This window comes from Nothoprocta perdicaria, unplaced genomic scaffold, assembly GCF_003342845.1.
Source record: "Nothoprocta perdicaria isolate Ctin4 unplaced genomic scaffold, notPer1 scaffold_145, whole genome shotgun sequence".
In the NCBI taxonomy this organism is placed as follows: Eukaryota; Metazoa; Chordata; class Aves; order Tinamiformes; family Tinamidae; genus Nothoprocta; species Nothoprocta perdicaria.
In genome coordinates, this window is record NW_020454594.1 from 1 (window position 1) to 72,089 (window position 72,089).

General features: G+C 39.1%; 1 protein-coding gene across 1 annotated transcript; it reads left to right on the top strand.

Moving 5' to 3' along the window:
* Positions 1-4,599: 4,599 nt before the first annotated feature.
* On the top strand, positions 4,600-48,083 carry LOC112943358 (ecto-NOX disulfide-thiol exchanger 1-like; the record flags this gene model as incomplete). The annotated part of the gene is made up of 6 exons (XM_026034501.1): positions 4,600-4,784; positions 19,759-19,866; positions 24,599-24,655; positions 41,835-41,937; positions 43,878-43,963; positions 47,216-48,083. Coding segments are annotated over 6 exons (671 nt in total), but the record flags the coding sequence as incomplete, so codon positions are not given.
* Between the last annotated feature and the right edge of the window lie 24,006 nt (positions 48,084-72,089).

Below are 72,089 nucleotides of genomic sequence, written 5' to 3' on the forward strand. Positions count from 1 at the left end.
TTTTTTTTTTTTTTTTTTGACATTGGAAATGTTCTGCATTGGAAATAGTGCAGACAAAAATTACCATAATAAGAGCCATCATTTTGTCAGGTATTGTTGCTTTTCTTTTTGTTATCAAAAGGACATTTTACCATTTTAACGTATTTTCTAGTTAGAAAATTAAGATAATGGCATTAATAGAACTCCAGTTGCAGTGCGGTTAGGGAATATATTCGTGTCTTTTGATCCACCTCCTTGTTTCAATACACTCAAAACAAAGTTCCCCAGCCTTGAGAAAGCTAAATAGCTTAGACCAAAAATCACAAGATAAGCAGATAAACACAGACTATTGCAGTTACATGATTTACTTAAATACCAAGTTTTTCCGTGTCTCAAAAAAAACACCAAATAAACAAACAAACAAACAAAAAAAAGACTCTGCTAGTAAGACAAAAGACAAAATAATTTACATTAGGAATTTATACTGTTGTTGCTACTGCTTGCTTACTTTTTCTTTTCAGATAGCATTTCCAGATATCTGCAGACTGGATTTGTATTTCAACCAGAAATGTTGCTGATATGCAAAGTATTAATTTGTCATTAGTGTTAACTGTAGTGTTATTTGAATATCACCTAAGAAATGTACAGCCCAAGTGTATAATGACAGAACTGGCTGAAATTTTTGAATTTCCTCTGAATTCTGTAATAAATAGTTATATTCTGTAATTTGTTATTTCCAGGCCACTATCACATGAGTCACAAATGTTACAGTTATGCTGTATTGCCTGCTAAGACTTACTGCACATCAGCACCAGGGGGAATTATTATAGATTAAGTTAAATTTAATCACCAGCTCAAAATAACAGGCATAAATCAGCAGCGCTCATTAGTAAAGCGCATGTCTAACCTTATCTGAGAGAGATGCCCTAGAAAGGCAAAGTCATCGTTTGTTTCCTCTGAGTCAATAACTACGCCCGTATATTTTAGTGGATTTCTAATCAGCGTCTCACTGCTTGGGTCTAACCTTGCTCCTGACATGGATCCACCAGATGGAGTTGGTGTTTGTCACCGAGTTTCTCCCCAAATTGTGTCTGCCTTGACACAAGCGAATCCCACTGACCTTTTAGGTGTCCTTCAACCCAGTGAGCCAGTTTCCCCTGTTCACATATGTCTAATTTTCCTCCACCTGTTTCTCTTCAGATAGACCATGAAGGTATCTCTTTGCATCCCTCTGTGCAAGTGCTGCACACCGCATCTTGGGCAAGTTGCCAGCTGTGCTTGTTTGGGTACAAATATTCTCTTCCATTTGCAGCACAGGCAGCTATTTAGGATTCCGGTCAGAGGTTTCTTTTGATTTAGTTTCCTTCAATAGAGCTATTCTGTAAATGCTTTCAACTTTCATTGTCTTTACCCTAAGAAGCTTTTTAGCGTGTTTCACAGAGGGATTCTGTAGATGAGTATCTGAACTACTGATTTTAAAATGGCATAAAAACCTGGATTGAGAGGAACTGAATAAAGTTACAAGGCTGAAACATTTTTTTAACAGAAAAAATACACTAAACAGTTTTATCAATGAATAAAAAAATGCTGTAAATTTTGATTTTTTTTAATGTGGTTTTCATTTTCTTGAAAAATCTCTTTTTCAGTGAGATATTCAATGAGTACTATTCAAGAATTTTATATGGATAAAATTTAAATAAACTTTCATTAGGAATCAAAGAAAACATGACTTTAAATGCAAGATGATATAAATTTTAATTTACTGAAATATGATATCTTAAAATCATGGTCTTTTAGGTCAACACAAAGACTATTTTGATTTTGTTTAAAGCAGATTGTCAGATCTAGAAGAAATGGAACCTACCATTAACCAGATATATTTATTTGTCTTATTCTCCACTTCACAACTTCTTTGTCACCTTGACTTCAGATGGTAGGGACCCCCTATTTGAAGCTTTCAGTTATATAGTAAAAGAACTATGTGCATGATCTCCATATAGTTTTTGGACTCTTTTCTATAATTTGTTCATATGAAAGGCTGTGATATTTTAGTATACTGATGTTGTGTGCATTGCATTCTCCTTATCTAAGGGCGTATTTCTGCAGACAGATTCTGTCTTTAGTTTCTAACCATGAATGGCGAGACAGATTTTCAGAAGATATAACAATGCTGATATGCATTTTGGATATCTCTGAGTATACTAATAAATGTCTCAAGCTTAACTCTGCTCTACTCTCACTCCCCTATTTCACATTGTCTGGGATATTTTATCATCTGTTGTTTGCTTGTTCTTATTGAAGTAGCCCTTTCTATTTCAACCAATTTGCTGCCTCTGTAGTAGACTCTGCAGTCTGTCCCTAGTCCCACTCCCAGCTAATCCCACTAGCCTGGATTACCCAGGAGGAAAAGAGGAAAATGAATTGGACCGTGGTTTGACTGATAAAATATTCCATGGCAGCTTTTATCAGATAAAGCAGCCTAAACTTCAGCTGAATATAGTTCCTAATTTCCTCCTATCCTCCTTTCAGTTGAGGCAGTGATTAGGATGTAAGATTCTGAACTTTTTTCAGATCTAGCTTAAGTGATACCAGGCAGATGAGTTATTGCTTCCAAGACACTGTTAAAACATGAATAGCTCCATGTTTATCATCTTTGATGCCATCAGAGAGTAGAAGGATACACAGTTTCTGGATAGAATTGCATATTGCATAATATATATTTTTTTTAAATTTGGAAAGAGTCTGATTGGCTGGAGGAAAAGGATGGAAGTGAATGGGTTATTTTGTACAGTTTTTTACCTGTAGATACTCCAAAGAGGACGCACAGTGTAAAGATTAGATTTTTGGTTCAAATCTATATTTGAATGCAAAACACAATTTTTTTAACTTGCTAGACTGAGATTTTTATTTGCTTGGACTTTTTTTTTTTTTTAAGTCTAGTTTGTCAGCTCTTACAAAAAAAAAAAAAAAGGAAAAAAAGACTTCATTTTCTGTTTGCCCATTGGACTCATCACTGCAAAATCTTGAGGGCAAATTTTGTCATGGAAGGGTGATTACATGCTTTTCAGAACAATTTAATTTGATATAACAATACAGTAACAGTTGCTAAATCTTCCAGGGAGATACTGTAAAATAGCCAAATTAGATGCAATGACCAATCAAAGTGTGTATTCGAATAGTAGCTAACCGTACCTTATTTCAGAAAATGCATTTTTTATTACCAAAATAGTAAAATTTATCCAAAAAAAAAAGACTAATTTATCCTCCCAGAGTTAATATATTTTTATTGGTAATGAAATGCTGTGACATTCTATCTAAATGATGATATAATTTCATAAACATTGAATCATGTTATCACAGGAAACAAGGGGCTCTTTATCTATGGAAGGTCTAGTCAAGAGAGGCCTAACATTAATATACGATTTTGTGTAATTTGGAGTTTAACCGTATTGTTATAGTAGGTAGGCAAGAAAGAATTCTGTAATATTCCTGAATTCATTTAATCAGGAAGGCAAATCAGTTATGTGGTTCAGTTACCAAATGCTGATAGAATTGGTTATGGTAGATGATTGTTTCTTAATTACAGCTGCTCTGTAATGGTATTGTGTTATCAGGTTCCAAGAGGAAAACAGTAGAGTATCATAGTTTGCTATGCCAAATGACCACTGATACTGCCAAGTATAAGTACCACCGAGAGTGGGTTCTTCTATAAGATGATAACAACATCCCTAAAATAATGAATGCCACACTTCCCTATAGGTATTTATGTTCAGATATTTTATTTAAATAATGTTCCTCATGCATACTTTATAGCCTTCTGCCTTTTCCTGCACAAATTTCGGCTTATATTGCAGAGTGTGCAAGTCATTTGGCAAATGTAATTTCCATCCCTGCATACTAATCGATTTCTTCACAAACACCTGCTATCAGTTATGATAATAAAAATGCCATTCTAAATTGAAAAGGGGCCAAATGGAGCTTCCTAAGGAAATGACTTAAGTGTCTTTCAATGTCTTTAATGTAGTAATGTTCTTGTAGTGCCAACACTTTTTTTTGAGCATTTGCATTTTATATAATTTTACTCATTACATCATTTTTCTGTCTAAATGGTTCCTCATAACTATTGCTATGAAGTAGCTCATGAAGAGACTGGAGAGGAATTTCTGTGCTTTCCCTCTCATGGGATTGAATCCAGAAAACTCTGCGTAGTAAAAATTCCTTAGTGCAGATCTGATTGGAACATCTGGCTGCTACAGCTGTATATATATTAAACAACTGCATCAGATCCTACAATGTCACTGGGAAAAGTTCTAAGTTGATGAGTACTTTTCCTTGGACTGCATGGCAGTTTCTTCCAAAAATATGTCTGAATTTAGCAGCTGGATTACAAGTAACGTTTGAATTACCCGGCATTGCTTTATGGCTCCCTCCACCCCAGAAAATAACTTCCCAGTGACAGTCTTTGCCAGAACCTGATCATTTTCAGTTCTGCTAGATCTCCCCTCTGCTCTGAAATGTCCTACAGTCCTATTTTGTTTTTTCCCTTGACAATGTCCTCTGCATTATTTGTAAGAAAACAATCCTTTTTACTGATTTCTTTGCATTTTCATTTTCTCCTAGCTCTAGCTGCCCAAGCTTATGCACTTAAGGAAGAGAATGATAGCCTTCGGTGGCAGCTGGATGCTTATAGGAATGAAGTGGAGCTTCTGAAACAAGAGAAAGGACAGCTCTTTCGAACAGAAGAAAGCCTTACGAAGGACCAGCAGCTGCAGTTCCTACAGCAGACGATGCAAGGCATGCAGCAGGTACTGCTGTGCAAGAGTAGCAAGGGTTTTCTTTTCCTAGGAGAGTGTTCCCTGAATCAATGCTGTGCACAAGACTATTTATGACTCTTGAACGCCCAATCCCAACTTCTTTGCAGAGTCAAAGTCTTACGGATTTTAGATGGGGGAATGGGGATGAGGAAGAGTCATTTTAGTAATCCATATACTATAAACCCATCATTCCTTCAAGGAAACTGTTTATGCTTGCTCTGCTTGGGAATGAACCATTTCGCCTATTTTACTTACTGAGCCCAGCTCGCAGTAAATCTGACCAAAAGTTCACAGAAGTTTTTCCAAGATAGCATAACATTAATCTGCATCATTAGATACATCTCCACTTCTCTGCACTGTCTTTTATTCTGCTTACTGTTGTTTGAGGATGATTTGGACAATTTCAGCTTATCCAATCTGCCTGCCTGCTTACTTAAAAGAAGATAGCAACCTCAGTATTATCTTCCAAACTTTTATTATTTATCCTGATCCGTGGATGTCGTGATTACATTCAGGCAATGCTTTAAGTGATGCAGTGCAGAAACACTTTTTCTTTAATTCCAGTCAGCCAGAAGCTGCAGTGTGTCCTTACACTGGGTGCTCATATAAGTTGTCCTATGTATGTTTGCTTGTTTGCTAGTATGCTCCTGATGTTGTACAAGGCAAGTCTTAGCAAGCACATCCAGACCGTTGCCTCTACTTTGTCTGTACTATCCATTAACACGTATGCACATTTCATTCAACACACACTTGTATTAACTTCTGTCCTGTGCCAGCACATATATTCACCTACAACACAACAGATCATGAGCAGTGTGCCAGCATACTGCTGGTTTTTTTTTTTTTTTTTTTTTTTTCTCTAGACTTGAGTTTCTCATGTATATCACTGCAAAAATTAAGTTTGCCTCCTCCATGTATGTCCTAAAGGCACACGTATGCTTCTGTGTCCTTCCTGATTGGCTAGATTCTAGAGGGGGACGTGTTGTACTCCATTATACTAAATTCTTTTAATGACTCAAAACTCCATTGCTAGGAAGCAGTCATTTCTGTACAAAATGCATGACCAGATTAGTGATTGTATTCCCATCAGAGAACTGGTCAAATCCAATAAGTCTGAAAATCCTGCTTAACACCTAATAACAGAGCTGAAGGCACTCCTAGTCAGTTCCATGCGTGTCTTTATGAACATCTAGGTCCAACCTAAGCTCACAGTCTTTTAACAAACTAGGATGGTTTATGGTACAGTAGAGTCGTTCTCAACACTCTTTGAAAGAGAAAATAAACTATTGATCATTCATTTGGTAAAATTGTGAACTAAAGAATAAAGTCTTAATCAGAATTTCTTAAGGTTTCAGTGTACTTTGAGAGATATACTTGAGTACTATTGTTAGTCTTGTCTTTATATAAATGATTTTAAAAATGAAATATCATCAGCTTCATTAAATCTACTCACATATATAATAAATACTGTGCTAAATTTCAGCCTGATGCTAGTTCTCCTTTAAAAACAGTAAAAACTGGGCAAAAACATTACTAAATTAAAATGCTGGAGCACTCATTTTGCATTATTAGTTTTCTACTTAAAGTCTGGATTAAGAATAATCAAGTCTGTAGAATGTAAAAAGATTGCTGTTATAACTTCAAGCAATGATAATATTGTAAGTCAATAACCAAGAATGAATTATTTACTTATATTTCCATTTAAATGAACCATCAACACTTCAGTCTCTATTCTTCTGAGATTTTTTATGTGCATGGTCACTTTGCTGTGGGTACTGAATTTTTCTAGTTTCCATCTTAGGGTCAAACCGATATCCCAAAGGGATATAATTAGAGATGGCCCAAGGAGCTGAAGAAGACATTGCAGATAATCCAGTCTGACAATATGCTGAGGAGGGCAGTAGCATAGAAGCACCGGAGGTGGAGTTCAGAATATTTGGTGGGGCATTATCAGTGAAGTAAGCAGCTTCATGATTACTGTCAGGGCTTTGGATTTCAATTATTAGCCATATTCATGACGTCTCATGACCTTTTTGCTTTTCATGCAATTCAGCCATGAATATTTAGAAGTAAACCTTTGATTTAGGTGGACTATTTTATCACAGCTTGATTTTGTAAACGCTAAGAGCTGACAACCTCAGCTGAAATCCATCAGTAGAGCAGGTGCTCAGCATCTATGGAAATCAGTCTATGAAATATTAAACAAATATGCAGAACTTGAGTGGTAATAATTTAACAAGAAAATCTGTATTCCCTTTTATCCTTTTGTATATATTAAAATTAATTTCAGACAAGGTAAACTGAATACCACTGAATTCTTGAAGCCTGTATGTATGTCAGCATTAAAGGCTGTATTCTCCTTTCTTCCTCTCTATTCTTCCCTGCTCTTTATAAACCTCCCCTTCTTCTAGCTTTAAAAACTAAAGAACAATTGATTTGAGCTGTAGTCTGAAGAGCAGATTTATCTGAGAAAAATAGATCCACTTTTCGAATCAAAAGAATTTTTGTAAACATATTTGGTGCCAAACAGTAACAAATAACACAACATCAATGTATTTTTAATGTACTTCCACCATCTGGTCATTTTTCAGGATTCTTTACCACATTTGGAGGATTGATGAAATGATTGTTTATTTTCTCTTCCATTGCTCCTACTGCTCCAAAGTATCATCAGCAAAATCACGTAGATATTTACTTATGAAGGGTACCTTCCAGATGGCAGTAGCAATATGTTATTTATTGTGTCTAAAAATGAAAATCCTTTGGACTAATGACATTGAACTTACGGGGTTTTGAGTCAACTTCCTCCATAAAACTGTGTCACAGTTCAATTTCATACCCACTGTGAGATCTCAAACAAATGGAAATAATGTCTTGTATCCATGGTAACAAATGAGATACACTTTACCTGAATTTGAGTTGGAAATTGAATTAACTTGTCACTGCTGCATAGGTGGTATTGCCTTCAATTTATTTCTATATGAGAACACACGTACCAAGCAGATCACTTTTTGAACGGCTCTGGTTTTTAGCAGTGTTTGGTATTCTGTCAGAAAGTCTGTGATCATAAGGAAAGATGTTTTAGTTGTAACTATTTTTATAATACTGCACAACACAGCTGTGTGAAATTTTGAAATCTAGTCTCCCTTTCTATAGACTGTTTTACTAGATGAATTACTACAGGTAATGCAGAAAATATCATCTAATAGTGTAGCTTAATGCTTGCAAAACATTTTTCAGTGGATATATAACCTCTCCAAATTGTAAATACTTGCATTAACATAAACCATGTGGAGTAAAAATTCTCAATAAAACATTTCAGCTTGTTCAAGAACAAAACAAGAGATCTACTTTTTATATTTTTATTGTCCAGTAAATAAAATTCTTGAGGAATCACATTTGTCACATTTATGCTTTGAAAAACAGACTCAGAAATTGATATTCAGTTAGTATTGACTCAATGATGAGGTTTCTACATCCTTTCAAAGATCTGCCTTAAATCGGCAAAACTTTGAAAAATCTCACCTACTTAGAAGATGGAACTCATTAGCACTAGTCTTTGCAAGTTTTACATTTTTACCGAGTATACAGATTTATTCATGAACCATATCCATAACACAACCACCAGTGCAATATTGTAAAGCTCAAGTAGGTCCTAACTCCACAGAGCATCGCTCAGGTCCTGCAAATGTTCTAGCTCCTTTAATGTTGACCTCTACTAGAACTAATTAGCTCCACTTTTTCATCAGGCTTACTCAGACAAGGTGTGATACCATGCTTGCACATCTGTACTGGTTCCTGACAAGCTTGTTTGCCAATAGTTTGGAAATTCTACACAGTGCTTCATGGCATGGTATAAATATTCCATGAGCATGTTCTCACAAGTCCCTGAGCATGATTCAGTATGGGTTGAAATTAAGCTCTGGCCTTCCAGAATGATCCAGAAATTCCTGTATAACTCATGCTTCTGGCTATATTTTCTCCAGAAAAACACATACAAGTGTTTACCATTCTGCTGTTGCATGTGCCAGGGTATATTTTGGATGTTTAAGAGGCAACTCAGTGCCCAGTTCTCCAAAGGTCCCAGTTCATTAGCTGGACTCATTCAGCAGCAGCTCTTGCTCCCCTTCATTGGCAGTGGCACATAAGAGCCTAACCGTGTGGCCACTAGACAGGGAGAGGACACATGTGGACACCTGATGTGAAATTAGTGCTTGGAGGGAAATGCAAAAACAGTAGAAGAGCCCTTGGTGGAAGGCACAGAGCTGACATAAGTCATTGCTGCTAGTAACTGCACTAGCTCTGGAAGTCTCAGCAGGAGATTCACCAGATTCTGACCATATTAATGACCCACGTGGGTGTCACTTTGATGCAGTCTGGCAAAAGCTCTGCTTTATCTTAGCTTTTTTTTCCCTTTTCCCCAAATGGTGTAAATTTCACTCAAACAAAGATGAAGACTGCAAACCTTAGCACTCAGAAACTAGGAAATGCCAGAAGTCCTGCCTGTATGTTTTGCTTCATATAACTCAGAAACACTGACTCTATATGTCAGTGCTCTAGACAGAGCACACAAGAAATCACCACCTATTCAATATTTTCCTAATTTCATTGCTCTGTGTGCAACACAGGATCTTACTGCAAAGGCCACATTTCTCCTGACATTTCTTATCTAGTGAATTCCAATTTTATAATTTACTTAGCATTTAGCAAGTGCAATAACTAGCATATGCATCTGAGAATTATACGCCTCATTTGAAAGGTCTTTGGTAAATGCCGGGTGACTTTAGCAATTGTTTCAGGCTTTCAAAGTGCACGCTCATCCAGGGAGGGATGTCTTGTTCTGTGGCATGCTTCATGGTTATGATCTAGAGAGTGGGCAAACCTGCTGGAATACATTCTAGATCCCTCATAGCTGCTGCTCCCTGGAAGGAAGATGGCCAGTGTATATATTTGGTGATAAAGACTATGGTATGCACATCACCTCCTCAGTAAAGACAGTCACAGAGCACCAGATTAGGCCCCTCTTGTACAAATGTATTGACACAAGGCTGTGTCTCTGTATTCTAAGCAAGACAAAATACATCTGATGTAGAGTTAGGAAATTTTTGAGTAGGAAAGTAACTAGTGTTGACCTCATTGTGCTGCCTTTAAAGTGAGCTGGATTTCTGCCTTTCCTTTTCTTTCCACCAGAGCAGAGCTAGTGCCAGGCCAGGTTCACATCTCCTTGCAGAGTTAACAAATTTCTTTCCAAGAAAGATGACATGCTTAAGTCTTTCCTGTCTTATCTTTCCTGAAACAGTTATCACAGAATCACAGAATCAGAGTCACAGAACGGTTGAGATTGGAAGGGACCTCTGGAGATCATCTAGTCCAACCTCCCTGCTCAAGCAGGGACACCCAGAGCATGGGGCACAGGGTCCAATCCACCATCTATTAAATTCCAGCATACCTTAGTTGACATTTAGCTCTGCAGCTCTCAGATACTTCACTGTTGTTCAATTGTAAAATGCTGCATTCATTCATTTCTTTCACATGCAACCCTTCCTAAATGTCAAAAGTCACATTTGTAGATGGCTGAAAAGTGACGAATTCAATGCTACGGGGGGGGGCTATGACCAATAGCAACCATTTACCTGTAAGTACACAAGAGCTAACTGCAGCTTAATGATGAGGTTAACATCACTGTCAGGTAGATGGAACATGTTATAGTTATATTTATTAATATATTCTGAATGCAAAGTGGCTTTGTAATCTTTTCTATCCACCTACCTAGAGCTCACTAAACATCAGCACACAACCTACCAAATATACTTAGGCACAACTATAAACTGATTCTTCTCCAAATGCGGCATTAAAGAAGAGAGTAAATAAAAGAGATAAAAAACATTACTCTTTATATTTGCTTTCTACCTGCTGAATAAATAGGCCAGAATAATTAAGTTGGAAATGTATTTATTACTCTCACCATAGGAATTCTGATTAGGAATTTTCCCATAAAAGTAGCACGGATAATGGCAATATTGTCATATATATATGTTTTTTTGCGGGAGACAGATAAGAGATAAGTGCAATGAACTGTACTCAATACCTGGAATTTTTCTTCCAGGTCTATCTCTTATCTTCTTCTGTTCATACGGTTGATATTCAGAATCTGGTAAGAAATATGTCTTTCAAGACAGGGAGAAATGTTCCCCTAAATATTCCCTTTGTGCTTTTCCCTAAATATTCCTCTGTGCTTTTCAGCACTCTATACAGAACTGAACACATTTTAACTTTCAGAAAATACTTAGCCTTTCTGATTATATTAAAAAAAAAAGAGCAGCTGGCAATTAAGTGCTAATTATTTACCAGTTCTCAGACAAGCCAAATGGGTTCTCCTCTGCATTTAACAAGATTTTCTTATTGAAAGTAGTATTTAATTTTCTACTTCTGCTACCACCACTTCAGCAGTGTTCGAGGAAGAGTAAATAAGGACCTGCAGATGCTTTTTAAGCACCATGTTCTCTATAGTTGCTCTGAAAGTGGTGAAATGGGAGAGAATTGAACTATTGTAGCATCTTGCCTGATATCACTGGTAGAGCTAAACAGAGAGTGACAGCACAAATAAGCACATCGGAGAGAAATAATCTTGTGCACACATTTCATTTCAAATACAAAACAAATCAAGTGGTATCTGCATTGACGTGATAATGTAGTCTCATGTTGGTGAAGTACACTTCTCATAAGTTTTACAGTCTAGCAGTTGTACACAAATTCTTTAAAAGATTCCTAAATACTAGTGATGTCTTGCTGATTACACAGTTTCCAGAAGCATTTGATGTTTTCATTGCTAGTATCTCTGCTTTCATTACTTGGAGTTCTGTTTCAATGAGAATAACATAGGGCAAAATGACTCTTCCCTGATGTCATTTGTTCTCCTAACCAAAATGTGTCAGATGTTTGGGGGATTTTTTTGGGTGTGTGTTTTTATTCTCCTTTAAAAATAATTAATTATTTCTTCTTGAATATGAAAATCAAAAAAAAAAAAAAAAAAGATTTGTTTTGCTAAGAAGGAGAGTGCTTTATCATGCGCTTTTGCAGTCTAAGAAAGAATACAGGTACTCATACAGTTCAAATGCTGTTGCCTGGTCAGGTGGTTATTGGCAATGGATGGGTGCAGGTGGAACACTAGAGAAGAGAACATGGCTATGAACAGATGATCGTGTGTCCTTTTGATTGTGGATCATACCTGATGCCTCATACCTGATGCCTCCTGGTTGGCTTGTTGAACAGAAGCAAGGGCAAAAGCCCTCTTCCTTTGATCAGAATCAGAGCAAATTGCAAGTCCATCTGTTCACTCACCTGTTGCTAGTAAAAGTCAAGGACTATCTAATATGGCAGTCACCTCATTTAACAAAGGTAGATGAGAACCTCACTGAGGAGGTGTATTGAGATTGGTTGTTGGCCAGACTTCTCTCTTCTGCTAGGCACCATCAAAATCAAAGACCTCATGTAATCTGCTGTGAGAATCAGATCTCAGAGGATGATCTCTGATATTAGGATTAAGTAGACCCTTAGATATTAATAGATATTATCAAGATGGAAGGTTTACACTTGTGAGAGGAGGGACTGATACTTTAAGGTCTCTAAAGTCTTAGGTTCTTTTCCTCATTTTCTGGAATGGCCTATAACTGTCCAAAGAAAATTTGACTTTCTTGACTAGAGCAAAAGAGATGCCCAGAGTTACATGATAAATAAAAACTGTAGCTTAATTTCTAAAACAGCCATGTTCTCTGTAAATATGCTGTCCAGCCCAAATACAACCTCTTGCACTTAGCATGAGTGAATTACTATACCTCATAGAAACAAAATAAATGAAATCTGATTATCTGTTAACTATTAAATTTTCATTAGAATCACAGGATATGGTAAATTAGAAGGACCTTTGGAGGTCACATATGCCAATCCCCTGCTCAAAGCAGAGTCAGTATTGGATTTTTTTCAAATCTCAAGGTCTTGTGCAGCTGAGTTCATTTCCAAGGATGTAGAGCTCTTGTTCCAATATTTGGCTATCCTCACTATAAAATGGTTTTCTTGTATGTAGTAGAATTTTTCCTGTTTCAGTCTGTGTCTATTCTCTATCAGCCTTTCACTGGAGGGTGAATAGTATGGGTAAGGTAAGGGTACATCAGGTATGTCCAGTGCCCTGCCCCCTTCTTAGGGCTTTCACCTGCTAACATGGAGTGAACATGTTTAGCATGAATTTTTCCTCTGATTAGAGCATCAGCAAATCTCACTTTACAGGTGGATGTCTGAGAAGCAGGAACTGGATTGTTGATTTCCTCATCTCAAGTCCAGATTTTGGGGATCAGGTCTTGGACTGAAATATGGTAGCAAGCCGCAAGATCCATCCTAATGATGCCATCCCTATAATTCATGTGATTGGCAGTGGATCCTGAGAGATGGGAGGACTGAGAAACATTGCACTGTTACATAATCTTTCATTTTACTTCCTCAAAAAAACCTGCAATCACATTCTGTGTTTTAATCAGGCCTTGTCATACATTAGTATAGCAAATATGTTACCGTTAGTGTGGTGACATGGCTAACGTCCTTGAGGGCTCATTTCTAAAGCTTCTTGGACTTGTCTTTCACATTCTTCTGTTTCCTTGGTGATTTGTCTGGCCTCATCAGTGTCTTGTTACTAATGCATATTTGCTCAGCTGGGAAGTCAATTTCTCTTTATTCAAGCCTGCCATGTGCTGGCCATTTGTGATATAAAATCTTGCTTAAAAGCAGAGAAAAACAACCTTAGAGCTAGTCCACGGAAGTATTGACAGAGGTATCTGTAATTTTATTTTGCAATATGTTATGTACCTAAGGTGTCACTTGACTCATTATTTCTCTTCCTTCTACCTAATGAGGATTCTGTCAAGAAAAATTCACCATGCCTCCCCCGTTTATTTGTTGATAGTTTCATAGACTTTTGAAACACTTTTTTCCCTTTGCTAATGTTTGCCCTTTTCCACTTGGCAAACTATAAACTCTTTTTCTTTCTATAAAATAAAAACGGAATTGACACAGTGAGGTTTGCTTTGAGAGGGATAGAGGATAAAAGGACAGAAGAGTAAAACTCCAGAAATTGCTAGCCTAAAAGTGGGCTGTCATAATCTTTACATGGTTTCTGAGGTCCTTTCAATGACTATAATTTCATACTTTTCAGATCTCTTAATTCCAGTGTAATTTAGGAGAAATGGTAGCCCCTGTTACACAAGTAAGAACTTTTTGCCAAAGTTAGTGTTTATTATTCAAGCCTTAGTTTCTTCAGGACTGAAAATGATAACCTTGGGTGGGATCTAGCCTGCCTATTTCAGGCACATCATTTTAGGCATCTAGTGAATCAGATTGACCCATTTTTCCTGTATAGGGAGGTACAAATATTTCCTATAGGTAGATAATGGAGAATAATATGTTGCCCACCAAGTATTACTTGGATAGGAAGATTCATTTTGCTTAAGTTCACCGGGTATCTAATACGTCCATGCAACCAGTTGACTTTGTTAGGCTGAGTATCCCTCCCTGACTGATGTTTTCATTTTTGAAGTTTTGCCACAGATCTTTTCTGGATACCCTGTAGTTACTCCAGAAACTGGAGGAAGAGACTGTGCCCCCTTCCTGTGACTGAACTGGGCAGGTTTGCTGCAACTGGTACCTATGATCAAAGTCAGCACTCCCACCTCAGAGATGCTCTTTTGTCTGATCTTCTTTACTTCTCTTTCTTTTAAGATCTTTGCAACCTTTTCGTGTTTCTTTTCAAGCAGTGGTAGAGAAAGCCATCTCGAAAATAGCAGGGGCAGGACCATTCAGCTGTATAACTGTTAAACTTGTGGCAAATGCTGGTTTTCTTTTTTTATTATTCTGTCAGCCTTACAATATCTTAAGTACAGCCTCAGGCTTTGTGGTCTCTTCTGATCTGGCCCGATTTCATAGAATACTAAGTCGATGGTTTCATGCTGGAAACCATGCTTTCCTTCTGAGAGGTTTCTCTTTCTTGCTAGGCAGTGTGTGTGCCTGCACTTGTGTGCACGTCCATAATTTATATTTAAAAGTATACATGTAACACTGCCTTTTGGGGAGAAATTAAAGGCTGCAGGCAGGGAGGAGAAGAGGAAAGAGAAGGAGTATTTCAGGACTGCACAGTGATAGGAAACAGCAAGCTATTACTTTCCCCTTAGGGATTCTCATGTATTTTGAGTCATTGTGTGTTGTTCGGCTGTTAGCATTCTTGGCCACCCTGGCACCACATTCGACATAGTCTGAGTAATTCAGCTGCCTTTCATAATGCCATCTATATTTAATGCTTCAGACGCTGTGCAGATTGGTTTAAGATGATAATTTTCTGTCTGCACATTCGATATCTACGAAATATGGGCGGTACTGAACTGCTACTGATAGAGAATCAGCATTGGTGGTAGGAATGTGGTAAAAATTAGAACAAAACATACATACATACACTGTACACTCCCTTATAAAGAAATTAGCTACCCATTTAAGTGCAGGCAAGAATTTGGTTCTCATGAATGAAACAAGCTTAGCACTGGAGAGTGATGTTTTCTATTTCTCTACAGAGCAGCTCCAGGGCTGATGCTGGAAACAAGCAAGCTGTCTTGGGTTGTTTGCCTAAAATACATGGATTTAGCTCTGGATATATCACCTGTGGGTGAATTCTGTCTCCTTTCCTCTCTTCTCTCTCTGGAAATGCCAATAATGAGCTACCAGTGATGTCTACCAGTCTGACATGAGTCTATCCCAGGATCTCATCTCTTAGGAACCACCTGGCAGCCACCGTGACAAATGGCTGTGGTTGCCTCTAGGCCACGTGAGTTTGCCAGTTGAGACTGGTACCAGTGAAGGTTGTGTGGATGCCTTGCTGCAGGATGCTCAGGGTTGTTCCTGTGAAATACCTCTTTGGCATTGCACGACATTCTCCAGACCCCTTTCATGTACCACTCAGCCCTGGACACACTTCCCCGATGATTTCAGATGCTGACTTCTTCCCTTCCTCTTGTCTATCCTGGAGAACTCTTTCAGAGTGTAACGCTTAGCATTCTCTGACTTTTCTGAAAAGTCCTGTCCTCACAACTACACTCAGTAAATCAGGTTTTCTTCAGGTCAAGTTTTATATGGATTATGTACTTTCGCAGAAGGCTACAGCCAACCTCTCCATTTCCCACCATGGGCACATGCTACAGCAAAGATAATGGTCTACAGCACTGCATCTCCACCAGGAGATGCTGCTTTGCCTCCTGTCACTGGGATTTTGGCTCAGGGAATAAAATATTGCATAACTTGTAGCAGACCCCCAGAGACCCAAGAATCACACAAAACTGCAAAAACACTGATCTGTAAGACAAGAGAAAAATGTTGTAACCAAGTGTGTAACTAAGAAGCCTTTCCTTTTTCTGAGAGAACTCAGGAACTGCTGGTGACAGAGAATTCCAGATCTTTGCCAAAAAGTTTGGGGACACCAGTACTTTAGAAAATGGCCAGAAACATGAGGTGAGATTGAAGGACGGAATATTTTGATAGCAAAGGAATATTTTCTGCTGGCAAAAGCTCCAAGACAAGCCAGCAGGACAAAACAGGTGGGAAACAGGGTGTGTATGGGTGGGTAGGGGGAAATTCTGGCAGAAAAGCTAGATGACGTTGTGAAGAAAGAGAAGCAGGATCAGACAGCACAAGCAGTAAACTCAAATCAGATTCATTTTTAATTTTAATTGATTGTAATATACATTTGCAAGTAATCTGAAAGGCAGAGGGAAAATCTATAGGATCAATTTTTAATAAACACATTTATGTGAAAAGCAAAATAATTCTGAATAATTAAATATAAGCATCCTGACATCATTCCTTACAATGTTTATGGAGTGGTTGTCTGTTTGCAAATGAGCATGACAACAGTCCCTATTATGAAACCTGATTCATTCTTCTCAGTATAAGAACCATGTTTGATTTACTTTTGATTTTGCCCAACTTTGTGGTTTTGTGATGAATTTTTTCATGCCAGTCATCTGTCTCAGACTGATATTTTTCAGTCAAAGCTATGTTGTCATTTCCCAAAATAAGACTAAAAGCAAAAGATAAGTTACTTGGCAGATATAAGTTTCTGTTATAACTTCTTCATAGTGGTATCAACCACTCAGGAAAAAGAGATCTCAGCACCTGATCCATGCAAAATGAGTAGATTCTGCAGCTTTTAGAGAGGAAAGGAAAAGAAATGAAGGTCAAAGGTCCACGGAACGGCAGCCAGCAGTTGCAATTCTGGCATCTTAAGGGGTTCAATGGGAAGGTCCCAGTGCTGTGACACCTTACATGTGACTGGTAATGTGGTACTGTAGTTACAGATACTGCCTCTTCTATCCCCATGAAAAAGAAGACCTTTCAACATAGCCTGTGCATATACAGTAAGCCTGAAATAGTTAAAAATTTAACCATTAAAACTTCGAAGTTTTGTCTCATATCCAGTGTTTTCCAGCTCATACTATGACCAGAAGGTTTGCAGTCTTCTACTATGGGGAAACTCCGCACATTGGATGCTTTCCTGCTGCTCCTGCCTAATCTAGAGCCAAGTACAAGGATGCAGAGCAGTGAGAAACTCTCCTTGTGCTTTCAGTGACTGTCTTCCACTTTCTGTTGAGCTCAGGCAATTTTGGAAGTTGTCTCCTCAAACACAAAGCAGATAAAGTCAGGATTCAAGGAAGAAAGATATAATTGGACTAAATCATGGCGGGAGATATGAGATTTAAGCAGTGGCAGTTTGATTTTCTGTACATAGGAATTGTCTATGGGAGAACAGTGGTAGGGTGGGATAGGGAAGGAGGTTTCAGTCTTAGTGACAGATGTGTAACAAATTCAGCCTGGAAGTGAGATTTGATCTCCCATTTACGACAGGCATTAAATAATGAAAAGACTTTCCAGTAGCAGAGGGCTTAAAACTCACTTGAGGTCTCCTAGATGAGATTTGATATTGTTCAGATGGATGGACTCTAACATGTCTCCCAGGAACTGGAGTAAAATATCTGAAGAAAAGGCGATGGTAGGGAAAGTGGTGATGTTCTCCTCAGTTCTGAATATCCGTTCACTCTTTTCAGAAGTCGTGGGGCAAACAGGTCCTGCACACTCCTCCCTGTACTCCCTAATCCTAGCAGCACTGATATAGTGATGATTAAATCTCATGCCTCAAGATTTTCTGTTTTTTTCTGGAGAAGCAATGAAGAACTTCCCCCAGCACATAGGGGGCTAGATGCATTCACAGCAAAGCATTTCTTCACTGTGAGGGTGATTGAACTGGAACACGTTGCTGAAAGAGGCAGTGGAGTCTCCACCAGCTGGACTCCAGCGATAGGACATGGGGAAATGGCCATAAGCTGAAACACAGGCAGTTCCATCTGCATGTGAGGAGGAACTTCTTTCCTGTGAGGGTGCCAGAGCCCTGGAACAGGCTGCCCAGGGAGGCTGTGGAGTCTCCTTCTCTGGAGATCTCCCAAATCCGCCTGGATGCCGCCCTGTGCCCCGTGCTCTGGGTGTCCCTGCTGGAGCAGGAGGGTTGGACTAGATGATCTCTAGAGGTCCCTTCCAACCTTGAATATTCTGTGATTCTATGATTCTGTGACTGTATAGAAGATACAGTCAGACATACACCCACATGGATTTTTACTTCAGTAGCTGAATGACTTGACTCCAACCATTGAATGGGTGTTCACTTACAGCTGGAGTACACTACGAATCCCTCTGCCAAAAGCCATGAAGTGACAAATGTTTCCAAGCTACTCTTAAAACAACCTTGGTGCTTCAACAGAGACTGAGTCCTTTGATGCCTGGGCCTTCCAGCGTGCTGGGACAGGGTTTATGTCTGTTTCTTGGTTATTGGTCTATGACTGACCAAATGATAAACGCCTGCAACATCAGCTTGAGCCAGAGTAATGGAGTGTCAAACAATGCATAAAGTAAGCTTTGGATGCTTACAAAGTGAAAGATCACTAAACCAAGTTGTTAAAGCAAGTGTTCATTCTAGTCATCCTTAAAAAAGAGTGTAATCAGAGCAATATGTTGCCCCAGCAATTTAGGCTTTCCATTTTTGATTATGAAAGCACAATATACTCCCTCTTTAATCTCTCGGTTGTCTTCTCTTGTTCTTAGCAGGGTCTAACATACATCACATCAATACAGAAATATATAATTATTTTGGAATTAATTAAATCTACTGACCTGTTCTTGACAGTCACAATAAATCTGCACAGAACACAGAGCTATTCAAGATGAGAGGCTGTGGACTTCTAAATATGCCCTTATATTCCAGAAATTATCTTAATAAAAATAGTCCTTGGTCATAGCTTTTTGTTTGGATGATGCAGATCAGCAGACTTCATGGCTGATATACTGATTGTAGGGTGTCAGCAATACTGATCTAATAAAATAAAACAGCACAAGGCAAAAAAGGAAAGCTTTCTTCTTGGCAACTCAGGGTGAAAGCTTTCCAGAATATTGCTTTGCATAGAATGAAAATGGCTTTGGGCCAGTGACTAATTATATTAAAGGGCTGTGCTTTTAAATTATTTATGTACTGTAGTGTTTACCCTAGTATTATTAAAACCACCACGTATACTTCTACAAATAAGATTTTGGCTCAGATGAATGTGACAGTCCCTCTGTGGGTGATATACTGTACCAAGAGTTTGTGCTTTAATGTAACAAATAGCTTAATGCACATTAACAGATGCATTACTCGTGGAGCACTGCTGCAGAAGGAGGTGCAGATGAAAATAATTTACCTCTAGTCCATTTAGGCAGAGCAGATTATGTAAAAATAATAAATGTAGGAGCATCCTGCAAAGCATTGTTTGAAATTAGGATTTTATCAAACTGTGGATTTAAATCTTCTTTGGATCCAGACTGTGCTAACCACAAACTTCTTCTATTTGTGCAGCAATTGCTGAGCATACAGGAGGAATTAAATAACAAAAAATCCGAACTGGAGCAAGCCAAGGAAGAGCAAACGCACACACAAGCAATGCTTAAAGTCCTGCAGGAACAGGTGAGTGGTTTTGGTCAGAGAAAAAGGCTGGCTTAAATGTACTGAGAAGGACTCAAGGATTCATCTCCAAAATCCATAGGAATCTGACCATTGACTATACTGATCATTATGAGCAAGACATAACCGTGTGAGACCTGAGTAACGTTTGTGAATGCAGCTTAGGGTAACATAGAGCTTAAGAAAATAGAGTGAAAATGGATCCTTATTTTACACTATGCAATATTGAATTTCACGCGTTGAATATTGTCTTCCTCCACATGCATATCAATGAAGTGTGTTTTCTCTTTGGAGACAAATAAATGTAAGGAGAGTTAAATAAAACAGAAAAGTAAAAATATTTCAAACAAATCACGTATTTCCTTTAAGGCTATTATTGAATAAAAAGAGCCTGAAGTGACCTGTGTTATTTACACAGATGCAAATATACAAAAAAAACCTTTATTATGATATTAGAAAAAATATGTAATCAGTGAGGAACAAGTCTCTACAAATCAGATTATTTTATTTTAGATTTCTCTGACACTGAGATACTCTGTGACATTGTGCAGCATATATAGTAGTGTTGTCTTAAAAGCAGAATAAAATGGGTAATTTCACACCTAAAAGGAAATCTGTAAATCTGTAAAAGAAATATCATAGTGTATGTAATCACTATGTGTACAAATCAATATTGTGTTTGAAACACATTGTGTTGACATACTAGAATCACAAAGTCAAACGTGCTGCGTAAGCACAGTCTCTGCTTTGAGACCTTATTTTGATTTTTTTTTTGCAAACTTTGAGCTAAAACATTTAGTGCCTTGGATAAATATCTGCAGTTTGCAGACTGGATCATATGAATAACCTGAGTGGTAAAGATCCAAAGCATTGGTTGTTCTTATGTTAAAGATTTGTCAAAATTAATTTCTGAATATGTCTGAAAATAGGTGTATGCATTTAGCACCCATATTGGGAAAAACAAGTACAAGTATTTCTTTTTTTTTCTTTTAATACTCGTTATAAAAGCTATGTCATCATTCCATTCCTAAAACTGGTCATTTAGTATATCTAATGACAAATACATTCTAGAATAGTTTAGATTTTGGGAAAAAAAGAAGAGGTTTTTATTTTCAAATCCATATTCTTAGCATTTATGCTTACAAAGGTGAAATTCTAAATGAACTGGTGCAACAGTGTCTTATTATACAAAGTGCCATGAGGAACAGTGGATTTGGCGACAACAGAATGCTTCTAAACATATAATCTGTTAGAATCTGTTAATAATAATAATAATATAACATATCATTAATATGTTATATAATAATAATACCTTATATAATAATAGTAAACATATATCAATATATTATATTAATATATTAACATGTATATTAATGTTATTATATTAAATGATAATAATATAATCTCTTTCTTCAGTCAATGTCACCTCATTCAACTTTTTCAAGGTATACTATTACAACACACTAAAAAAACAACAAAAAAATTCTATTATGTCATAATAGAAATTAATATGCTACAAAAGCATATAAGGAGCTCTTGCGAAAACAGCCCCCACAGGGACCACCAAGGCAGACTTCTGAATCTCTGCAGACTCCTACAAATTGCAAATCAAATGTGCACTCATGCTAGGCAGACAGAGAAAGCAGTAGCTGGAAGAACAGCACGATGGATCTGCATTTCTCTCGAGAATTAACTTTGAAACATGCCTAAGGCCGTGGCTGCAAGTGGCCAAAATTCCTAACCAGCGCAGCCCAGCTAGTGTGCCTCTCCAGCACTGGAGACCTGAACCATTTCCAAAACTTTTCCAGAACAGCAAAAGCCCTCGCAGTAATGACCCCCGCTTGCCAACGCTCACAGCTTTCCTTCACGAGCACCACAGCTCATCTGTAGGTTTTATCCATGCTGGATATTGAAAATCATATGGCGGAGTCAAGTAAATATGAGCATTTCTTTTGAAAATAAATAGTGGGCTCCCGCCTCGATGGAATTACTCCCATTTGTAATACATTTGCTGAAATGTGCCTTTTATGTCAAGCCGATCAAGGCGTGTTTACATGGGAAGGTGCAGCTGTGTTTGAGCATGGGGGCCCCCCATGCTGCGAGCTAGCCCACCAGTAGCTTGCTCTGATTCTTCTGGAGTCATCCAGGCACAGGGGTCCTGCCGGGGAGGTCCTGTTTCCTCGTGCCCCATGGTGCACTACCATTGCCAAGAGGTTTCTAGATCGGATTTGGGCTATGGCCTCTGGCTTTAGTTAATGAGGAGCTTGTTCATGATGGCATGAGCCATCCTCCAAAGATATGGAGCTCCTTAATGCAGGATTTTGGTCTGATGGCTGTGTGTTTTCTTTAATCTCTTGTGTCCTCAAAGAACATGTCCCAGTAAATTGATGCACCAGGGGCTTCTATTTCCTTAAAACTTGTCCTTTCCTTTCAGGTAGGCCCTTGGTTGTTACAGTCACTAGTTCAGTGTTTTGGCTTAGCATGCTCTCTACTGGTAATATCACACTCACTGTGAATCTGCAGTAGAACCTGCCAAGTCCTGCTTTTTCCAATATTGTATGGTTTTTTGAGGTTTCTATGTCTACATTGCATTATTTAGGATGTGACAGAAGAGTGTACTTCCTACTTAAATTAAATGAAATAGTATTGGAAAAAGAAGGACTATTACCTCGTTAATTTGGGGAATGCAGCTGTGGACACTATCACCTTCTTCAGTACCATCCCATTTATGTTATAACTAGGTTATTGCTGCTTGTACCAGTTGTACCAGGGCAATGATCCTGGGAAAAGGTAGTGGGGTGAAAGTCCAGCAGACCAATATAGGCTAGAGGCTGAGTCCAGGCTCCATCCCAACAAGTGTGAGACTGACAAGGCAGTGGTCACCAGCAGAACACACGTGATGCATTGCCCAAGAAGCCAGCAGACACCAAAGGGTGACTGTATTTTATGAATCTTAAAAAGGAAAGGCAAAAGGTAAGCAATGAGCAGAACTCTCTGAACATGGTGTTAACCTACAGAACGGTTTTAGATGCACAAGCCTGCTTTCCTAACCACTTATCCAGATGAGTAACCCAACTAGATTCAGCTCAACAGGACTACTCCTGTGAGGTGAATTTGGATAATGAAGAACTGGCAGAATTAGGAAACAGCTCTCTCAGTGATGCTGCTATGCAGGAATACCCAACTTTGGTGCTTGGCTTTAATTAGCCTTCTCAGCTTGTTCCTAATGGCCATGCTTACAGTATGGCAGTTTTTAAAGCAAGATTATTTTTCAAAGCAGAAAAAAACACATAACATTCATTGGAAATGCATCATACTGCTTTAAATTGTAGTCTTTTCTAGGATATTGAAAGATGAGCATCAGTGAATTGAACTGGGACAGCTGATGAGTTTGCAGTGCCCAGCTATCGTTGGCACTGCTTTCTCAGAGACTGTCCCCCCATTTCCCTCGCCATAAGGACCAATTTAACTGGTGGTGCAGCAGTTTCTGAATTGGTATGGCTTACAGCCCTGTATATTAAGGTATACAGAAATCATGCCCTGCATACCTTAAAGCTCAGCATGGAAACGGTGAAAATTTGATGATTCACAAGCAGTTTATCTGTTGCTGTCACACGGCAGAAGGATGATGGAGGTAAGCTAGCCAGCCCTCCCAGAGTAATCAGCCAGTGCTTCTGACTCAGACACCTAAGCAAAACAGAATAGCGCTCATATTCTCCTGGATTTTAGGATTGTTGTCATTCAGGATTACAGCAGTGTCATCAACAGTTAAATCGATCCTAGCTTCTTTGGCAAAAACAGATGGAAGCCAAGGAATACAGAAGGAAGTTCCATTAATGGTTTCCCATCACCTCCACCTCAAATATTTTCTCTGAATTAAGACGGCATAAACTCTTCAGAAATGCACCTAAAGGGTAAATGGCTTCGTATGCTTCATTTAAGCATGGAAACCTCCATGGTGTACCAGCTTGTGACAGCTGCAGCATCTCCTCCCAGCCGTGTTTGCTCAATCACAAGACGAACGACTGCATGTTTCCATGTGGCTGAGCTAGGACCTTTCTTGAGCCTCTTGCTAGTGATCTCTTACATTTCCCCAAGAAGTAATTCCAAATTTCCTCATAAAAGCCAATTTGGAGGGAAAAAAGACTTTGCTTCAGCTCAGAATCTGAAATTAACTGGATTCTCAGTTCTTTCTACCAGTTAAACAAAAAAGATGTTCTTCTCTTCACCCCCTTCTCCATCATATCCAGCAGCCCTGACAGTTATTTAGATTCTTCCACAGTAAGGAAACATACAGTATCACTCTGGCATCGTAAACAGCTCAAAATATATCATTCAAAAGTAATCATTAGCAAAACACTATTTAGCTAGTGGCAACTTGCGAATATTCCAAAGTTTGAATTAATAGCAGCAAGAATGGGAAATGAAATCATTTATTATTCTTGAGAGCCAATTCTGCACACTTTTTATGCCTTGAAACTACTTTCTAATCTTATTATTTCAAAAATAATGACCCAGTCTTATTATTTCTTTTTTTTTTCTTTGCTAACCTATCAAGCCTTAAGTATGTTGGTTTCAAAATGGTTTGAACAAAAACTCATTAGAATTATATGCTCCATCTGTTTTTCTCACTGGAAGCTTTATAAAATGTTCCTTCAAATAAATCAAAGATAACTATGTGAAATGCTCGAATAATGTACTTGTTTTGTTTTGTTTTGTTGCTTACTCTTTGCAGTTAAAAAGTGCCAAGGAATTAGCAGAAATCAATGGGCATGATGAATCTCAGGCAAATGTAGGTACATCTATATACATACAGATTTAGAGATATATGTGCATGCTTATGTTCTTGAATTTAATATTTATGTCTTAGTGTTAAAGCTGATAGAATGGCTGAATGACTTGCACATCAGGTTTGAAATGCCTATTTTTTTCCTGAAGTCACAGGTTCAGATCCCAGCAAACTTCATTTCAAGGTAGATAAATTGAGTTCCATGCAATTTACTTTGTGGGATTTATTTGGATGAGACTTTAACAACCAATGTCCTATTTGCTGTATGTGGGTGTTAAAGATACCATGGAAACAACTGCAAGAGAAATGCTTTGCTTTAGTGTCCTGTCCAGGATTACTCAACCTACAAAGTTTGTCTCTATGGCTGCCACCTTGCAGCTGAGCAAGTTTGGCTATAATTCAGTTCTGTGTGAAGTGATTCATACATGTGTATAATTTGAAAACATCTCATTTGCACCAAAGGGCTAAATTAATTCTTTGAATTATTGCTTGGTCCAAAATTTTTGAAAGGACTTGTTAAAGTCATGTTTTGTAAAACTTACTGCCAGTAAAAATGCTTCTATTATTCCTTTAATGATTGCAGTCAAAATAGCAAATTAAATGAGGTGAGAGAAGAAAAGGGAAAACTGTCCTGCTATGCTTATAATCCAAACTGTGCAGCTTTATGCTTTGTCATAGGCATATGAAAAATTAAAATTGATTATACACAATGTTTTTGCCCTAGTTGAGAGAACTGGTAGTAACCTGAACACTAATATGTTTTAACATCTTTTCTAATCATTTTGAAGAGTTGTCTAATGGCGCAGACAGAAAAATAGTTTTATTCTAAACCTGAGAGGGACTCTCAAATTTAGAAAACTGCTTTACAGTGAGGAAAAGTTTCACTCTTCTTTTTTAATCCTTTCTTGAGCCTCATTCATTTTGTTCTAATTCCGCAGTGAAGTCGATAGAGCCTCCATAGCTCTCAGCGTTCAGACAGGAGACATTCAATATTGTCTGAGAGCCCTAACAATCCTGCAGCTGCAGCCTGTCAGCACAGCATCTTGTTGGCCTTCTGAAAGATTTTGCAGACCAAAACAAAGAGATTCTTCCAATGATCTTGAAATGATCACATTTGTTGTCTAAAAAGCTCTTTGTAGAACAGTTGATTGCAAGTTTTCTTAGGCAACTTAGAAACTTAAGCCTTTCTCACCTTTCTCAGGGAACATGGAAAATTTGCTTCCTCTCAAAAATGTGTTGAAACAGTGTTTTTCAGGAAAGAAATATTTTAAATGAGAACTATGTAAAAGCTTCACCTTTATCATTCTGACTCTTCACAATAAAACAGGAGGATCTAAAAGTTTCACTTTTATATAAAATAAAGATCAAAACAGTATTATATACAACATATAAACTATATTCAGAGAGGGCATTTCAGAAGGTCATTGTCACGTGTAAAAATATTTCAGAATTATCCGTTAATTGTAAACTTTTCAATATGTAATGTTTTGTCTCAGTTTGCACTTGTAGTAAATGTTAAAATGCCCAAGATTTTCATAAGATTTAAATTCTGTTTTCTGCCTGTGAAGATTTGATGTCAAATTAAACTCCTAAGAACAGAAGTCAATATTTGAATTAATGGAGAAGGAAGCTAGACAGATACAATTATCATGTCACAGCTGCAGTCAGGTATTTAAGAATTATGCCACGAGGAAATCAGAGGAGTTACAGCAGCACAAATGGAAACAGAGAACTAGTGGACGAGAATGGCTGTAGTGAACTTTGTAAAATGGAAGTTAAGGCACCTTTTAAACAATTGTCATTTATATTGAATATGTAAGTGAGACACCTTGCAGATTGCCTCCACTCATCTATTCTCAGCAGACTTCGTGGTTCTTGCCCTTGGCCAGTGTGTAAATCTGGAATGATCAAAGAGGAAAAGGCTTGGTGGTTCCTACGTGGTTGCTAGTGAACTGTGATGCATATAATGGGATTAGGACATATTTGTTACAGTCGACAGGTTAAATTCAGCAAATGAAATACCTTTACATGCCGAGCAATAGTAGGAGGTGTTGGTAAGGAGAAATGACAATGTATGTCTCTACACTGAACTCAATCTAATCTTCACACTATGGTATATTTAGATTACTTGCTATGCAGAAATTCAGGATCCTAAAAAGGATGGTATGAAAGTTTAGACACATTGCATATGCATTAAAAAGTCCAGACTATAATCTTAAAATGATTATTTGCAGCAGTTATCAGAGAATGTGATGACACTGGTCTCTATCATCTTTTACATTAAAAAAAAATTCTTAACATAAAACTTGGAAATATTTTTCACAGCAAAAACATATACAGATTAAAAATATATACTTGGCCCTATCTTAATGTGTCTTTTACTTTTCTGTTATACCATCCTGAAAGATAACATAGGAGCTGAGATACCTTTGGAAACAAAGAAAAATCCCTCCTGAAATGTGCCAATCTGTAAAACAAGCAGATCTTGAGAGTTTTTCTCTCTCTTTTTTTTTTTTCTTTTTTTTTCAAGAGAATTGAGCACATTTAATTACCACACTCCCTAACATGACAGTACAGACTTAAAGTTGTAGGAAAAAAATAGAAAATTTGGTGTATTGCAGACACATCAGTTATTTCCAGTAGGCAAAACCATCTCACGAGGCTTCGTAAAATGTCATAAGAGTGTTTCATGAGTGACTTGTCAGGTAAATGGTACAATATTTGTTGCAGTTATTGACATTTCCCAGGTCCTCTGTGGCACGAAAGCCTAGATATCAGGTTCATGAGCCCAAACTCCTGGCCTGGCATTAAGAGAGACTTCAGCACCCAGCACTGCCAGAGGAGCTGTCACTTCCTGCTCATTTTCTTCAGCACTGGTCTTAGGAAAAGACATCATCTTGTTCCTAATGTGTGCCCCTTTTAATTTCCTCTTTGTTACTAAATATAATGCTATTTAATCCACATATCTATCTTAAATGAGAGAAAAACAATGACCAATATGCAATTCTAATTTCAGATATAATCCTCTTCCAGCGTATGCCCAGTGTCTTGGGACTTGATTAGTCCCACCTTGAAAAAAAAAGTCTTCCTTGGGAGGCGTGTTTGGGTACAAAATATTTGCAGAGTGAAAAAGTTAAACACAGGCTTTGCGATTTATTATATAAATGCAGCTTATTCCTCTGGGTTTTTTTTTTTTTTTAATAAATTCAGTGTCTTTCTGTGGAGGCTCTTGTGTAAATGGTAATTCTGTGTTTTATCAAAGTGTTTTGCTCATTGCTAAATGCAGCAAATTTAGGACACTGCCTGCAACTATTACCATATATGCATGACCATCATTTTGGTGAATATTTAGGGGGTGAGAAAGTCAGTCTACCATGGCATATCTCTGTTGTTAATGGAAAAGGAGAGATTTTGAACCCAAGGCCTCAATTTAAAAGTTCTCAGTGATTTTCCAGGAGTTTATCTCACTGCACTGACAGCTGCCTTTCTCCTATAAATAGAAGAGGGCAAATAATCTCTGCCTTCAATATAAGCACCATGAAATGGTGCTTATCCATTCAGTCCAGATTCAGGTGAAAGAAAGACATAGGACATGGTCACCAAAGCTTTTTGAATGGCCAGAGCATATTTGTAAGGTAAAATCCTCTGTTGAAGTCAATAAATTCCCATCAACTCTAATAAGTCAGGAGTTCACCAAGGTATTTGAATGGTTACAAAAAGCACTTATATCTCAGAGGGAAAAATGTGTTTTAGTGTTTTTTTTTTCCTTGGGCTTTTTACCATGTTTCTTTTCTGCTTGAATTTCATTGTTTGAACAAAGTAATGAATTTGACTTCATTTGGCTGTCTCCCTCCAGTTAGCATCTCCAGCAGCCTGGACACAATATTTTGTGGTTTTTTTTTTGTTTGTTTTTTTCTCCGGACATAGAATCAATAATATTAAGTAGAGATGTATTTTTCCATGTGGATGCTTGAAGCTATTATCAGAGCATTTCTCAAGTTCAGCCAAGCATCTTAGACTTGATGTTGATTCTTCTTTAATTTTTCCCCTCTGCCTCTGCTTTTCAAGCAATTACTAAAGGATCCTTGGCTCTGAGAAGGAGTATACCCAGAGTGAAATATTTGAACCATTTCACTTAATTGCTCACTTTATGCAATGCTGAAAGCAATCTTATTTCTTACCTTGCTCTAGTCTTCTTTTTTTTTTTCACATATTATCAGTTCAACACTGATGATCGTTACCAAAAACAAGTAAAGACAGCTCCTAAATAAGGCTCATATTTGAGATCAGCCAGCCAAGGACTTAAACAATGAAGCCCTTCTCTTTGTTAGAGAATTCTCTAATTTCGCCAGGTTCCCCAGGACTCAATTCTTGTTCTTAACTGCACAAATGCCACTATATATGTTGGTTCATACCTGCCAAAGAATGGGGCTGCCTCATGCTATTTATGTGACTGCCTCACACTTAGCCAAATGAGATAAAAAGAATTTGAACACATGCAGAAAAGTGGAAGGTGGTAGAGATCATTCCTACTTGAATTGTCCAAATGTTTCAGGACTCTGAGACAAAAATTGGCCATCTTTAATGATAGAGAATTCCAGGAAAGTGATAAAGTGTTTGCTGGCATTTTTGCTTTCTTTCTTTTTTTTTTTTTTTTAAGGTTTACTCTTCAAAGAACAGCACAGGCTCCAGATACAAATGCCTGTAAAGGACTTTGGGAGAATTTAGGTCTAACAGTTACAAGCCAGAAAAAAAAAAAAACTATTCAGAACCTACTTACATTGGGAAATTGTTTCAATTGCTTTTATATTTGAGTTTCCCAGCTGCCTTGCCTGGTTTTATGCAGTGAATCTTAGCCTCAGCAGGCTAGAGCAAGTCTTAGCTGAGATCCTTGATCCATGCAGGAGGCATTTCTGGAGCATGTCGGGGTGAGTGGGTGCTGCAAAAACTGAAGTGATGACAGCTGGGTGCATTTAAAGAGAATGATGAGAGGATGCTGGCAGCCTTCCTGTGCCCAAGAGCATGGGGGTTACAGCCCTGAAAGAGAGCACAAGGTCTGCTTTGTTTCTGTCTTCCTCCCGAGAACGTTCAGAGACATTTTCCTTGTTCCCAAGAGAGTGGACTACACCGTCTTTTCCACCCTTCTCTTATAACCACTCCACTTTCAAAAACTGTATTTAATCCACTAATTTAGTTAACCGGTACAGACAATTGTCTCAAAAGAACAAACAAAAATGAATACAGACGAGTGGTCAAGCCTCTTGCCCCTCCTCATTGCCCTTTCTCCATTCTGGACCTTTATTTTCCGTCCTCCCACAACTTATTTCTTCCTGTGTTTCCAATTTAGGGCATGGGGAGTAGGATAAATTAAAGCAACTATGAGTGCTTGCAGATCAGCAGCTTTCCTATTTACTACTGCAGGAATGAGGAATGACCACCTCCTGAATTCAATACTGTGACAAATAACAAGAGCTTAAGTGGCTGTTTAAGACCATGTTATCAAAGAGCGTGATCAACCTTCTTACATACTGATAGATCAAGTCCCCTCTAGGTTTCTCCTTCATGGGCTCCTTAATTCAGTATGTTGGAGGATAGCCGTACAGGGTCATTAGCACAGTGTAGACTTCTCTCCTGGCACAATCATGGTTTCTACCGTTTCAGCTACAATCTAAACCCTATGAGGCAGAAAGTAACACAGACAACTGAGGTATATTCTGTCATGGCCTGTGTTACCTGAAGTCCATTTTGGCTTTAGCAAAAAAAAACCTTTGTGTGGAGCAAGAAATCACACTGCCTACCAGCATGAAATCGCACGGCTTGCCTTGTCCCTAGTTAAAAACTGTCAGAATGGCGCAGTAACTTGTATTTTTATTGAAGTGAATTCCTTTGTACTCAGGAGGAGAAAAGAGAACATGGAGACACAATGATAAACCCTTTCAACCACCTACTCATGACAAATTACAAAAGTTTTTTGACTTTAGATTTCAAGAGCTCTGCAGGAAGACAGTTCTGCAATGCCCAGAGCTATCTGACATCTTAATAATATCTGATAATTATATTCAACTATTCATTCCAAAGTATTTTCCTAAGCATATGTATATTGAGAATATGTGTGTATATATATATATACATATATATTCATGAAACTACAGGCCATTTAGCCTCATCTCTGTCCCTGGAAAGGTGATGGAGCAGCTCATCCTAGAGAGCATCTCTAGGCATGTGAATGAATAGTTGGATAAGAAAGTGAGCAGGAGTAGTCAGCATGGATTCACCAAGGGGAAGTCATGTCTGACGAACCTAATAGCCTTCTATGATGAGATGACTGGCAAGCTGGACGAGGGGAGAGTCCTGGATGTTATCGACCTTGACTTCAGCAAGGCTTTCGACACTGTCTCCCATAATATCCTCATAGGAAAGTTCTGGAGGTGTGATTGGACAGGTGGACAGTAGGTTGTATTGAGAACTGGCTGGATGGCAGAGCTCAGAGGGTGGTGGTAAATGGGGCCAAGTCCAGTTGGAGGCCTGTGGCCAGTTGTGTCCCCCAGGGGTCAGTACTCCAGACTGTACGTTCCCCACTGCACTGCACACTGTACTCCCCCTAGGGGTCAGTACTCTCCAGAGAGCTGTGCTGCCATTCAGAGGGACCTGGACAGGCTGGAGAGTTGGGCAGAGAGGAACCTCATGAGGTTCAACAAGGACAAGTGCAGGGTCCTGCACCTGGGGAGGAATAACCCCAGGCACCAGTACAGATTAGAGGTTGACCTGCTGGAAAGCACCTCCACGGAGAGGGACCTGGGAGTCCTGGTTGACACCAAGTTAACCATGAGTGAGCAGTGTGCCCTCGTGGCCAAGAAGGCCAATGGGATCCTGGCTGCATCAGGAGGATGTTGCCAGCAGGTCAAGGGAGGTGATCCTGCCCCTCTGCTCAGCTCTGGTGAGGCCGCACCTGGGAGTATTGTGGGAAGGTCTGGGCTCCCCATTCCAAAAGAGATGTGGAGCTTTCAGAGAGGGTCCAGCGTAGAGCAACCAAGATGATTAAGGGACTGGAGCATCTCCCATATGAGGAGAAACTGAGTGAGTTGGGCCTGATTTCCGTGGAGAATAGAAGGTTGAGAGGGGATCTTACCAACATGTAGAAATACCTGAAGGGGGAATGTAGGGAGGAAGGGCTCAAGCTCTTCTCAGTGGTGGCCAGTCCCATAGGACAAGGGGAAACGGATGCAAGCTGAAACACAGGCAGTTCCATCTCCATATGAGGAGGAACTTCTTTCCTGTAAGGGTGACAGAGCCCTGGCACAGGCTGCCCAGGGAGGCTGTGGAGTCTCCTTCTCTGGAGGTCTTCCAAACCCACCTGGATGCCACCCTGTGCCCTGTGCTCTGGGTGTCCCTGCTGGAGCAGGGGGAGTGGAATAAATGATCTCTAGAGGTCCCTTCCAACCTCAACCATTCTGTGATAATGTGATTCTGTGAGATATATATATATATATATATGTATATAGGAGTCATCCCATCATCTCTAGGAATAACATTTGGTTTTATACTTACACACCCGTGTGCTTAACCCATACTGTGCACAAAGCCTGTTATCAAAGGGCTCCTTAGTACTGCACAGACTCCTTAGCAGCTGCCCAAGGGATGGAGGGATGTGTTCATTTCAGCTACAAGCCTATTACTGCAGTAACAGTGTGTGGTGCACACATCACATTCACACACCTTCCAATATACTGAAGCCCTTCATGGAATATGAGACAAAAAGTGACTGATGTAAGAAAGGAATGTTGGTTTCCCTGGGAGAAACTGAGCTTTGAAGAGTTTATCACTCTAATCTGGATCTTGGAGATCCAGGGGAATGATAGCTCCAAAATGTTTGCTTCAAGTACTTCTCATAAGTATGTACACAGAGATCCCTGTGAATATGGAGGCTATCTAGAGTTTTCAGATACCTAGAGTTGATATATTTCAAGGTCCAAATCCTTGTTAAAAACCTAAAAATTCATTCATCATCATAAAACAGTATTTTATTTTGCTTTGATTTCATGACAAAATTTTTAAAACAATTCTACGTCCCACATGTCCTAAATTTCCTTTTTTTCTTCTTCTTGTTAACTTTTAGTTTACAAGTCCATTGCTGAAGAGGAGATAGCTGGAGTAATTTGTGCTAAAGAGCTTTCAAAACAGCTTTAATGAGTCCTTGCTGTAAAAGTATAACTTATTCTCCTCCATAAGGTTTTTCAGTAGGGTTGGAAGGCAGGCAATGAGGATTCTTACTCAGCCAACCACTGGTTTTTGCAGAGTGTGCAAATTGACAATTACCTTTTCCTCTGAAAAACAACCACCTTCCCATCACATGAAACATCTGTGTTAAGTCATCAGGAACCTGTACATAAATCCAACTTTAGAAAATGAAGCAACCTAACCGCAGTTTTAAAAATAAGCATGAAGTAACATTCATATTAGTCATCCCTATTTTGCATATGCACATTCTCATAAAATAGATGTGCTCAAATACAATGAGAACAATATAAAAAGATGCTTTCAATGAGAAAAGCATTTTCCCATTATTGCTAGTTGCCTAAACTCAGCAGGTGAAAGTTATAATAGTAAAAGCTTTGTAATGAAAAAGCATCTCTCTAGCAAATGGATTGGAAAAATAGGATGTCAAGAACACCATAATACAATTAATCTTCACTCCTGAAAACATTTCTATCATGTGGGATAAATCAGACAAACTAATCTTAGATGCATAGGGGTGTATTTTGAAGTGTTTCATTTACAAGGTCTTGTATTCATTCTTCTATTTTTTCTTCATTGTTGCTCTTATAATTTTAATGCGAGCTAATTTTTCAAGCCAGTTGACAACTGTTTATTAGTTAATACCAGTGCACTCTTAAATTTTCTATACTAGTGTATCTTAAAAGTATTTACAGTATACTGTGGCTGACAAATTCAACCAGGGTTTTTTGCACAGCACAAAATAAGTTATCAAACAAGTTTAAGCATGATCTGAGTGAAAGGGTGACACCTAATCTATAAGCTTCTAATGATAAACCAGTCACTATCAAAAACTGTTATGATACTCACCAGTAGCATAATATATTGCAAACATATACTTCTCTATCACTAGTTAGATAGAAGAGAGAGAGGAATTCCCTGAGATCTTGAGGAAAAAATTATGAAAACCAAGCTTGTTTGTTTTATGATGATTTATATATCCTACTTCTTGCCACTGCTTGCATTATGGACTGCCACATGTTAGAGCTCTGGTTCTGAGCTGTTTGGATATTTTATATGAATTTAACTAATTCCTTGTATACTTTATGCAAAGGTATAATTTGTTAAACAGAGTTATCCCAGTGCCATAGAGTCCAGTAACCTTCTCTACATGTAGACAGTGTGTCAGCTGGCCCTCCTGCTCCAAATACATGGCAAGATCACCTGGCTTGGCTAAAGTGGCTAAAATGTTAGCCACTTTATTGAAATCAGTTCTTAGAGTGTGATGAACCAGGATTATGTACAGTACAAGAATTCTAGGAAATAGTTATTTTTATGATGTAGGGCCAAATTGATTGCTAGGCTTTACTGCAGCAGCAAAAACATTATATTTATCAAAGCTTATGAGTAATTTTCTAGCAATTAAAATTTTATCAGTGGAGTAGCCAATAGAGGGGCTAAAACAGTTATTGTATGCCTTGTTGAACAAAAAGATAGCAGACATGATGTTCTTGGGGAAATTCGAGTTACTTTCAGAGGTCACCCTTCCATATTGCCACACACCACATAACATTATAGTGCCATAATAGCTAGTGAATGAGAACAAGCTCCCTTAGAGGATGACTCAGAGTCATTTGGGCCAGAGCCAAGTATTAGCGCTATCAAGAGCTGCTGAACCTGGCAGCCGGATCATAGAGGTGAGGTGCTGCAGCTCCAAGCCACCAAGTCCAACCCTTAGAAAGGCTAAACATGTGCTCCCTGTAGCTACACATATAAACACACACATACAACACATACATATGGATATACAGGGCTGGCTAAACGAAACCACACAAATACACAATGCTCCTGTATCCATATAGCACCAATGGCCTTTTCTGGCTCCCTCTCCGGCTGATCAGGATTAAGTTCCATTAGCAAAATAGGGTAAAAATGGGTTTATGAGCAGGTTTCCCAACTTGGTGAAGAAAGCTTAAAGATAAGTATGTGTTAGGGAGGATTGTAACAGCTTGCAGATAAGTTGGGGAGCAGAGGTCAGGTTGGTGAGAATATGTATCAGGATGGTGAGAGCAAGAGACTCCTCAGGAAGGAAAGAACAGGTCACACAGGGACCCACCTCAGGCACCCACACACAAATGCAACAAATGTTGAGAAAAAAACAGGAGAGTATGGAGACCCACGTGATGATGCAGAGTCACAATACTGTAAGGATAACTGGAACCTGTAGAAAAGTGCCTGTGGATGGAGTTCTGCAATACATTGGTCCAAACTTTTTAGAAAAGTCAAGAGAAAAAGGAGAAAGCTTCTATCTGGCTCTTAAATAAAAAGAGAAGTTGGAGCTCTTCTGTGGAATAAGCAACAGGCTGACCGAGCATTAAAGGTCAGGATCAGAGGACAGCCTTACTTTCCCTTGGAAAATGATAGAGAAAGACTGTTAGGGAGCTTTTATTGGGCACATGAAGGACAAAGTGAAATGGGAGTAACCTACGTGGATTCGTCAAGATCTCTGACCAGCCTGATCAGCCTTTTCTGATGAAACAACTAGTTCTGAGGCTGAGGGAAAGCACTGGATTGCAGTTTGACTTGACTTTAGTAAAGTTTCTGACATGGTCTCCAGCAGTACCTTTGTATCCAAGCTGGGATGTTACAGTCCAGTTTTCCACTCTTTGATGAGTGAAAAATTCCTGAAACAGCAGGATCAAAGAATGATGGCTCATTGTTCTTATTCTTACTGGAGGCTGGTTATGAATTAAGTTAATTGTGGGTCTCTTTATGACCTACCCCATTTAGCATCTCACCCATGACATGGAATAGGAGTGATAGTGCACTCACATGGCATGTGGGGCCAACTGGAACTTCCTGAAATTCATCAAATACAAATATAGAGCCCTGCACTAGTGAAGGAAGAAACCCTGTGACAATACCAGCCAGAGACTACTGAGGCAGGGAGCAGCTCCACTGAAAGAGACATTTCGAGAATATGCAACAGCAGTGTGCCTAGCAGTAAAGGCAGCCAACAACTTCCTGGGCTCTTTTAACAGGAAGACAGCCAAAAGGTTGAGAGCCTGGATTATCTCCCCGCTACTTGGCATTCATTATACCGCATCTAGATACTGCATTTGGCACCCCTAAAGATATTGCCAAATTGAAGCATGTTCAACAGAGGACCATCATGATAGTACTCGTCCTGTGAGGAGACTTTGAGGGATCAGGGCTTGTTCAGCCTGAAGAAGGAACGTCTTCGGGAAGACTAAGCAGTCTCCCGATGTCCTTGCCAGCCTGAGTGACTTTTTGCGATATTGTGATGATTCGAGTCATGGTTGCTGTCTATGAGCATGCTCTCTCATTCTCTCACTTGCAAAGAACTTTGATTTAAGTTAAATTTAAATAAGCCCCCTGGTGTAGTTTAACTCAAGCTGAATAATTTTATATTTACCATGAGATAAATACAAGGACAGCAGCCCATTTTTAACAGACAGGCATCTGAAACCATAAAAATTTGACCTCAAATAGCTCAACCTTATGTGTCCCCACAAATTCAAGAGGCTTGACTTGTTATAAATGTTTGACTTTTAAGACCTTATGGGCAGAGAATTTGGTTTCATGTGTGTATGGTTCTTTCCTCTATCAAACTTTAAAATTAACTTTTCTTTTCAAGCTTACAGCATTTCTCTGGCCTGCTGCTAATACCCTGCAAGGTTCTTGTTTGTGTTTTCAGATGTATAGTTTTTTTCCTCCTGCTCATCTCTCTCAGAAATCCCCTGATTGATGAGAAAGTGTGGTGTATTCGTTACCTCTGAAAACATTCAACAGTTATTTTGTCATCTTCCTGCTGTGTCCAACACCCAGTCTTACCTTTCTGCTACTGTTCTAATTAAATCGGACAATTGGTTTTGTACATAAAGCACAGATATCAAAATGTTCTCTAAACTCTGGTAGGCTTTTTTTTGTTTGTTTTTCTTTACTTGATCCTTCATGAAGAGTAATAATCTTACCTCCTGCTGCATAGCCCTGCAGAATCCCAATACCACAACAAAGGGAGCAAAGTCTTTGAAGATGATCTATAAGCAGTCACCATCCTTCATAGGTTTAAAGGTAATTATGAAAAAAAAAAGTATTATCTAGTTAGTTTAGGGAGCATTTTAGCTCTCTGGATATTTGTCATTCACATCCCACTTGCTTGCCGAGTGTCTTTAATGTCACATTCGATAATTCCCATATTCTGTTTTTCAAGTACAGTTTTGAACAATGAGTGAAGTGGAATTGCACTCTTGCAGATGTATTTTCCAGGTAGCAGTTTCCAAGCCCTGCTCAACTCTTGGCTAGTGTTTACAAGGAAGGGAGAGTCCTCACTCCTATTTTCAGGGATGCTGGCTAGCAGATGTATTCAGGATCCCAGAAGTGTTGAAGCTAAGAAACATTTCTGCCCAAACGGGAGCCCTGGACAAGAGTAGACATTTTGTATGTTGTGTGCTTCTTTTGTACTGTTACAAGACTGGCATATGTGTGATGACTGGTATGAGAACATAGTAGGCAATGTCATCCTTTCCCATAAAAGAAACTGCTGAAGGACTGAAAGACCCAAGTCAGAAGAAAAATCCAGAGCTTTCTGATCTGCTAAAGTCTTGAACTGCAGAATTAGCTGCCTTCTGTTCTCACTGTATCCAGTACAATTTTGTGTAGGGACTCACAACTTGTCTTCTGATCTTGAGGATTTCTGTGTCCTCCAGCAATGCAGCTCTCTCAGGAGTCAAGCTTTCATCCACCACATCCACTGCACCATTAAGGTGTGGAACCCAGCTGCTCTATAGTGACCAGCAACACCAGGCATCTTTTGGAGCACATCATGGCCTCTGTATTTGCTTCCAAAAGAAGACAGAGTGCGTTAGTTAATGGTGCAAACCCAGCTTCTGTCACAGTTTACATCCAGGCCATGGCTTGAGTATAGATTCATGTGTGGGAAATGCCATGCACAACTGTCCACAGAGTAGACAGCCATTAGCTCTGTGTCAGCCTTAGTGTTTGCAATCTGCCTGTGAAGAATAGTCCATGTGAAAAAAATCATTATTGAATTGATCTTTCTTTACCCAGCAAGGAGTTCTGAAACTTCACCAGAAAGATTCTCCTTCTGTGGATCTTCCCCTATGCAATTCAGAGGCCCTGAAAAAGGATCTTCAAACCAAAGTGCTAACCCCAAGGGGTACTGCAGAATCATAGAGACTGTCAGGCCTGTGAGGGAAATTCTTGTTTTTTTCATCAGCTGTCAAAGAGTGGAAGGGCTTGTTTATTGGGAAAAACTCCAAGATGGCAATGTAAGAGTGCACAGAAGGGTTGTATCCATGCTGAGCCACACCAGAGCTTTCAGCAAGTCACACCTCCATGTTCCCTGATACCTGATGCAATTTGTGAATTATTAGTAGGGCCAGGTCCCTAACAGTCTCCAGGTGTGATTAAGCCTTCCATATACTGTTTTTAGTTCTTGCAAGGTCATTTCACTTCTAATGAATACTGGTTTTGCACATGCTCAGCTGTGCTCTTGTCCTTTAATGTGGTAACTGACAGATGGTAGCAAAATATTCCTTTTATAATGAAATCTGTTAAAAGATGCTGCTTAGGACATCAGAAAATAGTGCATTTGCCAAATAGAAGACAGTCTCTAGGAAAAAAGAAAAAAGAAAAAAAAGAAAAACTAATGCAGTGTATCTTAAGTAATTTTTCTCAGTCACCTAGTGATTATTATCTTTTGCTCATGTCAGAGAAGTGACCTAACTGTTTGCTTCCATTCAGAGTTTTTTTTTCCTACTAACTAATGCCTCTTCCTTTATATTCTTAAAAAATCTTGCTTCTGTTAATTGTAGTAGTGCCTCTAAAAATGTGAAAATTAACAGCAGGAGAACAAGTCATACAGGCTTCACAGCTACCAAATTGGTACCTACAGTGTGTAGTCAGATATCTAAGGTTTTCATTTATAATTAGCCTAGTTTCCGGATGAATTATCAGCTGAGTCTTTTTTTAGACACAGGCCCATTTCTCTGAAGTCATTGTTAATTCCTATCAAAATTGCTATTGAATCCTTTGTCTGACCACTCACAGCTGCCCTGGATTTTCTCGTGGCCTGTGCAAGTTTGTTTTGGTAGCTGAATACATCAGAATTGTCCAATTTGTCATCTTTTGAGACAATGGAAGTCTTGGAGGACAGAAATGTCTTGTTTTAAACTCTTCAAAAGCCTCCAACCTCCCTCTTTTGCTGAGTAGCTGCCTTTGCCACTCTTGTTTTCCTCAAGATCCCCTATAACCAATTTTTCACTGTTCTGTTCTCCACACTCACCTACAACTAAGGAAGACTTGGTGTGACTTCCTTTAGCGTCCATTTACACTGTCCTATAAATCATACAAAATGTTCTGCACAGGCTCAAATCTATCCATTAACTGAGAATCCATCTGTTCGTTGCTCCCAATGGGAATATGGTTTCTTTCTCTGCATCACTGCTTGACAAAACTTCTAATCCCATCTGAAACTGCTAGTGTGTTGTGTTTGGAGCCTGTTATATCAAATACTCATCTCTCTGTTCTCTCCTTCCCCTCTCAGGAATTGTTATTTTTAGACTGCTTTTCTATCTCCTACGGAGTCAAAAGTTACATCTTAACCTGTGCAAGCTTTGGTGCCATATGTTGCTCAGCTCTTCTGCTCTAGTATCCGGAAATTTGCCATCCAGCTCAGTTATTCTGGTCCATGACCCCCTTATCATTATTTCCCCTATGGAAAAAAATAATTTGAATTTGAATTCATTTGAAATTCATTTGAACATTTATATATATATATATATRTATATATATATATGTGTATATATATATATGTATATGTATATATATATATGTATATATGTATATATATATATGTATGTATATATATGTATGTATATATATATGTATATATATATGTATATATATATGTGTGTATATATATATGTATATATATATATATACACACACACACACATACATACATACCTATATATGTATATATAAAAAAGGGACAGAAAATAGTTTCACCTGTTTCTGCTGGTATAATATACCTTGTTCATTACAGCATTACAGGATTGTTAATGTCAATGTGATTTTCCTGACAGAGAGCTGAGGCACTGTGTTATTTTTGGAGTCCCTCTCTGCAGCTCTCAAACTGCAGACTTTTCCCTACCTGTGAGTATCTAAATACATGCTATAAAGTTCCCTTTGTAGCCAGTAAGGAAAATGAAATAGGCACCTCTAATAGGTAATTTATTTCATAATGAGTCAAATAACTAAAATATGTCACTCTAAAATTGTTGATTTCCATTGACTGAAAGGCAGCGTAGGGTGAGCATCTCTGACATACACAGCTACACACAGATGTCTCCATCTGGCAAGGAGACCTGGCTCAGTTGTCCAGTACAGTTGCAGCAATCCTGAGGTGATTCGATGCATCTAACTCCCTTTTCACTGTGAGCTAAGGTCAGTCACAGCCTCGTGTTTGCTGGAGGCTCAGGATACACGCACTCAGATGCACACACAGGCTCTTAGCTGACACATGGCAACTTATTCCACTTCACAGCGTGCGGGAACGTTTGAACCCACAGAGCATCTGAGCCATCAGGCGCTGTGTATCGGGCAGCTGCTCAGTGGAGGCAGCCTATAAAGAGCACGGAGAACATTACCAGGGTAGAAGAGGGGCAGGTTAAATTGAGAGAAAGGAATTGCCTCACTCTTCTTGCCATTCTCAGACTGCAAAGTCCAACTGGGACTTGAGAGAGAATCTCTCCTTTACTGATAGAAAAGTTTTCCAAGAATTGTGGATCAAAGCAAAATCCCAACTGCATGTTCTACATTGGCCCTCTCATTAAACTAACTGGTGCAAATCTGCCTGCATTTAAGGCTACTGGGACCCGTGTCCTTTCCAGCTGCATACAACATCCCTGGTCTCCCACAGCCAGCAGTGGAGCATTCCCACATTCCCACTCAGCCCCACTCCACACCATCATATCCTTAGCCCTATGCTCTGTACCTCCCAGGTTTTGCAAGGAACTGCTGAGTATTTCACAGAGCAGATGCAGCAGCATGAGTCACTGCCTCACCAAGGAATGAGTTCCCATCAATTGCTCCATGGAAACAGCTCATGTATATGCTCAGATATTGTATGATGCACTTGGAGGCCACTTACATGCCTCTGAAATAGAGATAATTTGTTTACTTCACATGAGCCCAGGAGAAGAGCACTCTGTCGCACAAACTGCTGGGGTATTTCTGGTGAAGCACCTAGCATGTGAGAGCTAAGCTGGGCTCAGGCCACTGGGCTCTGCAGAAAAGGGAGCTCAAAGCAGGAGCCTTGACTTGCTTCTCCCTAAGGATGGCTCTTCTTAACTCTCAAAACAAGGTAACTGCATACAAGCCACCTATTAGCAATGCTTCCTGAAATAGGATGGCTCCCAAAATGTGCCTGTTTGGGCCGCTGTTTGGGACAAGAACCTGCACCATGGCAGGTACTAGTATAACAGCATAGATGATTATGCTCTAGTAGCTGGAAACATTGCTATTGACTGTTGAGTTTACTCTTATAGCTGTAACTGAATGTTTTCAGCCACATTCTCTAGAGGCAGTCTATGTTCACAGCTTTAATAGCAAGAAAACTGGAGTTTTCTGACCATTCCTAGACATTATGGTACATTTTTCAAGCCATTCAAATGAAGACGCTCTAGCAACAAAGTTAGTCTTTACCCCCATAAAAGAAAATCCTCTTTCAGCAGCTCTTGGGGAAAAAGTGCTTCCAAAAATGTGTTAATATTCTGCAAACAAATCAATTATTTATAATTGTCTTGTCTTTAGATGTAAATTAAAGTAATGATCTCTTTTACAGAGTTGAAAGGAAGCAGAGAGGTTTAACTCAAGTAAATGAAATCTACATGAGCACCTGTTTTCTTTTTAAACTTTATAGGAAATCAATGTATTGACAGTAGCGTTGGTCAACCAAGACAGAGAAAAAAATTCAGAGAAACGAAGCCCCGGTCTAAAATCAGAGAAAGAAGCACTTTTAATAGGTAAGATAACCAAAAAGAAGATTGTTAACAAATCATCTTTTAGCAAGTTTTTGTTTTGCATATGTGTTGATGTGCATCCTTGCTTTACTAAAAGAAAAAAAAAAAAATTTAGTCCAGACTTAGAATCATTTGGGCTAACAGAAATCCTGAAATACAAGTGAACTTCTAGCTAAAAAATCTGCAGACTTTAATGAAAGGACTTGGGATGTGAAGAATAAATTCAGGATCTATATTTAGATTTATATGAAGACTGTATTTACACTGAAATTTAACAGGCTAGAACTGTATAACTTGTCATCTGATCATCAGATAAAATACTGAAGGATAGAGGGATAGCAACTATATTGGCAAACTATCAAGCAAAAATGTGTGTAGTGGAAGCATTAAACAAGCCAGATTTATCCTTTTGACATTACATGAGGGAATTAGCAGTATGAATACCACAAAAGCTGCCACATCATTTACCTAAAATAAAACCTTTAAAAGAAACTTCCAAGAGTGCCACTTTTCCTAATATTATAGGAAAGCTTTGAACATCCTGAGCTGGGAAGTTTTAGGCGCATACATTGCAAATGCAATGCCACTGGCAAAATGTGATTTGAATACAAATCGGATTTCTAATCAGACCATCCAAGTGTGATGGTCTTGGCTTCTGCCTCAAGAGCACTTGAGCATGTGCCTGTGGTCACGCAGATCATGAGGAAGGCAATGGCTGCTAGGACTTGCCAAAGAATAAACACACGATTTCTGCCTTTGCAGGGTCGTAAGTTTGTAAATGCTATTGGAAAAATGAGGGTGAAAAGAAGGTGCACTTTGCAAAGCCGATCTAAAATTAGTTTAGTTTTGCTTATCATTTTCAGTCATTGCCAGTATTTGGGAAAAACTGAAATCCAAGATTATCCTAATTCATTCAGCATCAAGAATGCCGAATGGCCTGCAGTACACAAGATACAGTGACCCATTTTTGTCATTTGTAAGCGTTTTTAATCCTGGTGTTTACGCTTTAAATATAAGGAACTTCCCCTAGGGTGGTTCATTTAAGAAAACCATCCAAAGAGAGTTGAAAATATTTGCTCTGATTCTTACAGTTCAACTCTTCCCAAACAGCGAGTATCACACATGTCATTTTCTATTCTCACTGTTTGTTTAAAGAAGGATAAATTGGATAACGCTTTTAATAGTAATTCCAATATTCTCGATCCTGTTTGTTCTGGTCATCACTATTGTGCTGACAGTTGATTTTTACTGCATAAAAAAAATCTTCAGATGTTGGTCCTCTCTCCTCTCAGACCACTTTTATTCCCATACCTTTTATATGAGCCTGTAAATAACAGTGGAGACAGGCATAACTGTCTCTCTTTTAAGGAAGAATAAATAAGCAAATATGTCAGAAAGGATTTGTGCTTTCTTCAGCAGCAGTTGTAGTAATATGGATTAAACACTTCTCACAACCTGCATCAGTGTAATTACTAGAATAATTTGAGGGAGTGAGTTTTCTGACACAATTATATGAAACATTTTCAAAACAGAGCATCCGTTGAAGAGGAAAAAAGCAATAATTTTACCATTACAATATCCACAATTTTATATTGGTAAATCAAGCATAAAATTGGTAGTTGAAATGCTTCCAGCAAGTCTTTGTTTAGAAATTCCTTTATTCATCAGTATATTATCTTGGTCACTTACTTTCTAACTGCTGTCATTCCTGAAGATGAGCTGTTGTGCTTACCACATTATGACTGTATTAAAAATGGGTCATTTTCTTATGTTTATTGGGTTGTATAAGAAAATTAAGGAACATAATTCTTGCTGGAAAACTTGCGAGAACAAACAATTCAGAATTATTTTGCTTATTTTAATGATATATTAAAGGTGACTATATTAATCATATGTTAAAGGTTTGAGGTAATTTCACTACTATGGTTTTGTTTTTAATACAGGTATCATATCCACATTTCTTCATGTCCACCCTTTTGGAGCCAACATAGAATATCTTTGGTCTTATATGCAGCAGTTGGACTCTAGGGTAAAAAGATTTAATCAAAATCTGTTTTCTCTATAGAAATATTGTATTATTCTTTACTGCAGGTTAAACTCTTCTCGAGTTTCCATTAGAAAGATAATGGGATATGGGGCCTGGGGGTTTGCAGTCCTTATTCATTCACAAATTACAATGCACACACCTGTGTTGAAGTCCTTTGCTTTGCATTGCTTAAATATTAATTGCGGCAAAGAAGAATAGAGTTTTAAAAGGCAAAGATTAGCAGCTGATTTTATGACACATGACTCTGAAACACAGCTGATAAGACAGAAAGCAGAAAAAGAGGAAAGAGAAGCCATGGCCACTGAAAGATGGAGAATTTTAGGAGAGTATTCCTTTTTCTTCTAAAAGTTGTTGGTCATGAGACAAACTGAACATGTGAATAGTCATGAACATGAACCATGAAAAATGCCCTTCCTCCTCACAGAGAAGCTGGGAGACTTGATAAAGAAATTGGCTGATCTATTGCTAAAATCAGAGAAGCTAAGGCCAACACACAAGTGAGGCCAACACACTGCAGTGCTCAAAGTATTTCCTAATCACCATACAGTTCATACAGTCTGTCGTCAATAGGTACCATTAGGACATGATTCGTTAGACTTTCAATATCTACTGTAGGATGAATCAAGCCCCAAAAGCCTTCATTTATCTTCACTAAATATAAAGAAAATGAGAATCATCACCATCAAAGACACCTTGATCAGATGAATGCTACTCTAAATGCTAAACAATAGCTCTGCAAAGATAACTAGAATATAAATGTTTCTCTGATAATATATTTCATTGAGTCGCTATACAATGGCATTCTTAATACAGTTTGGGTCAAATCCTATAGCCTCAATAGGTCTCCTATCTCTCTTCTCCTTGAGATGTCCTCGACTGAATTGGAGCTGGTTAACAAGCTCTGCTAAACCATAGCTCTGATCCACCATAGACGTCTGCCAATACTTCTCCTGCACACAGGGATGACGGTGCTTGCTCAGATCTTCTTGTGATATGAAGTCAGGATGCTTCTGTTTGTGCACCTGTGCTCAGAAAGCAAGTGGTAGTCCTTATACCCTGCTAGTCAGATCCAGCTCTACTCATCCTGGTAATATTTGGCTCCCTAGTACTGCCTCCAGCCTTTCCACCCATAGCTAAGATAACCTCCAGCTACCTTGATGGACAGATTCATGGCTCTGAAGGAGGCAGAGGAGATCATTATATGGAAGGCCATTGGAAGTAACAGAGGTAGATGGAGGAGGGAGGATGAAGGATAAACCTCTTTGCACTTGCCTTTGTGTATCACAGCTCAGATTTGCTGGTGCTTCACAGTCCACTGCTAACAACAAAAAGAGGGTAGTAAGGAAAGATGAGAAGTCTGAGAATTTAAATTAAAAAAGGATCTTATTAAATCATGATAATTCTAGAGATCTTAACATCTGGGCCTGCAGCACTTCCCCTTCTGCTTCGTTACTCTCTGTTTCAGTCATGCAATGCATTTTCCTTCACCCTGACACCAGTTCCTGCAGCACCCAATCTGGCAAATCTCTGTCATCCTTCAAGTCCTACCTTAACCCACAATCTTTTGGCTAAGTTTCAACTGCTTGTCCCTCTCGCTGGCTGCCCCTCTTCCTCAAACATTTTAACTAGTGTATCCTTGGACTACAGTCCTGCTTCTCCTTGCTTCTGTGGACTGAGCTCTGCTTTACCCTCCTCAGTGCTGCAGTCCCTCCTTGTGTGTATCTGTGGGCTCTGACCTTGATTTTCCACTTGTGAGAGCAGCCTGTTGGCTTCAGTGATGCTGGCACGGTCAGACCTTTACCTTGTGAATGGAGTCTTCTTGGATGGGGCCTTTGTCTCACTCCCTCTGAGATGCCCAGTGACCTTGCCATGTAGCTACCACTTGACCTACCTGCTGCATAATAAACCTGTGCAGCAGAATTGACCTCACGGCTTTATTTTGGAAGCAAGTGCTTGTAGCAACAAATTGCAACCTAATAGTGTAATCCTGAGATGTAATCTCGGAGATTAATTTCAATTATTTTCCATGGTTAGCCTGTCATTTCTCACCTAAACAGGAATAATAAGGTCAGCATGCCTATGTGGGCTGAGGACTCGGTTTGGAGCTCAGAGTCATTACCTAAAGGTAACCAGTCATCAGTTACTGTCATAAGAGTGTGTAAAAGATCGACCTGATTACTTTGGAGCTCCAGATTGACTGCTTCCAACACTGATTTTTAGTGCCACCTCTAACAAATTATTTAATCTTTCTGCCTCGCTAACCTCTGTAGGAAAATAAAAAGTGACAGATATTTCCTCGCCTCCCTTGGGTCAAATAAGGTGTAATTAGCACGCTTTATGTTTATACACTGCTTTTAAAATGAGACTCTCCACCATGAAAGTGTCTTGCTAATACCAATAAGCAGAAATGTCATCATTGCCATGAAGCCAATCAAGCCACAGATATATCTGTAGCAGCAGCAGCAGAGGCTTCTTTACTATACTTTGCATGACCATTAATTTAGAATAAGTAGCTGCAGGATCAGAATGGTTCATTTTCCACAGCCATTCATTTCTTGACTACCAAAAATGATTATCTTTGTGAAAGTGTTTTCTGCAGTGAGAGCATGTTTCTCAGTAGGAATGTGATCAAGTATTAAGGTTTCGAGACCATTAGAAAATACTCTGAGTCATACTGAGTCAGGATCTTCACTGACCACTTATCTAGGGCTACTAAACAGGGCTAAACTGGGACAGGATGACTCCACCTAGTCCCTAAGTAATGAAATAAAGCTGATTAAAATGAAGTCTCTATTTTAGTTTCTTTTTTTTTTCTGAAAGAAAAACTAATAGAGCTAGAAGTAGACGGATTTAACAGCCGATAAGAAGAGAAGGAAAAATAAGGTCTGATTTCCTTCCTCCTCAACATGAGTATGCCTGAAACGATAGGTCTTAGACGGATTTCACACAAATAAATTATGACAGCAACCCTAAAATAACAATATCTCCCCACTATTATCATTCTTTTACAGTGGGATTCTGCTTACACAAACAAAATTATTCCTGCAAGGAATTTACACTTGCTTTGGCATTTCAAAAGACATGTGTCAGACTAAGGTTAAAAATATTAATAACGATAAGCTTTGTTTTCCTCGTCCCTGGATTTTTTTTTTCCTTATTTCTATTCTCTGTGTTTCTTCTTCCCAGGCTCCAGAGCAGTTTCTCACTTTATTTTTAACTTTCTCTCTTTCGTAGATCTCTGCAAATGAGATAGAAATGCTTTTGATGAGACTGCCACGCATGTTTAAGCAAGAATTCACTGGTGTAGGAGCAACACTGGAAAAGAGGTGGAAATTTTGTGCCTTTGAAGGAATTAAAACTATCTGACTGTGACTAGTAATGAAGCTATGCAGAATAAGAATTCCTAGAGCATGGCAGGGTTACAAAGTATTAAAGTAAGAAATTTGGGTTTTGGCACATAGTAGTATGTTTTCAAAGTTATCCGAGCCTAATTTTAGTTACATTTGTGACGTTCTCTTGTGAGTGGAAATGTAGTTGTGCACCAGTTCCTAAAAAAAAAAAAAGAAATATTTTTTTTTTAAAAAAAGTTTCCAAATGTGACAGATTTGTTTCCTATGAAAACTGAAGAAAGATGCCACAGTCATAATGATTTCAAAATGCTACATGTCCTACATCTAAGAAAAGCTCATTGAGCAAACAGTTAAGGAGAAAGATTGCCCAGTTATGGTCGCTAAATTACAGCAATGTAAATGTAATATGTAGTAGAGCTCATTAAATTACGTTACTGAAAGTTCTTTCCATTTAGTAAGAAAATTAAGTAATTTTACAGTGAGGAAAAGCATACCAAAAGAAAACTTGAAGATGTGTCTGAAGTTGTTGTATTTTGTAAATTAAGTTATATGCCGTACCAGGGATTTTTGCCTTATTGAAAGAGGCCTGAAAATGTGATTGGAGTCCTCAAGAATGCTTTATCAAGAATATTATTTTTCTAATGTAACTATTCTCCATTACAAGTTCTTTTAACATGGATTGCATATCAATTTTCATAAACATGTAAATAAGGAGGAAACCAGTGTTACTGTATTGTATTTGGTATGTAACATTCAGGTTTATGCATCAAAATAAATATTCAGTTGCATTACTGTTACAAATTTTATAGCAGATATATTAATTTTTATCAATAAATATGACTTCTACCATATTGTTTGTGAGTTTTTCTTCTCATGTTTTTGAATTTTTAGCAATTCGGTAAGAATCTCCTGGTGTTTGACTTTCTGCTACCTAAGCTGTTAATTGCAAATGTCTTGGTTAAATTCATTGGGAATCAAAAAAGATGCTGCAATTTTAGTTAGGATGAAAAGAATTACAGTTATTGCTGGAGGAAACACCAGCATGGTGCTTTGCTGAGTTGAATATATTTTGCTTGTTTTTGCAGACAAGGAGCCAGGTTGAAAGCAAAGCAGCTTTAAATTTCTCATTTGCAGTGTTATATTGGGTCACCACAATGCATCCAATTAGTTATTCCTTTTAACTCCTGGCTAATGCTTTTGACCTTTGGCCAAAAAGCAGGTGAAACAGTGGACTTCTAATGGTAGAATGGTTAAATGAACAAGATGAAAGGTAGGGCCATTTTCCTCATTATCCTTTAAGATTTACTGCCAAACGCACAGTACTCCAACACTCTTCTAGGAGCTAGCAAAAGGAAAAAGGAAAAGCATCTTGTGTATAAACCAAACTGGAAGAATATGGAAGGTGTCTCAGCTCCCAGAGAATCACTCTGAAGAAATACCTCAGCACAGCACTTAGCATTAAATGAGGAAGAGCACCCTCACCAAGTCACAGCGCGGCGTGGGCAGAGGAGCTGGCCCCACCAGCAGTCTCTGAGCAGCAGGACAGCCACAGCAGGAAACAGGGCAAACCCCAGCAGATGCAGGGAGGACCCAGATACACCTCAGAGTGCTGCTTCTCACAGGTTCCTCAGTAAGAGGAACCTCAATTAGTGTCAAATGCAATTAGTCATGAAGGAGCACTGTTATATGGCTGCTGGTAATTACTGCTTTAGGATCTCTCTGGCATCTACCTAGAATATAGAAATATTAAATGAAATCTTAACTGTGAGCAAAAGGTAGAAAGAAATAGACTTAGCAGAGCTATTATGGAAGAAAATTATGCTTTCAGCCAGTACACACAAAACTGTTATTTTTAAGAACATGCACCTCTATTATGGTTGCTTCAGTAACTGTATTAAGGCAAGTTACTCAAGTGAAGCTAATAATTATATGCCAGTTATGTTAATGAAAATTAACTAGTTCAAGCCAAATAGTTTTTTTTTTTTTTTTTTTGTGATCATCCAGATCTATGAATAATTCAGGGAAAAAATGTGGTAGTTCTGACAGTTTTTATTTAAGTACTATAACATAAATCTGTATGGATGGCACTTAGAATGGGGAAAGGAATGTGTGAAAACTTTCACCTAAGCTTTTTCTATGCTGTACTTACTCATTACATTCTTTCCTCTTCTCTTTGTCCTTATGTCTTCCTTTTTGTTCCCCTTCTTTAAATTATCCCTTCCCCCATAAGGCTGCATCCATCCCAGGTAGCTGCAAAACATTTTTAAACTCACATAAACTCACATCACTACTTTTACTCTGCTTGTATTTTCTACGCCTTTTTCTTTTGTAGGTCTCCTTGCTTGTCTGTACCATAAGCACTTAAAGAGAAGGAAATTTTAGTTCTTTTGGAGGATCAAACAAAAGAGAACCTTCTTGACTGGCCTTTCGATACTATCTTAAAAGATCTAAACATTAGGACTAAAAAGCATGCAGTCATCCTGCAGTATTATAAAGTATGTCAGTCATCAATCTATGTTTATCCATGTATTTCATTTTGCCAGTTGGAATGGGAATGTCAACTGAGAACCTGAAACTAGTGGTGAACCTCAGCAGGATCAAGCTGGACCCCAGAATTGGCCTTGAAGTCAAGTGGTCAGTAGCTTTGGAGAAAATGGATGAAAATGCTGTTCCATCAGTTAGAGGGAACAGGGAGGGAAGAGGCCAAAGAGACAACACAGCTAACCAGATATAACCTAAGAGGCTAAAGAAACAACCAGGCTAGCCAAAAGTTCAAGAGCTGAGCCTATGCAGTGGCCTGGCACACAGCAACAAGATAGGGCAGAAAGCTCTAGTGACTTCTTTTCAGTGGTGGCCACTGATAAGACAAGAGGATATGGCCACAAACTGAAGCACCAAAAGTTCCATAGGAAAATAAGGAAAATTTCCTTGACAGTGAGGGTGACTGAGCAGGACAGGGAACAGGTTGCCAAGAGAGGTTGTGGAGTTTCCTTCTCTGGAGATCTTCCAAACCCACTTGTGCCATATGCTGTAGGTGACCCTACATGTTCACCTGCAACCGGGAATGTTGTACTAGATGATCTCTAAAGGTCTTTTCCAACTGCAATGATTCTATGATTCTCCTCAAACAGGGACCGGTGTAGCAGAAGGTCTGGTTTCCTACTGACCAAACATGTCAAGGGTATTTGGCAAGAAGCAGGAGTTCATCTGGCCCAAGCTCCTGGTCCATTTTGTGGACCATGCATTTTGTGCCCACAGAAGATATGTTCTGTGATGAAAACTACATTATCCCCACAACAGAAATAGGAAATCTCTAATACCACATTTTGCTATTGCACATAGTGGAAGCTAAATTCATGCATGTCTCAGGTGAAACTTGCTTGTTCACAACTGCCAAACTATCTCACTCACTTATGGAATAGCTATACTGAGATTTAGAGAAAATCCCCTATCCAGCTACACTACATTTAGTTTAAACATCCTATACAGTAAATGCTACAGAATCTAAAGCTCTATATCTTTGCTTTAAAGCAAAGTCAAAATTTTTATTTTGCAGGAATTGTTTTATTTAAAATAAGAATAGTTTTGAAACTCACGATGTTCGTTTGACAAAAATGTTCAGCACTGATCTGGGTTGAATTGGGAAGATATGTAGGGAGATTTGCCATGAGAAAGAGGAGAAAGGACTTTTTTTGGGGGGGATATATTCTTGTGCCTCCAGTCAGGTCAGCTATAGGACTGATGCTTGTTTTGTATCATGTTCTGTCTGTCTCTCTGAAATGGGAACTTAAAAGAGAATGTCAGGGTTTAACATAACATGTGAAGTGTGAGGATTTTACTTTTTTTTTCCCTGTAAAACAGTGCAAGTTTTCCAGTCCCTTGCCGTCATTACCTATATGAGATCTGTGGCTATTTTCCCTTGACTTTTCCATCAAAAAGACCACTCTAAAAGAAGTATCAGCAAATTATTTCTCGTTCTGTTTTGTAGATAGTTCTGTAGTCAGTCTCCTCTGGCAGCAATTGGTGAGATGCTTAGGAAAATCATCCTACATTTATTGGCATTAAGTTTTCAGAGAGGACAAGATCTGAAAGAAGCTGTTCCTCCTCCCAGACAATCTGAGAGCACAGCCTGCCTGCCTCCCTGCTCAGAGATCCAAATAGTGACTATTTACTTACTGAGCTGAGTGTTTCTAAGGCAGGTGAATCAATGAAAAATTAGTCATCAAGAAATAATGTTGGTAAGGTACAGATCTCCAACCTACATAAAAATTGCATATATAGGAATCCTACTTTGAAGCAGCAACAAATGGGCAGGAGCAGAGTTCTTATTGATCGAGCCTTTTGTTGCCCGCTGGATAATAAACTCTATGTCCATTCAGACTTCATTGGCTGACTCCAGTGTCATACAGGATCCCAGCGGGGACATGTGGGCCACAGGAAGAGGAAAGAGACTGGTATTCCTGTAAACCCAACAAAGTGCACCCCTGCAATCCTGCAACATCCATATCATAACCATTTTTTTTCAGTTTTCTAGCTAGGAAATACTTCTTACCAATATATGCATTTTTGTAGACATAACATTGAAGCTCATGGGGACTGCTTGTATTATAGCCATGTCACAGTTAATTCTGTAGTAATCCCAAAAGCATATGGTTGATTAAAACACATCTTCCATAAAAGGACCTAGACTTAATCAAAGTGATGGAAATGATTTTTTTTTTTGGCTAGGTAGCTCTTTGGTAGAAATTTGTGTTGTTAAAATTGTGTCCCTAACTCCTAATTTGTTTTTTTCTGGCTTTTGCTTCTAGTCAGTTTTGCTTTACTCTGCAAGTTCGAATAATCCTTCAGTAGAACATATTTTCTCCTTGTGAAGATATTTGTACATTGTAGTCAACTTCTCAGTATTCTTTCTCATAAACTAAACAGATTGAGCTTTTAAGTGTCTCGCAGTAAAACATTTCTCTTCCTCAAATCATTTTTGTGGCCTTTTTCTAAAATCCTTTCCAAATTTTCAACACCTGCTTTAAAATGTGAGCAGAAAAGCTGTAATGTGTGTTAGACTGATCAGTCCCCTATACAGATGTGAAACTGGGTCCTTGCTCCTACTCACATCTTTGCTTTCTTCTGCTATTGGATTAATAGCTAATCACAAGCGTCAAAACTGTAGCCCAAATAAATTGCTGTTACATCATCTCATTCACCCAACTTATGTAACAGATACCTTTGCATAAATGCATCTCTGTATGCCACAATCAAGTTTTTCAATCCTCAATAATAGGCTTGCTTGTGTAAGAGCAAAGGTCCTACCCCATCATGGTATCTGGGGTCTTAGAGCCCGTGCATGGCTTTCAGTATTTGCCTTTGCTTTGAGCAAAGTCTGGATAATTCTGTTTATAGCCTTATATGATTAAAATGGAGTAATCAGATCTGCTGTCAGGATGTGAGCTGATCACATCAAGCATTCAGAGCGCACTTGCTTAGGCTTTGTCTAGACTAGGGTTTAAATGCGCGCCATTAGCACATATTAGCAGATATATTTTAAAAGTCTGATGCAGACAAGGCATAATGCCTTTCATATGAAAAGCTGGCTGAGTGAAGTCCTTGGGTATTGGCATTTATGCTGGTTTGTCTGTTTTAGAGTTTTAGAACAAGTTAGCCAAGGGCTTGCCTGCAAAGACCAGTTAATTTGGAAGAAGGTAGGCTATGAATTTAAAGGGCTACATCTATTCCAGGGCTCAAAACAAAAAGGTTTATTCTCAAGCTGTTACTCTGAAGTAGCTCTGTATAATAACATTATAGATGTAGCTAGGTAAGCTTTCTCTTAAAAACAAAAAACTTTTCCCCGAAAAACAGTTCACACATGAGAGATGCTGTACTTAAAAATTAACCCACCAGTGCATTTCTGTTTTAACTGATGCTTCTTGCTGACTATAGCTGATTACTCTGTTCCTGGGGAGGAGGCTGGAAAACTTGTGCACTCGGCAGCTCTGGTTGCTGACATTACAAGTGGACTTGCATTTCGCAGGGGGAGACATGGTACACTTGTTGTGTGAGGTAAGATAGTGGAACCACAGAACAGCATAAAATACGATTAAAAACAGAGACTGGAGGGAATTTGTCAGAACCTGGTATTCCATCCAAAAAAATAAAAATCCCAGAACATCCCAGGAGCTAATAATAAACTAAAATGGAGGAAGAGGAAAAATAAAACAAAACCAGATTAGATTATATAATGCAAACCCTTGGGAGATACAGCAGTATTGAATGAATGAGGATTGTGGATTTCCCTAGTCAGTTCTGCTCATGGAGTCAGTTCAGGTGGCCATTGCATATGAGTCTCCCTACAGAGGAGTATTTCCAAATAACTCAGCACTTAGGTTTATCCCAGAAATAAGCTACTTTGATCATAATAACCTCTAATGGCAGAGGAGCCATCAAGAAGAAAACACCCCTGTACCTCTAAAGTTCACTGGTTGATGAATGGTGAAGTAGCCAAACACTTGTCTTTCTTGTGAAGGTTGGCAAGGAATTACATTGCTCATGGAAAGCAATATTTACCTGCCAGTTAAAATTCATGTAAGAACCTAATTTCTTTACCATACCCCTCCACTTCAACTGGCTGTCACTTTTGCTGAAATTTGTCACTTTATTAGCTAAATTCTCATCTGGGTAGAATTTACACTTTTTTCCCCAAAAGAAGAACAGCCATGCATAAAAATATTTTACAGAATCACAGAATCACAGAATATTCAAGGTTGGAAGGGACCTCTAGAGATCATCTAGTCCAACCTTCCCGCTCAAGCAGGCACACCTAGAGCATGTGGCACAGGGTGGCATCCAGGCGGGTTTTGAAGACCTCCAGAGTAGGAGACTCCACAACCCCCCTGGGCAGCCTGTTCCACTGCTCTGTYACCCTMACAGKAAAGAAGTTSCTCCTCACCTGGAGACGGAACTTCYTRTGCTYCAGYTTGTGGCCATTACCCCTCGTCCTRTCGCTGGCCACCAGTGARAACAGCYTGTCCCCTTCCTCCCTGCATTCTCCCTTCCTGAACTTATACATATTAATCATATCCCCTCTGAGCCTTCTCTTCTCCAGAGAAAACAKGCCCAGCTCACTCAGCCTCTCTTCGTACGAGAGATGCTCCATTCCCTTAATCATCCTGGTTGCCCTTCTCTGGACCCTCTCGAGAAGCTCCACGTCCCTCTTATACTGGGGAGCCCAGAACTGCACACAGTAAAGGCTCCTTTTGGCTCATAAAGAGTTACTTATGTGCAGAATAAGACAGGAACTGCTTTATGGAAAGATTAAGTAAGCCCGTTTTGCACAGTAAAACGTATCGACAAAGAATGGAGCCAGGTGGTGGCTCAACAACAGAACTTTCCTAAAATGATTTTGCTACCCTGAGAGACTATTGATTGACAGCTCTGAAAACAGACGTTGTATTTGTCCACAGGGCAGGACAAGGAAGACGTCTAATATCATCCCAGCAGAGACATTCAAAAGTCACCTGCCGTTTCATTTCAATCATGTGAAGTTCTTGCCCAGTGCTTGCAAAGTGCAGATGGAGACATCTGCAGAATGCAGGGCTGACCCTGATTTGAGGCCACAGAACTTTTGCTAGTTAAAAGTTTAGATTCAGGGCCAGATTTGAACATCTAAACCATGGGATGAACATAATATTGTCCTTGCATAAAGTTATGCACTGGATGAGGATGGGAACGTAGCTTTCCCTGATGTACGATTAAAGCATGACCGAGTGACCACAGTTTTTCCCCTCAGCAGCATAAAATGAATGTAGAAGTTCTGGAAGTACATACCTTGCAGAGAACTCCATCTTACCAGTAATAAAGAAAAAGAACTCACATTATGTTCACAGAAAGTGTTTTGAGATGATTTCTAAGTCTAAAACAAAATCCTCTGTAGTATACAACCATGAGATGCTCTTAAAGCAGAGGTTAGCATGGGGAAATGCAGCAGCAATGAAAATAATATTATCTTTTATGAGCAGATCACTGTTCTTCTCTTTGAAGGGATTTCAGTGTGGAGGCTGAAATCCCTATTGTTTCAAAGGTTTACAGTCAAGAGCAGAAATGACACGGCACTTACAGCCTCTCTTTGATTTTTGTGGTACGTGCAATCCAAATGTGCAAAGAAAACAGAGGGGTGCACCCCAGTGAAATGGAACTGGATAACAAGTTATGCAACACGAAACAGTTGCTATTCTGCAGTGCAGGGCTTTTATTTACAGCAGTGATTAGAAGTTCACTGACATACATTGGTTATGTAACCCCCCCAAAAAAAAAAAAAAAAGTCTGCCCTTTCCGTGAGTGAGGATCCCAGTATTACTTTTTTTTTTGAATTATGAGAACATAATTCTTGTCACACTTACCCTTGAGAGCAACAGTGAAGGGTAAACTGGCTGGATCTGGACGAAGAGCCGTAATTAAAACCTAGCTAGTGACACGATTGTCACATAGCACCATGCAGATACTCCTGCTAGCAATGAGCAAGCTAGTTTGGCCACAGAAATCATCACGGAGGTGCGTGTATAACCTCTGTCCAGCTCCATACACTCTGCTTGGTGCTCCCAGGTGACACATGATACCAGTTGGGCCATCTTTCTCCTCATTTGATGATTTCATCTTTTGAATAACTGGCTTCAAAGTAGTTAAAGCATTGTGCTAGGAGACAGCAATGTTGACAGTACTGTCAACCAAAGAGTCGAGTGACTGCAGCATGAGTGGGTCAAACAATTTTGACCTCTTCTTCCTAAATTCACTGAAATTCCTAAAACACCTCCAGTTACCAATTTCCAAAGGAGATGGAATAGTGAAAAGCTTTCCAGAAATAACCAGAGCAAGGTTTCAGCTGATGGCCCTGTCCCATTTGGCTCATACCAATTCCATGTTCCTCAATGCACACACAAAACAGCATGGATTGTTTTTCAAAGAAAAGCAAAGTTGTCTCTGAGTTTATATTCCTTTAGCAACTCAAAGCTTCGGGCAGATTGCAACAAGGGCCCCTGCAGGCAATCCCAAGATCAATGTCGCTCTTGTATTCAAGTAATATGAAATAATGCTTCCATTAACTCTCTTCTTGATGCATTGTGAAACAAAGTAAATGAGAATGTCTAGGCTGACCAAAAAAATAATAAAAGAAAATCTAGAAACTGAAAATGACAGCTACATGGCACACATCAAGAGCAGAGTAAGAAAAGTTTGCGACGATACATAAGCTTTGAGGTTTAAGAATATATATGAGCTCTGAGATTAATATAACTTATTTTTCACAGATGTACTACAGGACTATACATGGACATGGGCTAAGCCACAGTGCCCTCTCTTTCTGAATACTGACTCTCTGAGAGCTGTCGCCAAACAAATACATGAGAGTAAGAGAAACTATGACTGAAATTGATTTTAATGCTACTCAACCACACTTCAAATAGTGGCCAGATGGTGCACATTTCCTACCAAGAACAAGCTAAGCTATCAATAAAAGGAATTTAACTGGAATAGGGCAGAGAACTAAAGCTTGAGAAACACAAGAAACCTAGACACTCAAGCATAGCACATAGATGGGTTGGATGTGCTCCCTGAATTTCTGAAAAAGCCTTTTTTTGTTCTTCTTCACCCAGACCTTTATCTCCCACAGTAGATTGGTGTGTGTGCACTTACATGAGGGTGTGAGAGTTCTCAAGACCATTAAGATAAACTGTCTCCTCAGCTTATCACATTTTTTATGAAATCATATTCATTATGAAATCTCTGTTTATTTTACTAGAAGTCATATGGGTAGAGAAGAACTGTAAAGAAAAAAAAAACTATCAGTCCACATGATAAAATGCGTATGACAATCTCATGGATAGGGCAAATTTATATGTAAATAGCAACTCATCCAATTTGCAAAGAAGGAACAAAAAGTGACAATTGAGAGCCCATAAAGATTGAGAACCCATAAAGAATTATATAAATGCATAGTATGGCTTAGACTTGAACAATGAAATGCAACGCACTCAGTTATTTCATTCTGACAAATGAAAAGCTACTGTCTCTCTGTTATTTAAATCTCAGATCAAATAGGAGAAATCAGAAACCTGAACCACTGTGCATAACTAAAACCACACATTACCCAACTTCCAACACCAACACTACTGCACTAACATAATTCAAGAGAACAAGCTGTGACTCAAGCCTGTCACTGACTCCTGCTGTATTACTGTTGAAGGGAAGTAGCTACACAGCCTCCAGCTGGCATTTAGGCAAGCAGGGATCAGTCTTTGCCCATCAGATCCCATGTAAAGAGGGCTGGACCTTGCATTCATGATCCAGCTGTACTGGGAAAGGACAAATAGCTCTCATGTGCGTCTCAGGACCTTGTAGTTTGAATGCATTTCAGCAGAAGTTCTAGTCCACAGCTTGTCCACCTCCTAGAGACTTTTGATTTTAATGAAAGAGGAAACGAATGGTAAATTTTGCTGCTTAAAACAGAGTTTCCAGTGGTGAGGACTGAGATTGATGTTGCTCAGGTTGCTCCTTAACCTACAAGCACCACCTCAGTGCTGCTCCACCCTAAAACCAACCTTGCTACTTGAAGGTGTCAGTTAGCAGAGAACACTGAAGCATATAGGCAGAGATTTATTTAGGACACTTCCAGAAGAGGCAAATTACACAAAGGTTGTGGTGCTGCAGACAAAATATATTGATATATTTAGTGAATGGGAATGTCAGACATTAAAGAAGGGGAGAGGAGGGGAAAATGTGTTTTTCCCTTGCTTAAAATTTATCAAATGATCAGAACCAGAAGAAATGTAGTTGAGAGGATGCCAGTAGAAGAGGACTTCTCTGATTAAACTTTTTTTCTCCTTCCCTATCCCAGCCTTAAATACAAAATGCAACATGGGTAATAGAGGCATAAATGAGCAAAAGCTATAGCTCATATTGAGTCTGCAATCTGATAGATTTTTATTTAAACATTTTAGCAAAAACTGACTGACTAGAAACCCTTCATGGGCTAATTTTCAGATTCATGAGCTTGTTGTTTGTTTGCCTGCATGTTTTCTAAGCTCTATGCCAAGAAAATATTTCCTTTCTCGCACTGCTACTGAAATGTAACGCTGACATGTGTCAAATGCTTCTTTTGCATAGGCTCAATACGTTCTCTTTGTGCATTTGGTAGATTCATACATATTAGACACACATCTTTGGGTTTTAATTATAAAATTAATGTAGACAGCCACCAGAAATAAAGCTGACAAATCTAATTTTATAAGTAACTCAATATCATTTCAGGATCTCAGAGGAGGAAAAGAAGTACATCCAAGAGGTTGCAAGAATTTTCCTAAAGGGGCAATTTAAATAAAAATAAAAGCTGCTGATCATGTTAGTGCAGGAGTATATCCCTGGTGTCAAATGCCATTTTTTCACCATTCAGGAGAATAGTATCTTAAACTTTTCATAGTATTTCCAGTCCAAGACCTTAGACCTTAGGGGGAAAGCTCTATAGATATAAATCACACACACAAAAATTATGTTTCTAAAAAATAGCTTTTTAATGAACCAATACAATGCTGTGCAAACTCAATCCTCTAAAATCCTTCCCATCCCTCAGATTTAATCTAAAATTCTTTTCAAAGCAATTCACCTGTCCCAAGTATTGACAGAGAGAGAGAGGATTGCTGCAGTGTACGCAGAGAAAGCTGTCAAGGGAACAGTCACAGGCAGCTTTAGAGCTGTACTGATGTGGCAGAGGCACGGGGAGCTTTCACGTCCCATGACATAATGTCACAGCCAGGCAAAGATGGCCCTGATGGCCCTGAACACACACAACATTAAATAAATCTAAAGATGAAAATGTAGCTCAGACCAGCAATAGGTTGTTCTGTCTGGAGGAGGTCAGGAAAGACAGAGAAACCCTGAGAGAATAATGCCGTTTGCTAAACAGCAATCTCAACTCAAATCCAGGTCTACTGAGGCTGTAGTTTTAAACCAATTTCAGTTTTCCACTTCTGCATTCTGGAAAAAAACCCACAAGACTAGAACAATGCATATGTCCTTGCTTTTAATTTTCAGACTGTTATGGTGATTTGTTAGGCACAGTGTTAATTCTGACTTTGGCATCTGTTTTGCCCATGCCTTGTGATTCTGGAGATAGGCAAACACTGCTCCTCAGTGTCTCAGTTCTACTTTGCCTGAGAAACTGTTAAAAGTGTAGCTTTTAAAATCTTTCAGGGCCAAAATGTGGGACATGCATTTATGGACGATGTTGTTCTCAAAATGGGAAGCAGTGAAGCAGCCATAATGATTAGACCAAAACTCTATCCAGCCCCAGAGCCGTTCCAAGTAGCAGCTTCCAGAGCTGATACACCATACAAACCAGCTCTGACTCGTCCCTGTGATAAGGTCATAAGAGGCCTTCCATCCATTAGGAGTGTCATCCCACATGATGGTAATCTGATCAATAACCATGATTTTAATGGCAAGGCTCATCATAACTAGACATATCAACCAATGTAAGCAGCTGTCCAGTGGTGCCAAATCTGATGCCAAGTTACTGCTTCCTGAGTAGGTTGATCACAACCCAACCATTATCAAAATGCTTGTTTGACTTGGTCCCCAAGTATATGATCTCCTTCCTCAAAATATCAATATAAAAGCCATAGTAAAACAAAAATCTCTATAGGGATTCAATTTATTCATATACAAGGGCCAGATGTTAGTCTCCAGAAAAGTTGTTATCCTTCTCCAATGTCCTCAAAGAAGAAACCAATATTCCAGGTTGGTGAGGAAAATCAAAAGATGGGGTCTACTGTAGCAAAAACTCCTGGAAGCTCTTCCCAAGGCCATAGAGCTACCTAGAAACATCTTCACAGCCTGGTGATGTCTGAAGTCTGAAGACATTTCAAGACTTTCCCAAGAAAACTAGACATGCAAATCCAGTATTTTTGGTCTTAGGTGAAAAAGGGGCACTGAGCTGAAGCTGGTTTATAGTTTGCCCATATCTTACGGAGAGCTTAGGCATATGTGCAGAGCACCATGTCTTACCTAAACCCAGCTGGAAGATCAACACAGGTATGTGCTGGCACATGAGCTGGATGTCTGTGTTTCCCTTACAGTGTGTAGAAAAGCAAGCCACACAAATACAGCCTATACAACTGCAGGGCATTCTGCATATACAGATGGGGAGAACACTTTAGGGAGAACACTCCTATAATGTAGCCAGATGAGCAGCTCACCAGACTCTGCTGCCTTTTCTTCATCCCCTTACAACGGCAGATTACAACAGCAGGTTAGTAATTATCACCATAGACAGCATTCGGGTGGGATACAGCTCCAGTGGGATGCAACTAACATGGGTCATGTCTGCTTTACAGAGGTGGGAAGCAGGTGGGACTCCAGATCCAGGATTCCCATCTAATTCTACAGCCTATAAAAAATGTTAATTTAATCCACAGCGACAGAATGCTTTGAATTTCTTTTAATGTTTAGCCGGTGAGCCTTGATGACTTTTCAATAATTTCTTAGGTTATAAAGTTTCCCTTTGAGTTGTGCATGAAAGTACTTGGGCTCTAATATGCAAAACCTTAAAGAATATTGTAAAAGCTTTAATTTCTAAGTTGAATTTATGCAAGTGCATGTTAATGATTTGCCATCTTAAAGGGGTTATTTTGAGTGCTATCTTTAACTTCATTACCATTAAATTATTCCAAAGAGATGCCAGCAGCTTGTGGTCTAATGCTTTGAACCAATTTAAAAACTCGTATGTAAAGTTTGTGTTGGTTTACAGTCAAGGACATTTCTATGGTTGGAATTATGCAGCCCTTGGGAGCTCTGGAGGTGTTTGCCTTATTTGCACAGTGTTGATCCTTGTGCTGTGTTTTTGTGCATAGATTAAACTGGCAATCCGAACTTCAGCAGGTCTAAATCTATCACAAATAGTAGTAAAACACAACCTTCATAGTCCATATTTTGTCAAAAAATACTGAAGGCTAGACCTCTCAGTTCCTTATCTTACCACACACAGCTAGTAAAGTTGCAAAGCTACTAGAAATCAAGTTTAATTTGAACTGTTAATGCCATGTAGTATCCACTCCATCAGAAGGCAATAAAAAACAGCATTTTGAGACAAACTTTCCTCTCCAATATTTTAACAATACTCCATAAGTTTAAGCTGTAAGAAGCTCAAATCTCAGGACTATATTCCATTTCCCTATATTCCGTAATAATTCCATATAGGAATAATATAAAAGGACAAAATCAGAGAATATTGAGCTCTAACTTTACATGAAACTAATACTGATTGTAGGGGCTACTGGTGCAAAGAGTTTCTAGTTATGAAAAATTGGGGGAATATAATTATTTCACACAAGATCCCCAAAGAAATTATCTTCCTTCTTAGCTGAATGCTACACTGTATCTCTGCAAAGGAAAAGGAAAGAGAAACATGGACAGCTAAAAGATACAGCTAGACTCATCCATAGGTTGGTGTAGTCAGTGTAAAATCTTTTAGTTAATGACCAGGAGATCAATGATTATTCTATTAGGAAGATAATTGCATAATTTTACAATGTTTCTAGAAACTGGGTTAAATATCTTAAAATGTGAACTCTTTGTCCTTGAGAGATATATTCTTAATTAGCAGGGTTTTTTAAAGATAATTTTGCAGGTAAATAGAAACATAAAGGACAATGCAGAGATGTGCAAAAGCACATTCTCACTCCTCCTGAAGTTCTGCTCAACACTTTAAAGTTACTGTTGGATAGGGTATAATTGGCATTACCACTGTAAAAGGTTACCCTCAGTTGTCCACATCATGAATCAGAAATATAAATTGCTGTTCCTAATTGGGAGAGGTAAGAAATAGACTGTTCCCTCTGGAAAGATGTGACTGGAAATGAGCCCAAAATTTTGTGTGTAGGAGTCTCAAAGCTGGAATACTGCTACAGTAGATTACCAGGGAAACCAGCAATGTGTAGGAATCAGAACCTAAACATCTGACTGTGTTTGCCTGACATATATTTAGGGGAGAGATGAAGTGTGCATAAAAAGCTTGCATTTACTTCCCCGTGCATCTCAGTGAAGAGATGCTCTCTACAAAGCACTGCAGAATATAATTTCTCGGTAGCTCAAACTTTGATATCTCAAAAGTAGTGTGCTCCTGTGTAATTCTGACTTAGAGCAACCAGCAACATCTTTTTGCCTAACTGAACCCACCAGGATGGTGAAAAAAGGAGAAGGGAAGCCCTGTGCCATTTCTTCCTATCCTTTTTTTCTCAGTGTCACAGGACCCTGTACACATCTCCTTCTGTACAGTGAGGGATCTGGAATGACAACCTATGCTGTATTTCTCTTTTGAAAACTACTGATTATGCTCTAGCTTTTCTCCAGCAGGCAATTATAGTAACAGTCTCCCCATATCCATCCCTCCTTCTTTCTACTCTCTAAGAAGAGAAAAAATCTTACTACTTACAACATTATTTTTAATCCTCACTACATCTTCCGAGTTTTTATTCTTCATCTAGTGTTTAATACCACCTTCCTTTTTTTTCCCTTTATGCTCACAAGAATTAGAAACATATGTCAGAGAAGGGTCTTAAAAACACTAAGCAACTTGGGATGGCCAAGCAGAAACATGTGTGCAAATGTGTACATATGTATACATGTGTCTTCTCTGCAAGGTCTCCTATCAATGCAGATTTTGCCCTAACTCTGAGTTCACTCATGCACACACCAATGCACTCTGTCTTGTAAAAGCTCACCCTCTTCTGCACTGATATTATATATTCTCTCTCTCCTTCACAGCTCTCTTTGCCTCCGAGCTAAATTACTCTACCATATTCGCCATCAGCAATTTTTACCCTTTGCTGCTCTTTCAAGGAGTTTATGCAGTGCTGCAGTCACAATGTTGGATTATCTTCTGAGGTATTTTCCATTTATTTGCATCCATGTGTTACAGCGCAGAATTTTTTCTCATGACACCTCCATGTATTTAAGATGTCGACAGAGAATGAGGTTGTACTTTTTATGTTGATTACTTACTCAAGAGCTTTGGGGATCACATGGGTGCCATGATGAGGTCTCTGAGAGGCTACCAACCACCCCCATCTTACCTTGTGTGTGGTGCACAGTGGCATCTTGTAGGAAGAGGGTTAGTTCAGAGGCTGAAGTGTAGTCCTGGGAGCTGGAGGCAGCCTCATATCATGGTGCTGCCACTAAAGGAATAGTCAGACACCCTTCTGTGCCTTTTACTAAGGAGCACACCTCTATCCAACTGCTTGTTAGCACCCTCACTGCTCATGAGGGCATTGCTTTATTCCCACATCAGAGATGTGAGAGTCTCTGTGACCTGCTTTCCTTCAAAGCAAGCTTGAAAAGAAGTGAGGAGGTCCCAGCTGAAGGAATGGATTGAATTCGTGACCTCTTATTGAGTTTCCCAGAGAACCATGAAAGAAGCCATCCAAGCCTCCAGCACTTCAGTTTCTCAGCTATACTGCAACAGCATTTTCTACCACAGGGGAGAATTTCGAGGATGAACACATTAAAGACCATGGGAACTTTTAGAGTAAAGAGGGACATATTAAGTTCCCAAGATCTTTTGATTTTTATTTTTAATATATGAGACTAAAAAAATTGCTAAGGAACATGTTACAAGGCTTACAGATTAATTGTCAGTGGAGATTTGAGATACTGCAGAATCCTTTCATACTGCAATTAACTTGTGGTCCATATAGTTTAATAAGCTGAACTAACTGTTGTGTGGTTGAAATTGATTTTTAAGCCAAACTTTTAGACTTTTTTTTTTTTTTTTTTTTTTGGTGTGGATCACAAAATACAAACAAATGCAAGTGGGCTTAACAAATATGAGTGGGCTTAAGGCAGAAAGAGTGCTCGGGCCTGATGAAGTAGATGAGTCTCTATTCCATGTTAAAATGGTGGCTACTTCATATTGATTTTCCCCTGGCAGTACCTTTTTACAGTTATGCATAAAAGGCTGGACCTGAGCACTGAGATGCTGAAAGAAAATGAGTAAGGATAATTCCTTTCTCACTTAAGGGTTTGTCAAAGAAAAAGAAATTTAGGGAAATGATAGCTCGCAAAATCTAGATTAATATCTGCTGATCTCCTTGGGAAAAAAAAAATGTTTCCAGAGATGCAACCTGCTTCCCAGCACACCCCAAGTGCAAAGTTGTACTAAGATCAGCTTGCTGTTCATGAGAAATGCTGATTCAATGAGAAGTGAAGGGAACCTTAACTCAGCTGCTCTGATATCCTAAGTAAATATTTATTTATTTTCTGTATAAAATTATAAAATTTCTTGGGAATACAGATAATGCAGCAGGAGAAAAAGTAATTACTGTAATTTTGCCTGAGCTTTTGGAAAATAATCCATCTGATAAGAACCCCATTTACATTTTGTGAATTGCACAACTCAGCGCTTGAGCATCTTAACTAGATGCATACAAAATTTATCAAATATTACCATTCTCAGGCTAACAAAACTACTTGTCCTGGTCTTTTTACCTTTTGAAGTCCATGTGATTAATACATCAGTGACATCAAACGTGCCTAGCATCTGTTTCTTGCAAAACTACACAGTGGCTCAGGTAAGCAGTGCTTTGAAACAAGCAAGAACTTCACTCAGAAGGGCAGTTGGGGACCAAGCAGTGGTCCATTTATACAAATATATGTATTTTGAACATCCAAAGAAGGTGTCCATAACCCTCCCAGCTCTGGGAATAGAACATGACAAGCAACAAGCCAGCATTTTTCTTTCCTCTTCCTAGAGGTCTCTTTTCTAGCAGAAGGAAAGATCTGTCCCTCCGCTCTTCTAGGAATAAACAGACACTGAAAGAAAACCTCATGAATTTCTTGCACTACAGCTGACATCAAATAAAACATTCCCTAGCAAGTGAGGTGACAGACCGCAGGGAAGAGGAGAATAAGAGCAGTTCTATCATCCATCCCTGCCAGGACACCTGAGGACAGTCAGTTCCCATCAGCATGAATGAGGACAGAAGGCAGTCAGCACCCATGCAAGAATAGGCCCAAAATGAGAACATCTTTTCTCATAAAAATTGCACTGCTTCCCTGCCTCCCAAAAGGCATGTTAATTTGTAAGAACTTGCTATTCTTGGCAATTGTTTCCAACTGAGCTCTTCTGACCTCCCTTCGCATCATTTGATGGACAAGCACACGCCGGCTAAGTGCTCCAGGAGGGTTCAAGGGCAGTGCATGAGTACTGCTGTTGGCCTACACCACATTTTTCTTCTAAGGAGAGAGCTATTGGGGCAGGTGTTGTGCAGAGCCAGGTGGATATCTTATCCCAGCAACTCTTCCCCACCCCACTGAGATGATTCCCATGTCAGAGGTGCAGCCAGGAGAAGCAATGAAACATCTCACCTTGGTCCAACGTCTTTCACCAGAAGGAAAGCCTGGGAAGGTGTCAAGCAAGGGCACCTCCAGCACAGTCTTTGCTGCTCCCCTTCCACGTGAGCTCAGGGTGCTCCAGGATGTCTGTGTCATACACTGTCCATTCAAGTGCAGAAATAAGAGAGCTGGAGACCATCTCCATGGCCTGGAAGTGTCTGAGGGCTTCTTTTCTGATCCCTCTGTCTCTCTCCTTTTACTGTGCATTCTTATAAAAATGTATAATTTTGCAACAACATTCATGTGACGTAGAGCAATACATTTTTTTCAATGACTACCTTTCCTTTAAAAACATTTTCTTTCCTCTGCAGAAGAATACACAATATATTTCTAAGGCATCAGGTGTGTTATACAGCCTTTCCAGTACTATCTATGTGCCAAAGCATTTCACAGCAGTAAAAAATACAAGGCAGCCTACAGGGCAATGTAAGAAAAGCTGCTGCAGAAAGACACTGCACAGCATGAGTGGGAGAGGGAAGGAGTCGGTCATGAGACCAACTACTGAAGGGGAAATAAATTAAGAGTCATAAACCAACCTGCCATTCAAAACTCTCTAACTCTCTTTCCACGGTGAGGCCATTACTGTGGTTTCTGACAGCTTTACAAAATGAGAATAATTTGGGAATAGTCCTGAGGATACATTTCAGCTCCTGTCCTGTGGCACGCAGGGCTTGTCAGAGCTCTTCCATACCCACGCTCTGAAATCCAGCCAAGCACGGCAATAGGGCATCCATAAAGATAATGAGAAGAGCTTTAGTTATAGCAAATGAATGAAAAAAAAAAAAAAAAAAAAAAAAAAGGGATATGAAGCTTGGCTTGCAAAGCAGAGTACTGTGCCAAGGGGTATCCCTCTGGAAGCTTTTGCTGCTTGGTTCCTCCTTGCCCAGCATGCAGCTGTTGGATCCATATGCGCCACCATGGAAAAGGGGGAGTGGGCAGGACCACAGGCTTAATTTGGTGGGACAGCTGCTCCTCAGACATTCTGTGCTTCTGCAATCAGGAGCCCTGCATGGACGTGCCAGTTTCCAAGAATTTCCACCTATCTTGGATGAGGCGAAAAAGACAAAATTACAAGAAGTTGGGCTATGTGGAAGAGTGCTACAATGGCCCAGTGCTCCTTTGCGTATGTTCAAGGTGGTAAGCCTTGAAGAAGAAATGCAACCTGGTCAGTAAAACTCCTAACAAATAGTGGAAAACATCCCAGGTTATGTTTTTTGGCTTAGGCATCCTTGATCAGTAACTACTTGCTTCAGCAAATCTGTGTGCTTTCTTCACAAAAAGCTCATGTTTGCTACTGTCAATATTGCACCACAATATAACTCTACAAAAATGTTCTTTTTGTGATTTTAATTTAGGTCCTGATTGCACTTGCATATAAACAAGCAAACACCCAAACTACTGATCATTTTGTGTGAAGAAACAGTCGTACAACATATAAATTATATTTGTCATTAAGAGTTTTTGAAATAAAAACAGCATTTATTTCCTCACTGGCTCCCTGGCCTCTTCCCCAAGTCTTAGAATAGCTCTTGAGACAATGAACAAACAAAACGTTATGTGTATCTCTCATCAAAACTAATTTCTTTTGGCTAGCTTTTCAGCTTTTCACTATGAATTTATCCTTGGGTATGCTCAAAAGAAAAAAAAGAAAAGAAAAAAAAAAGAAAGAAATGCTATACATAATAAAAGATAGATAATCTTCCTCCCCTTGCAAAAAGTCTCTCCAGAAACACTTTTTGCTTACTTTTTGCAACCTCTCTTCTACTTTTTACCTCTCCCCCACTTTTACCACCCAGCCATCTTACTTGGATCATAAAAAATTACTCACTTTTGCTCCAAAATACTGTAGATGCCAGCAGTCCTGTGGAAATAATACTCTGCTTCAAGCCTCATCAATAACTATGCCAGATACAACTTGAATTCAAAAATTAAAAGAGTAGTGGAAATGGAAAACCAAAAGACAGTGGTACTAAGGGGAAAAAAGATATGAAGTTATACCTGCAGTTTTTGACCCTGACCAGATATTTGTGCTGTGTGACATTTTTGGAGAAGCATTTGGGATGGATGGAAGGGTCAGGCATGCTTTCCCATGCACAAGCTAATGCATCTGCTGGGCTATGACACATCCGTGTGCAGTTCTGGGCTCCCCAGTATAAGAGGGACGTGAAGCTTCTAGAGAGGGTCCAGAGAAGAGCAACTAAGATGATTGAGGGACTGGAACATCTCTGGAACAGCTGGGCCTGTTTAACCTGGGGAAGAGAAGGCTCAGAGAGGATATGATTAATATGTATAAATACATGAAGGGAGATTGTAGGGAGGAGAGGGCCAAGCTTATCTCAGTGGTGGCCAGTGACAGGACAGGGGGTAATAGGTGCAAGCTGAAACACAGGCAGTTCCATCTCCAGGTGAGGAAGAACTTCTTTGCTGTGAGGGTGACAGAGCCCTGGCACAGGCTGCCCAGGGAGGCTGTGGAGTCTCCTTCTCTGGAGATCTTCCAAACCCGCCTGGATGCCGCCCTGTGCCACATGCTCTGGGTGTCCCTGCTGGAGCAGGGGGTTGGACTAGATGATCTCTAGAGGTCCCTTCCAACCTTGAAGATTCTGTGATTCTGTGATCCTCACAGTCAGACACTGATGCAGTTATTGTACTTCATGCCAGCTCTGAGGCTTGCCCATGACACTGATACACACAACCAAAAGGTGCCAAGAGGTGGAAGTGAAAAGTACGTCACTGGATCCGTTCTTCTTCTGAACACTTTTTTACATTCTTAGTGTCATGTCACAGAAAAATCAGGCACCCTTTCCCTCCCCATGCAACCATAGTAGCAGTAGCATAGAAGAGTTTAGGTAGCAGGTATTTCTGAGCAATCAAGGACCTTGTGCATCTCCTGCTTCTGTTTGCTCTGACAGGTTAAAATATAAAACCAATTTTTTTTGATGCAGATAGCACATGAATTCAGATGCTGTAACCAGTCAGCTTTGATGCTTGTGCTGAAGCTGTCAACAAGATATAATTTGCTTGATATTAAGTGTGCAAAATGTTAGAAGCTGTTTGTGCTTACAGTCCCAAGAGTCAAAGTGGATGGGCTCTCTTGTTAAGTGCACTTAGCCTATCTCATTGCATGCACATCACCCACTGGTCTACAAATTGCTGGGTTTTGCTATTGCTGGTTAACCTAGGCTAATTTCACAGAATCTGTTGTGTGTCAGCACAGATGAGCGCCCTACACATGCATAATATGCATAGGGGAACCACAACCTTCTTGGAGAAGGTGGGTTAACCCACACATGATGCATTAATTATGCATCCAATCCTATGGATGGATCCATAGGTCCATGCCAAACAGAGAGATGCCCTCATGTTTTGCAGGTAAGAAATAGAAACAAGAGAGGCAGAACTTAACTAGACTAAGGGAGGTTTATTTTTCTGTTCTTGTTTCCAGGGTTTCTGCTGTGTTTTAAGCAAATAGACTCTGGAGCAGAGAACAAAATCCCCAGGTTTCCATCCCATTTTTCCCACCTTATAGGTACAGACTTTTACTCATATTTAAACCAGCAGTAGCATTGTGGGATTTTTAGCCTATTACATTCAAATTATTATGATGTCTTACCAACTCATCTGTCTCTTAGGGGAAGGAAGAACTTTCCCTCTCTCTCTCAGTGTGGCACAAGTTGATTTTCTCTGACAACTATTAATTTTATTTCTGTCTTTCCCTAAACATTCACATGTCAGCAGATGCTTGTCATCTTTTAATTAAGTAACAACAGGTTTTACTGTAATGGCAGGTGACCTGAGAATATTAAAATACATACTCCTAAAGGGCAAGTTGCAATATTTTGCCACCGAGAGTTTTATGATATCTATTTCACAGAGTAGCTTGGTATCCCACAGTCTTTACCAAAATGGTCATACCTGCTTTTTACATGCCTAAATCTGTGTTAAACACCTACTCACAGCTCCCCACGCAGGAGTTGCTTGTGGTACACAGTGTGAGTGACTTTCTCCAAGTCAGAGAAGGTGCATTATCAGGCTGGTGTTATTGGTTCCTGGTGCCATAAGAACTCCACCTCCCCGAGCTTGTTTTCCAAAATACAAAATAAATTTTGTGAAGTACACAGAGAAGACATGCCATGCAAGTTTACAATACTATTTATTTTAATTCAGAAAGCTATATAGTATCCTTTTCTCCCTAGTGCTCTGCTTCTCTAGCTTCCTAAATCTTGCAAATAAAAAGCTACACTTTTCTCCACCTGAACAGTTGTGTCAGAAAAGATAAGGAGGTTAAAATTCATAAGATAACAGTTTCATACCTGAAGTTTCAGAAAAAAAAAATGCAGAAAGGATCAGGGCAGCAGGAGAGATAAAGCTCTGGAGAATGATATTTCCTAAAGATTCATCTTAGCAGTTGCAATTAGCTTCCTCAATACACTTTTGGATAAAAGTTATCTGATAAGAGATCAGGAGAGGGAACATGATTTAGCTCTAGCAAGTCTCGATTTATAGTCTGTCTTCCCTCATCTGAGCTCATTTCATGCACGTCCTGTGTCATGTTCCTGTGCTCTTGCAGAGATGGAAGAAAGAGTTTAAGTCAACACAGATAAGTGTAGAGCCTCTGGAGGCCGAAATGAAATGTCTGTTAATGGCATCTTTATGGTACTCTCAGGATATCTCCATATCCTACACAGCTATTATGATGGAAATTTCATCAGGTTTACCCAGAAAGTTTGGTGACACTCTGGAAAAACAAACAAACAAACAAAAACTATAACACAGTCACTTAAAATACCTAAAATATTTGGACCAAGTCTCCTTGATTTCAGCTATACTTGAGAAAAGTATGGAGCTGATGGGGAGTGGATCAAAAGAGAATGGAGGAAATTAGAAATAATCTTCTCTCTTTTTGCTCCCTTTTCCCATTGCTCTCAGATTGTTTAAACCAAATTGAAGATGGAAAAGGAGGGTCCTCCTGCTTAAGAGCAATAGCTATCTGCCTTCTCTGCAGAGAGGTCTGATTTTCATGAGAGTAAATGGGAATTTCCTGTACTCACAGTGATCCTATTTCCAGGCCTGGGTTATTAATGGCTCTATTTTCAGCTTTTTAATTGCTTCCATTTCTGGTCATGTCTTTTTTTAGTCTTACTTGAGTTAATAAATGCTTTGTTCATATTAAGTAGTGAAAATGAGTCAAGACAATCAAGACACACATGCCTTAAAAATGCTGTTTATACTTAAGGATTTAAGACTGATAACAGGAGAGGTTAGAGTTATTCTTAGGAGATAACACTCGTTGCTATGGCGAAGTCCTCTGTCACTCACAATGGGGAAGATGGCACCTATGTTACAAACGTTGGACCATATTCTTGCTTTGGAGATTAGTGGTAGTAATTATCCTAATGCTGACACTAAGCCAACTTTTGCAATATAGATTCTCCTGAAGATTACAGAATCACAGAATCATGGGATGGTTGAGACTGGAAGGGACCTCTAGAGATCATCCAGTCCAACCCCCTGCTCCAGCAGGGACACCCAGAGCATGTGGCACAGGGCGGCATCCAGGCGGGTTTGGAGACCTCCAGAGAAGGAGACTCCACAGCCTCCCTGGGCAGCCTGTGCCAGGGCTCTGTCACCCTCACTATCAAGAGGATCTTCTTCACATGGAGATGGAACTTCCTGTAAATTATGTTTCCTACTGAAGAGATGTTTTGTACTGAAATGGGCTAGTTTCTGCCTTCTCAGTGGAGACAATGTGCTAATACAGAAGAAATTTTTCACCACTGAAGAAATGCTGGAAAGCAGTGGTAGCTTTAGTCTGAACACAAGGATGATCTTATAACAAATAAAATAAAGCACTACTTTTTTTTCTTTCTTTTTTTAAGGTCTGATCTGCTGCTCACAACTTCATGTTTTGCACTTCCTACTAAAATTTATTCGGGCAATAATCCACAAGAAATTGGTTGTTTTCAGCAGTTTATGACTTGTTATTTAACATTTAACAGAATGGCAGTTTATTTTGGTAACAACCAATTCTGAGAGGTTTATTGCCATTGTAAACCATAATCAACTGTTTGTATCATTACTAGTTTTTCAAGATATAAAAATGGCCAGCTGCATTGGAAAACTGTTTAGCAGCTATAAACATTTGCATTGAAGATCTTACATGGGGTTATTTCACCTTAAAGGTCAAATGCATTCAGAGAAACCATTCACTTCAGTGTAAAGTATTCAGCAGACTGGTAAAACACAATCCCAGAAAAATAATACTGAAGCAATTCTCAGTATTTTTTTTTCAATTATAGGGACAAAAACGGAATCTGTAGGTGATGGAAAATACA